Genomic DNA, 72,089 nt, shown 5'->3' on the forward strand with positions numbered 1-72,089 from the left:
AGGCATGGCATAATTGTTTCACCCACATGCTGGCTCTGCCGTCATGGTCTTACACTAGCTGAGGATTTGTGGATGTTGACTTGCGGGTATGTTTCTCCAGCTATTGGCAGCACAATGTGCAATCTGGAGTAGTTCTTGATTTTAGTCTTTTTTCCGACGTCGATGTAAGCCGACTTATCAGAAAGCGAGAGGACAGACTGGCCAAGAATGTCTGCAGTGTTGTCGAGGGCTTGTTGCATCATTCTTGATTCCTGTATAAGATAGCTTTCCCATAGACTGTAATACACAATAGGCTGTAGTATTTCTTGTAATATGCCTGTGTTGTTGGTGTGGGTGGGCCAAATGTACCTCCAACTCTCACCTGGAATTTTCTGTCTTTCAGAAAGTTACTTTTTAACTTAAGTGCTCTACCAGAAATGTTTTTGCTCATCGTTCCTCTTATTGAAGTAGGATGAGGTACTGCTGTTAAAAGCCTCTTCACTATATTCATTCTTTCATAAGCGGTGTTACACAATGCCCTGCAATTATGTTTCTGCTGCTGATGGCCCATTCATATCTGCCAAAAGGGACAACTCTTGAAAAAGGTTTTCTTTCTGCTATGTGTGCGACGTAATATGAACATTCATGTCTTGACATTTGTACATCTGTAGAACCAGCTTCCTCACAGAGTACTTACTATACCTGATTATGCTTATTTGTGCAGTGTTGTTGAACAATACATATTGACGCAATGATTATTTATGCACTTGAATTATCACGAAAGATGGTTGTTTTACAATTCTGCCCTGGGCTTTCTATTGGTGTTAGATTTTGCATAAGCATGCCCCGCTATGCAATAGTGTTTTGAAGTTTAAGGGTTCAATAAAAGGTGATGAACTAAATCTAAGTGCAAGAGCTTTTTTTTTACCTATGACTGCCATCGAAATGCGACTTCTATGGCTGGCAAGTCAACCCCTTGCCTTGTGTTAGTAGCAGAATGCTATAGTCACAGTGGCAGGTGAATAAATTGAAGAACAATATTTTTGTCTAGAGATTTTTTTCTTGCCTGTAAGTTTGTCATTGCAAAAAAGCCCAGTTTGTAGTCATTTATTGAATAAACTACATATTGTGCATAGTTGGAATGCAGAAATTTGTTCTAAAATCCTCTGGTGATATGTTCTTGCAAGTAGCATGGTGTTTCATTACTTATAAAGAGTAATCACAGCAGATATCGTTATATGGGTTTAGAGACTAATATATGTGATCACGAACTTATTAGAAACATGTAAGGCATGAATGTTCCTGCACACTTGATCAGCTGTGAACGTGCAAGGACCGCTTGTACTGGCTGACTTCACTGCACAGTTTTGATTTACTTTTCTTCAGCGTGTCGTTTTATACTGTTTTATCCCCAGAAGAACAGGCCGTTTGCCTGCTTTTTGCATTGTTGCACGAGTTTTACATGACGGTGCAGGAGGTTACGTTGTCACTGTGGCACTATAGCAAGCAAATAATTTACTTAATCTACTAGCTGTACAGTTAATTACCTTTCAAAGCAAGTGTTAATATAGATGCAGTAAGGATACAAGGTCCGCAACATAGTCAATGTTTACTGGTTTCTGTGCAAGAAAAAATATTCTCCAGAGAAGAGGTGCAACTTAACGTGCATATAATATTCGAAAACAAATTAATGACGCTGTTTATTCAAGCCACGGATTTAATGCTATCGTAGCAAATTCATTACGATAGCCTACACTTTTGCTCTATCAAATTTTATAAGTGAGGTAAGATAAGCTTTCAAGATGCATCGGGAAATTCACGCTTGAAAACTGACAAGAAAATGCAACTGAACCGTACCGCGTTCAGCTCAACGTTGAAACTTCGGGTACTTTGCTGTCTTGTCATTTGCCCTTACCGAGGTTGAAATAATTCAAGCTGCTCCGTAAGCGCGATTTTTGCGTGCTACTGAACAAACGAAAATTGTGACGACCTCGTCGTCTGGTCGGGATCCAACACTTCCTAGTACTGACAACTCGCAAAGGAAATGAAATTATGGGGTTTGACGTGCCAAAACCACTTTATGATTATGAGGCACGCCGTAGTGGAGGACTCCGGAAATTCCGACCACCTGGGGTTCTTTAACGTGCACCTAAATCTAAGTACACGGGTGTTGTCGCATTTCGCCCCCATCGAAATGCGGCCGCCGTGGCCGGGATTCGATCCCGCGGCCTCGTGCTCAGCAGCCCAACACCATAACCACTGAGCAACCACGGTGGGTCAACTCGCAAAGGCGTACGCAGCAAACGTGAAAATGCACTTCATTTGCTGCGTAGCGTGTCAACAAACGCATAGAAAGGGGAAATGGAATCTGCAATACAAGTTTTTTATTCTCCCTTCCCGTACGTACCGAATTCGACAATCGACAATCGAATTCGACAACTTGTGCGAGACGCCATTTTCCAAAACAAACCGGCGAAATAACTCCGTTATATCTCTCCGCGCAATTTCGTCGGAAAATCGCAGCGATCGCTGCGACGGTGTGACTGTGCGACCAACTGGTGGGTCGCAGCCGAAAATCGGGGGGTCGGCACTGCGACTGCAATTTTCATCGCAAACGACGGAAATCGCACTTCCTGTGCGACGAAAATCGCATCATGTGAAACAGGCTTTACGCGTGTGCTCTGCCAATTGAGCTACCGCGGTGCCGTTTCCCCATCCACTTTCTTGAGTATTTATGTTTTCCTAGTAGAACCCTGGGAGTGTTAGCCAGCGCCACCACTCACGAACCTTGGCGGCGGATGTGGAACATCCTTTCTGCCGCAGGCGTCACGAGAACGTGATCTTTTTGGGTGAAGGCAACCGGTCAATAAACCCACACATGCTACCTGAAGGCATCATGTTGCCGGATTCGAGACCCTCGCTGTGTAATAAAAGAGAAGAAAGGGGGCTAACGGAGGGGCCCAATTTTTATTAGTCATATCATAAAAGGCCAACAAACACTGACACCAAGGACAAGATAGGGGAAATTACTTGTGCTTAAGAGGAAGCTTTAGCTCGGGCCCAACTCTGGCACGGCCTATTCAAATACATGTAAAACGCAAAAACGCTTCTCTGAGATAACCCCTCGACCGATTTTGATGAAATTTGTTGCATTTGAAAGAGAAAGTTAAATTCCAGGGACTGTCGGGAGCATAATTTTGATTTATGGCCTCAATTTTGTTGAAAAACGTTTAAAAAGTTCGAAAGATTGAAAATATAGAATCACGAAGCTTACATGTTAGTAGCTCTCTGTAAAGAACAAATATCGCGGTTCTTTAAACGGCAACCACTAGATCATTCAAAGCGCACAAATTTGATATGTTTATTTATTACGTGAATTTGTAACGTTGGGCACAAAGGTTCTGCAAAAGCTGTGTTTACACATTACTAAATTTTTTTAGACTTATGTGTAACGTATCAATTTTGTCCGCTTTAGATCTACTATGAGATGCGATTCACAGAATTGTGATATCATCTTTTACTGCTGAGTTACGGAGTTGTAAACTTGATAGTTTCTTCTTGTGAAAATTTGCGAATTGTGTCAATTTTTAGTCAAAAATTTACGACATAAATAAAAAATTCGAAACCAACAGTCACTAGATTTTAAGTTTTTCTTGGCTCATGATGAAGTTTGTGTCAGCAGACCTGACCGCCGGAGTGTCCGCCGAAGCGTCATCGCCCCAATGAAGACAGATTAAAGAATGAAAAATGATTGATAGTGACAGTTAGCGAATGATATCGTTATAACAGAGATTGGTATAGGTTAATAATGTCGAGTAATGACTAATATTGACTACTAATGACTTGTAATCACTATTATTGACTCCGAAATGTCCAACATGTCTAACGACGGCTTGTAATGACCACTATTGATTAGAAATGACTAGAAATGCTTACTAGTGAGCAGTAGTGACTAATAATCACTGAAATGACTTGTAATGACTAGTAATGACTAATTATGACTGAAATGACTTGTGTTGACTACTGATGACTATGATATGACCAACATGTCTAACGACGACTTGTAATGACCACAATTGATTACAAACGACTAAAAATGCTTAGTAGTGAGCAGTAATGACTAAAAAAAAGAAGAGAAAGAGAAGAGGTAATGAGAAAGAGGCGAATGATAAGAGGAGGAAGAGTAGGCTTTCGCCGTTCACCTTTTAAGAGAGCTCTTAAGAGACCTTGTAATTTTTTCGATGTGCTATGTAAAAGAGGCGTCGACCGCGGGCTGAAGATCTCGTACCGCCCCAGGCCGGGTGATGCGCGCTGAAGTCCCAGTTAGAATGTGTGGTCCATGTGTTCCATCTATTATGTCGTACAGCCTATCTACATCACATAAAGCCCGAGGCGTATGCACGCCACAATCACCGTAAAGGTCAAACTGCCCCATTTCACTGTCATCGCAGCATACTCGTTGGATGCATCGGGTGGTAGGTCAGGAACAGTGAAAGTTAAATCATTGCGAACAGCCAAGAGAACCGTGCTGCTTTCCGTTCCTGTAGGTGAAAGTGTGATAATATATCTAGAAAATCAAATGCCGGTGCGCACACGGAACTTTGAGGTAGCGATCATTGGAATGCGGTGCTTGTGTACGAATTGTCTGAAGTCGGAGAGACGACAGCGGAGGCTGCAGGCGTTCCATTGAAATATAGTGGCCTTGTTTCGAATGTTCTTGTTTAGTTAGGCCGTTAGCGCCATTTTGTCAGAACTGGAGAAAGAAAGTCAAGTAACGTCAGGATGGCTTCTGCCACTGCAGAAGACATTGGGGCGAGGAAGCTGCGGGCAGCGTCGACAAGAGCAAATAGCAATGGGTATGTGTTTTCATGATCTTGTCGAGCGCCGCACTCACGCGGTCCACGCGAGGACGTTGAGACCCGTGTCTTTTCCGACGGGCTAGCTGTGCTCTCTTGGACAGCTCGCAACGTAGGAGTTGGAGCTGGTAGGCGAGTTGGCAAAGAAGGGAAGTTGTTTATATCGTCAATTTGTGGCGGATCGGCAGTTTTAACTATTGACTTTTTAGGTGTACCGTTGCAGGCTGCAGGCGCCTTTGCTTAGTTACTGCCTCGTGTTTCCTGCCTTTGCCGATTGGTGCCTCAGATTGTTTTTCATATTGTAATTATGTATCTGTTTCTTTTTGCGCAAAATAGCGCAGCAAGCAGACGTCAATTCATGTTTTTACCCGCAATAGGGGCAGTGTGGCTCTTCATTTGCACAGGCATATCGATCATGATTGCCTCCGGAGCATGGGCACCGTGTTTATAACCTGCAGACGCCAACAAAGTGCCCAAAAGGCTGGAACTTGAAGCACTGTCATGGAGCCTCAATGTATTCTATACTCGGTAACGTTTGTAGTCGAAGATAACGAACTCAGCAGAACTTTATATGTCAAATACAATACGGGCGTTTGCTGACGCTCCCATCGACGTACAGACTTGACAGGAGCTCTTTAAAGAAGGGCCGTAAAATATCTGCTTGATGGAGGTCTACAGGAACTCCCTTTATAACGCCTACTCCACAAATTCTCTGCCGTGGCTCGTAGGTAAGAATAGGTAGTTCAACAATACTTGAGATCAGAAGGTGTTCAGAAGCGTCTGCAGTGCGCGTATTGACAGCGACTAGGTTCAAACGCGCATTTGGTCGTGTTTGCAGTACTCAATCTGGAGCTGCCGCTTCAAAAGCTGTCGTCACTGTCAGTGGATTGAAGCATGTGATAACTTGCTCAGGATTTTTCAACTTATATATGTGGTCAACTACATATGTGGCTTAGGTGTATTTTCATCTGGCAGAGAGTCCACTGCCATGAGTGACGGTTTCGCACCGGGCAGTTGTTGAGGGGCGGTATTCTAGTGTGTTTTTTCGAGCCGTCCGAAGAATTCGCGATAGCGTCTATGTATAGGTAACAGCAGCAGAAGATTCTGACATATCAGAAAAATAATCCTGATCTTCGGGCAGACGGACGTCCAAGCAGGAGATGGTCTCAGTGTGAGGACCTTGGCCAGGCGGAAGTGAGAAATTCACAGAGGACGGAGTATAGCGGTGGCCTGTGACTGTTCCAGGCTGAAATCCAGCGCCAGAGGGTGTCTCGAGGCTGATTACAGCCCCTTGCATCTACAGTTGTTGGTCTGGCGTAATACCGGGCTGACTCTCAGAAGGCTTGATAGGGCGCGGTCCCGGGGGCGCCGCACCCATTGCTGGAGTCATGTCCGACGCTCAGAAGTTCAACGTGTAAGAGGACAGGCAGCGTGAAGCACATACATCAGAATTACAGGGAATCCAGCGAAGCAGCGCAGTCGCTCCGCAGCTTTATTGCTATCGCAATAAAGAAATAGGTAACGAAGAGCGTGAGGTACAGTTTTGCTTTCGCAAATTCAAAAACGTCGAAAGGACCAGTCGTTCTTATTACGCTGTCCACGTGGGGAAGCTGAACTCTTCCGTTCAAAGCTAGGTTGCGTGCACTTTCTCCGTCAGGGGTAAGTATATTTCATGGAACGTGCCCTGCCGCATAACGCGAATTCTTTTAAGGATATGTGCATGGTAATTTTAACGCATACCCGCCGCAGTGGCTCAGTAGCTTTGACATTCTGCTGCTGTGCCCGAAGTCACGGGTTCGATCCCCGAGCACATCGCCTGCATTTCAATGAGGGCGGAATGCAAAACCACGTGTGTACCGCGCTTTTGGCTGCACATTAATGAACCTTGGGTCGTAAAAATTTATTCGGTCGTCTCGATTTGGGCTTCCCTGATAGTACACTGTCCCGCTTCAGAACGTTAAACATCGCAATTTATTTCAGTTAGCATAACGTCCGTCTAGCTTCGGCACGCAATAATAAGCACTATCACGAATACTGGTCCTATACAGTATAAATATGTGCTGTCCTGAAAGCGAAGCTGTGGCTTGCGAAACAGGGTTTCTTGATTGCATGATCCGAATATCGGAAATATCTGCTGCCTACGTAAGTACGGAAAAAAAAGAGTTTGAAATAACTTGCAATGGGTGTGAGCATTTGGAATTATGAATTCACGAAGAAGTTGATAAAACAATCTGTTCTATGAATTTCAGTTCAATGAACACATAAAAATGTTCGGCAGTATGTTGCACACCTGCAACAGGTGAAGGCGAAAACCTGCTGCACACTTGGTAATGCATTAATTTCTACTATCGGAGAGGTCACACTTCATGCAAGACATAACGAACCGCAGTGTGGAGTACACGTGTGGCGCTGTAGGTCGACCTCCTCAATGACACATGCGTGCAGCGAGAGAGAGAGAGAGAGAGAGAGAGAGAGAGAGAGAGAGAGAGAGATGCAAGGTAATCAGAAATTACGTGAAGTGGACAACGAATAGCAGCGAGTTCCGCGGAAGTCGATGTTGTCTGGTGAGGTAGTGGAATCTTTGCGGTGGAAATTTTTACTGAAAAGATCACCGATACTTCAGAACAATTCACCGTGGTTGAAGCGTCAGTATATATATGATGGTGCTCGTTGTATGTCTCGTACAGCAAGAACAGTGAAAGCTGCTTGAGTGCTGGAGACGAGAGTTGTGCTTTTGTTTGTATTCTTGGTACCGTAAGTCGAACTTTTGCTTGAGCCGAGCACCATGGGGGAAACGGAACTCTCGCTGGAGCTGTCTAACATGGTGGAAGGTATGCACGATAGGACAGGATTGTCTGTCAAAAGCAGGCACGTGGTCGATCCTCTGGCAGTGAGGCTAGTTGATGGGCAGGGGCTCGAGCAAGGTGTCTTGCATGTGCTCTGAATGCTTCCATGACTATATGAGTCTTGTCTGGGAAGTCGTGTGCAATCGCAACTGTTTCAGCTGTTGACGAGAATCGCGGCAATCCAAGACACTCTCGGTGCCTGGGTCTGGACGCTTTAGAGTGTACGGATATTAGTTCTGCAAGTGTTGGTCAGCACAGGCAAGCTGTATCGCACATACCCGACAAAGAGCGTCCTGTACAGTTGTATCGTTGCATGTACTGGCGTACCCGAGGCTTTTCCTCCAAGAAACTTGAACACATTATAAACATCCGCCAGGAGCTTCTTTAGGTAGGCCACATGAGGACTCCAGCAGACGTTACGATCGGTGATCACATGCGACCAAATAATGCACTACCTAAAAGTGGAGCGTGCTTGTCGCCAGTAAGTGTCACAAATGTGCGTTACGGCCGAGTCGTACGTAACCACCTTGACGATGCCTAGCTTCCGCTTCCATTCTACGAGTCTCGGCATCTTCCTTAAGCCGTTGTCTGCGAGTTTCGGCCTCCTCTCTACGTTGCCGTGTCACATGGTCACGTTGCTGCTTTCGCAGTTCGGCTTCTTCGGCTCGTTTGCGACGCTTAGCTGCGTTTCGCGCGCTCGTATACCGGGGTTAGACTCGCACCAACGGCGTTTCTCTTCGCCTTTACGTTGCATCCTCCCAGCAGGGCAAAGCAGCACTCTCGGTGGAATGCCTTGCTCCCACCGCTTCGCACATCGCAACTCGTTTCTCACTTGGCGAACATCCGAGGCCTTAGCGTATTTCCGAGGCCTTCCACGCCATTCGCTATGCTCCGGGCGAGCGTCCGCCATCGCCGTCTCTCTCGCTTCGCAGTCGACTGTCGCCACAACCGCCGCCGCCGTGTGACGTGAGCGACGCAACACCCGTTTTTGTGTCTGCGTGTTCCGTTCGCTCCCCTCTCCCCCCATCAGTCGCTCGGAGAAGGTCACGTGGTTTTTTTGTATCACTCGACTAGACGCCGCTCTTTTTGTTTTTATGGCCATCGAGCAACAAGTCACTTAAGGCTTTCGCCTTAAAAGCTATCGCATGCACCATCAGATTCATGTCAGCGAGCAAGGTGGGCCAGAAATGTCGCAGTGGGCCGTTTTGAAGTTTCTTGAATTTGGTCGCACCTTAACAAGTCAGACTGATTTCGTATGCAAACATTTGTTTACTGTTCTTGTGGTGCGAAATGACCAGTGGTATATTTATCTGGTGGTCACAATCGAGTTAAATTCGAAGCGCTTTAAATTATTCAGTTCGTAATATAAATATGCGCAATAAATTGTTTTCTAACACAAACACAGGGAAGTTTTCTTGGGATTTTCACTGAAGACAAACACAGGGAAGTTTGCTGAAGGCATTTCTTACGCTGAGCAGCGCCTTTATCTAAAAGGATGTGCTGGCTGCACTCTATCTTTGCAATAACACAGAGAACGCAAGCGTCTCTTGCCAGCAGAATATGTTGGCGGACATGCTAGCGCCAACGAATAACCTTCGTTGCTTCTAGCTTTATGTCCAGGCACCTGAGACTTACGTTTTACCCTGTCATTTCAGGCGGGTTTATTCTCTAGGTTCTGTCGAGGGGAGTCATTTGCCCCTGTCTGCGACGGGATTGCTTCTGCAAATACACAGCCTCTAATTACTGACCTATTGGTCGTACCCCCCTCCCCCCCCCCATTTTATATACTTCTGCTATATTTACGACTGTACATGATAGGCAAACTTCGCTTTTTGCCCCACGTTAGAAAGAAGACAGTCTCTAACTACCCAGACTGTGAGATCACAGCAGATTGCACGGAGCTCCATTTGATGAACTGTGCTCAGTATGATAAAGAGCGAGCCGTTTTATGCGAGAGGTTGAGCGATTTCGGCAGACGTGCTTTTCCTCTAGCCGGAGAACTTGTTGCATGGTCATGCTCAACTAATCAGAGATGAGATTTAAGTGTCCCATGGGATTTCCTTGTGGAGAGCTACCTGATTCATTTTCTTTGCGTTTCTAGCTCTCGTTGCAAACTCTGCTTGCGGTGAGCGCTCCTCTGGTAAGCTTTATTTATTTGTTGTGACTCTGTATTTTCTCTTGGCTTATTTTCTTTATGCGCCTGCGATGTGCATGTGCGCGTTACGTCGAGGGAAGTATGGTGTCGCTTTCTGAATTATGTCTTGGAATAGGCGACTGCAATATAGCTTACTTTCCCATTTGTCTAAGGTATAGTAAATTCCAATAACCTTAGAATACCTGTGTCCGTAATTTTCAAAAAATTTTTTCACTGTAGGTTACATTTTTGTGTCATTCACCACGGCTGAATCTTATTTCAGGGAAAGCGTTATCCGCTGATACAAACAGCAGGCTTCAGAAAACAGCAAACAGGTTTCACATCTGCTTATAAGAAAGCCCCGATGCACGTTGCTGTTAGGAATTATTGTATCCACGTGCAGTAGCGGTATACGCACTAGACCGATGCTCCTGCAGCGCAGACGTTTGTTATGAATGCAAAGAGCATAGAGTAAGGCTCTATTAAAAAAAAAATGCACGCTTTGGGGCGTAGCTTGTCTCGCAACAATAATCGGCATTTATCTTGCCAACATTTCCTTTCTTTAACGTTGCGCACCCGGTACTTCCTAGTCACGAACGGCATGCGCCTTCTGAGCGTGACATATCATTCTCGATAGGAAAGTAGCGAGCGCACCGTTGTCAAGAAAGGAAGCGCAAGCAAGCACGGCAGATGGCGATTATCGTTGTGGGACAAATATACAACACAAAGGGTGCAACTGCTCTAAGAGTGGAGCGAGCAGAGGGTTTATTGGCGGTTCGATAGGTTAGCCTCAATCGTATTGCAATATTACAACAACGTAGCTGACAAGGCTGCCCGGTCTGCCCACGAAGATACACAGTCGCATCCAACACCTTTAGCGAGGTCGGACGCTGCCAGGGAACTTCGCTTACTTGCACGCAAGAAGTCACAAGATTTCTGTAGTTCAAGTGCCTTCACTTGCCGATTACATAAACTGGACCCCACGCTACGGCTACAACTGCCATGTAGCCTTTCCCGCGGCGAAACAACCTTGCTGTGTGTGCCGCTTGTGCCTGGGAGTGGCGTTCACGAACGCATACCCGTATCGTTTGGGAATGGCAGAGAGCCCGATGTGCGACTCCTGTGGGTGCGAGGAAACCATCAAGTACCTATTGTGTACCTGCCCTCGCTACGATGTCCAACGCCTCTCTCTGCGGGCAACTTTACAGCGACTGTACTCAAGACCGTTCACCGAGTCAAAGATACTCGGACCGTGGCCACGCCCGTCATTGGTTCGAAAAGCGATTCGTGCACTAGTGCAATACTTGAAGTGCACCGGCTTAAGAGGCCGTTTATAGTGTCCCTGTGTATAGTGTCCCTCCCACACGCACTAAGTGCTTACGCTCTCCCTTTTTCCCTCTTTATATTCCCCTTTCCCCGCCCCCAGTGTAGGGTAGCAAATTGGATGCTCTTCTGGTTGACCTCCCTGCCTTTCCTATCCTTGTTTTCTCTCTTTTCTCTCTTGATACAGCGTGCATATAAAACTTGCGGATGCTCATATTGCAGTGATTCCAGTAATGTTGTAATATGACCTTCGCCGTGTGGCGACATTTTATCATTTCAAGAACAAGCGATAGAGAGAAAGAAAGGAAAGTCAGGTTGGTTAAACCGATGCACGTTCCCTCTGCTACGTGCACTTGGGGAAGGGGATAACTGGACTAAAAGAAAGACGGGCTCAGAACGAGCACTTGTTTACCTGGAAAACAAGAACACGTAATGGTGAACTGATTGGTTTTTACAGGCTAAAACCACGCTATGATTACGAGGCACGCTGTAGTGGAGGACATCGAAATTATTTGGACCTCCTGGAGTTCTGCATTGTGCAGCTAAATCTAAGTACACGAGCGTTTTCAAATTTTGGGCCCATTGAAATCTGGCCGCCACGTCCGGGAATTGAACTCGCAACTTTGTGCTAGTAGCAGCGCAACGCCATAGCCCCTAAGTAACCACGGAGAATCAATCAATCGTTCGGGAAGTGACATGTCCCGCGCTTATCTCACCTACTAATAACGATTACTTTAAATGTCACTTAAGAACTAGGGTCGCTTGCGCCAGATAAAATCAATGATCTAGCCAACAAAATACCAATTACACAGTATTTACAATGCCTCATAGTGCGTTCACTAGCGTTTCATTTCTTATTTTTCAGGTTCGGACGAAATTATAAATATTTCATTGCTTTATTTGTCAAGTATGAGAGAGAACTCGAAGGAGTCGCATTCATTGCTCAATAGATAGCCACCATGGCAGGACAAATAGAACAGCAAAAAAGCAGAAACTCTTTCTGAGACGGATATAAAAAAAGCGAGAAACTTCTCGAGTTCGCACGCATGCCATGCTGACTCACACACAGACAGATAAAAGAATTGCGAATGTTGTGCGAATGGGGGCATCTGAAAAGGAGGCACGTATAAGGCGACAAAGCTTCGCAGACACGCGTTACGAATAGCCTCAGGCACCGACGCCCTCTTCAATGCCTCAAAGGACGTGATTTAAATTTCCGTTACCTTGGCCCCCATTTCCATCGTCGCGTTTTCCATAAAGTCCGCATGCTGTGTCTGGGATTTCATTTGGAATATACGGCGTCGACGTGCGATGCGAATTCGTGTGCCGCGTTTGACACACAGCCAGATCATAATATAGTATAGTATAAATTGCTCTTCTTGCATCCACAACTTTGGCTTCCGATAGAAGTACTTAGTGCTTACACTCTTCGATTCAATGGCACGCATTGTGCTTCAGTAAGACTCTGGGTTAACAGAACAGCGATACTTGCAGTAGCACACTGCGGATTCCTTGGCGTAGTAATAGACCGGTGACTATCTTGGTCAAGACACGTCACCGCACTGAAGTCAAAGCTGAGGAGCTTCGTTCACGTCCATCGTGTCGTTGCAGGAACAAGAGTCATCATTACTCCAATTGTACCAAGCACTATTCGTAGAGTATACTGTATACGCTACAGCATACCCGTGCTCTCAAGCACGGGGCTTAGCTTTGTGCGCAGGCTGAAGAGCATTCAAGCTGAATCGTCTTTGGGCCTGCCACGATGCACGTCATCCAATGTAACAATAACGGAAGCTCGTGCTTGTCCTATTGGTGTATACCTGCTCTGCTAGCCTCTTCGAATGTACCTTCGTGTGTTGATCCGACACAGAAACCAGCCTTTGTCAGCGCTCCCTATTACCGGCCCATGTTGCAGCTTTACAAGGACGATATTGCGCCACCAGAACATCCTAGCGCCAAGATTTTCTCTCGCCTGTATTCCGAGATTACCTCCATAGGTCCTACCTAAACTTTTGGTTACGCTGCATATCCCTGCAATTACAAAAAAAAGTCATTCGTTCCATCTATTGACCTCAAGCAACTTACCTTGTTTCGCATTTATGCAGAATACGGAGATACTGTGCACGTGTGTACCAATGGACCTGCCGCATCATATGCCTCCGCTGCAGCCTTCGTCATCCCACAGAATGCCACGTAGCAGTGATTGTATCCGCCAGGTGGTTTAAACTAGGCCACAGGTCAACACCAACTGCCGCAGGACTTTTTGCTATCGGGCGGCACTTCGATTTCTCTACTAGGAGCCTCCTAGTGCATGGACGATATTCTGCAATTCCAAGCCAGCTCTTCAAAACACTGACTGTGTCCTCAAACAGGGCCCGTATTATTCGATTGAGCAAATGGAAACGACGCAGCCTTGATTACAACTGCAGCTATTGCCTTTCTACAAGCCACTGGGATAGACGCACTGTTTTAGAAATGCCACAAGGTTCTGAACTTGTATATACGCACCTCTTCATATCATGCTAATCATTCAACAGTCATTTTCCTCCCCATCCCTTTTCCCCAGTATAGAGTAGCAGGCCAGAGCAAGCTATTGCTCAGGCCAACCTTTCTGCCTTTCTGTAAATACATTGTCTCTCTCTCTCTGAGTGCAAGAACAAAGGGGCATCAATTTGGCTTATAAGTGTGCCCCCAACACTAGAAAAACTGCAACGAAAATGGTGCGATGTATTGGGGCAAATACGAAAGTTTCAAATGAAAAGAAAACAAGAGTGAGCGCATTCATTTGCTAACTGCCCGAAGAGGCGTTTCAGCTTGAGAAAATTAGAACAGGCATGGGTAAACGGAGGTTAATGGCATTGCCACCATAGGCACCATGCTCCGCAGCTGTGACCGTTCGCTGCTGTGCTTGAGCTGACAACAGTGCTAGCGACCATGGTTCCGACGTAGCCAGGACCATGACCTCGCTTTAGAACTCTTTTGTCGTCCGAAAGCAGTCTCATTTCGCTGGGATTCGCGAGGCGTTATTTACACCGCTGACTGCAAGGCAATGAAAACACCGTGAAACGTTAGTCGCTCACAGACGGCTTCCGTCGTCATAGTGGGTCTCATGAATATGCAGATGGGCATTTCGCTAGTCGGGCGCTGCAAATCTTGTTCTAGATGTGCCGACCCTGGAGACGTGCTGTTTCTGCTCCAGCGATTATGAATGACAATAGCCCGTACGGACCGGCCTTGCTCCTATTTCTCGTGGTTCTTAAATAATTTTCTAATTCGGGAGGAAAGGTATTCTGGCGGCCATTAGCCGCAGAAAAAAAAAAAAGAATAAGTGAAGCCTTCGCCCTACAGATGGCAGTAATTTGCCGCACCACTCAGTATAGTTGGCTTTGTTCTCTTCGCGTATTTCTCATTGTATATTAATAACGTACCTTACCTAAACCCTGAATCGATGTTTAAAGTGCAGAAGTTAAACTTTATTGAGATAAATCTTGTATTCTACAGGTGGCACGGTGACGCATGTGCATCTAAATGTTTAGTTAGCACACAGTTTTCCTTGCTAGAAACATAAACAGTGTGTCTTTTTTTTAAAGTGAAATCCCCTTTAAATCTTACATTATTTACTCGAATTATGTCACTTCCGATTAATTATCCTGGCGTGAAAACACGAAGGTGCTATCTGATTATCTGATAGGACTTAGAAAGAGGCGTTCCACTACGGACATGCGCGAATCCAGAGGGGATATACACATGCACTAAGCCCCCCCCCCCCTTCATGTTCGTATGTGACAAACTCGTGAAGTCCTTCTTCCCAGCTGCTTCTGCTGTTTTGTTCTGAAGAGACATGAATGTTCCACTGATTACTGAAGAGAACACGCCATCACTAGCAAGCATACTAGCAGTATGGTTGCAAGTCTGCGCTCGGGTATTTGGTTTCCCTTCTCCCGTTCTTAAGCGCTGTTCCTTCCCAAAAGTGGGCCGAACGACCCAAGTTAGTACACTGTAAGGAATGACTGGTTGAATGAGCGTGAACGTGTGAGAAGGACCAGGATTTCTATACTCCCCAGAATGGGATGGTGGAGTGAGCAGTCAAAGGTCTTTCGAATGCCGACGGTGCGTGCTTTTGTTGCGCATAGTGGGGTATACATCTCAGTGACAAGGTTCTGTCTGCGGTTCCTGAATTTGGTCGGAAAAAATAACTTGGCCTGGATGATATACCAGTTTTTTAAACAATTTATTTAAAAACAGACTGGTCTAAATACGCAAAATTTGATTTCTCCGGGTGAATTAGCTCTAGAGGCAGGCAATTTTGCGCGACAAATCGCAATATATTGATGGCTTATTAAAAATATTTGCTAATTATGTTTTTAAGGATTCACTTTCAGGCACATGTGCAAAAGTGAAGCCGAGCAGTAGTGAAGTCATGTCTGATAACATAAATTTAAGACTATAGGGCCACCTACACGACATTAGTCCACAAGATCTGCTAAAACATGCATTCGCGTTCCAATTAAAATTGTTCCAAACTGCATGACGAGCGCTATTGTGAGAACGTTAAGTAGAACAATAGTATATATCGTAGCACACTTTAAGGCCGGATATGTCGGAACTGGTGCTGGTCTTTCGGCCTTTTTTAGACAAACACGACTTTATTACTATCTCGGCTTCAATTTCGCAATTGCTACATGTGCTTTACAATCGAATGAAAAGATAAATAGTCAGTCTTTTTTTAATTAATGACCTGAACATTGACTGCATGTAATTTCCGCTTCCTCCAGAAATGTACAAACCCATAACAGCGCTTTGCATTACAAGCGATTTCTTTAGTCCGCCGAACTAAAAAAGATCGGGTAGCATAATGTCACGTTGTAGTGACGTTGAAAAACACAGTAGCAAAAGCTGTGAACCATGAATTTAGCTCTTTTTTGGGCGAACCTGCGCCCAGAAAGCAGGTTACACTCGGAGCACAAAGATACCAGCGAGCACGGTTGCCAATCGTCGAAAATCTGATCTGCGACTCAGGCGCGTCGGCTCTATATGCATGACTCGTCGAAGGTCCTATAGAGTAATCTTTACAAGCATTACGGCATGCTAACGAAATCGGAACGATTATCTCAGCAGGCCACCGTTGCCACTTCAGCCCATGTATACTGCATGAAACTGTCAGCTAACTACATGCAGTTATAATTTCAGGAGGAAGCTTTAGCTTTTAAGTTCTAATGTGTACAAAACGCGGGAATGTAATCTTAGTAAACGATATTCTCAAATTGAACGAAGTTGTCACATTTAAAATTAAACAGAATGACAGTGAGAATTTGAAGGAGACATTACTCGCAAAAAAAAAAAAAAAAACCTACGATGCTGGGCGAATATCGAAAAGAATATTAAGCATTTTGTTTAATATTAACTGTATTATTATTATATGTTTACTATTAAATATATTGCCCTCCTCACTTGCCTGTGACGATTTCATAACTCGAAGGGCCACTCAGCGACGTTCAATTGGAAATTAATGCTTTCGCATTCACAACTCATAAGAACTGCTTAGGTGTCGTCGGATTTATTTATTTATTTACTTACTTATTTATTACTGCCAGCCGGACTGTCAGGCCTTAGGCATAAGGGGGTGACACTGATGGAAAGTGAGTAGCGCACCATCAAAAAACAAAATAAGCACTTGCAAGGACAATTGAATACATACAACCCGCCGTGGTTGCTCGGTGGCTACGGTGTTGGGCTGCTGAGCACGAGGTCGCGGGATCGAATCCCGGTCCCGGCGGCCGCGTTTCGATGGGGGCGAAATGCGAAAACACCCGTGTACTTAGATTTAGGTGCACGTTAAAGAACCCCAGGTGGTCGAAATTTCCGGAGTCCCCCATTACGGCGTGTCTCATAATCAGAAAGTGGTTTTGGCATGTAAAACCCCATAATTTAATAATTATTGGAATGCATACACTGTAGTAGCATTAGAACAGTTAAAAGAATGACATAAAGCCCGAAAAAAAGCAGAAAAACTAACCTGCAATATTGAAATAATATACCACACGAAACAGAAGTGGGACTTCCTGCTATATATTCAGGCATGGTATTTCGTTCGTGAATTGATCGGGTTTAACGGCAGCGGTGAACAAAGACTTCACAGGACAGGCGCTTTCTCAAAAGGCTGTCAAGTCTTTCTTCACCCCTGCCGTTAAACCACTCATACGTTTAAGATAAGTTGAACCAACTGGTCCAGCAGTCTACTATCTTGAATGAATTGGTTGGACACGAATTCATTTAGTCTCACCGAATGAGAAGAACGAGTCGGGCGCCTGTTGCAGCGTCCTATGTGTAAAGTTCTGCCTATTTTTATTTGGTCGCGAGGAATTACGTGTAAGTACAACATTTTCATGTTACGGATCTCGACACCGCCTTCATACCAATGTTTTGAGGCTCTGAGCCTGTAGAAGTGTATACCTTCTTATATGGGACGTCGATGAGAATAAAAATTGAATCTAACAAATTTTCTTTTTCATTTTTCGGTTCTACTGATATTTAATGGGGAGTACGGGTTCAAAGAGTAGCGTATTCTAGTGGAGGCCTCACAGATGGGTTGTAAGCTATTAATTTGATGTCACTTGAAGATTTGCTCAAAGCTTCGCTCAATTAGCCAAGTTTCTATATTACCTTTTTAAGCACAAGATGGTGTTATTTCATCTACTTTCTGATGCGATCACGACTCCGCGGTATTTGCATTCAGATACAGAGAATTAACGAGTAAAGTAAGTAAGCGAATTTCGGTTTTATTGGCGCAGCAGCTGATTGCCCCTATAATGCGCCAACAACAGGGTGAATGTATTATGATTGCGTTATAGAACAGAAAGGTTTGTGACGAAGTGCCAAATGTCTTATTTGTCAGTGGGCTAAATGGGGCTAAGTCAGTTTCAGGATTTGTGTTGTTTGCGAATATTTGATGATGTTTCCTAATGAAGAAGTTGTGAGAATGTTTCTATATAAGTTATAGTTACCACTTGGTTATTCGACAATGTCGTCAAGATACTGGCTCTCGGAAAAGCACAAGCTGTGTTCGAAGCTCAGCAATGACCAAAGCCTCCTTTTAATTTTGAGTCTATCCTCGTTTTCAGCTTACGATTGAAGAATGTCATCGGCACAAGATTATTTTTGCACCTCCTATTTTTACGATTATTTCGCTGTGAATATCACCGTTTCTTTTACAGCTTATCTTACGCGTCCTCCAACGCAGAGAGCACCGAAAGAGAATCGAAAAGTCGCTGAAAAAACTGCGAGGTAATTACTCCCTAATGACTGCCGTGCGTATTTTCGTCGGTAGAAATTTATACACTATGTACGGGATTGCCTTAGTCGAAAATTTGTTTCATTAGACCCTTCTGTAACTCTCGCGTGGTCCAGATAGGAAAGAACAGCAACTCTTCAACAGCATCGAAAATGTCACCAAAGAATATGTGGCTCCATTTAATGGTCAAAATGAATAAACCTTATTCGGCCCACATCAAGGTGTTTTACCACCATTTATTTAGTCATATCTTCTTTCTATGCAGAGTGCAACGTGACCAAAACCAGGTTTTCAAAGCAGCCGCACCTGGTACTGTAGGACACGGTGCGCTGAAATCAATAGACTCCAAGCAGGGAAAACGGAACAAGAAAAACTGGAAAGAAACACTTCATGATACAAGGGCACTGAGATTGCTGAAGCCTCGATATGTTCAAATGAGGCACGGATTCAAGCACAAGGTCACCTTACGTAAGCCCTTTGCAATACCGGAGGGTTCGCAAGAGTCTTGGGGAGAGAAGTAACGCCGAAAGTAAGGTGGTATGAGAGGTAGGGGAAATAGCGGCCGCTTCAATCTTCTCAATCATTACCCCTTGGGCACTCCGCCAGGCAATGCAGTGACGAGCTGCAGATACGACCCCGGCCCTGTCCTTGTTAATGATGCACTTCCAACCTCCCGGCGGGAAATAAAGTTTTGGGAGAAATATTGTATAGAACCTGGGCAAATGAAAAGTCGGAGGTGAGACGAGGATGCGGTCGAGGTAGCGCAAACAAAGAAAGTGGCAATGGCAATGCCCGGTGGCGCGAATGCGACATATAGCATTAAACTTTGGAGAACAAAGTACAAGAAACCACATTGAGCAGACACGTGGGCGGAAAGCAAGGCGCTTCGAGGATTGTACCATAGTTTGGAAACAAGCATCATCCCGTAGCTTAGGGAGTCGGCGACGCCTACTGGGTTCACAAAACTCGGTGACGAGCACATATTATTAATTGTCCCGCCTTACTACTCGCATAGACACTATCGCGTGCGATATCAGTGTCCCAAATAGCGTAAATATCGCAGTTACCGAAGCAATAGCATTGCCCCCAGGATGCACGTGATATATCTTCTTCCACACTGTCCTCGATGCCGCTCATCATGCAAAAAAAGGCAAAATTGATCAAGATAGAGTTCATTAAGGCATTCGAACCCATGACTTCTCGTGTTAAGGAGAATTAAGGCACAATTAATTAATATAGACTGAATTAAGGTATTCGAGCCCACGATCTTTTATGTTAATTAGGGCGAAATGATGTAAGGCACAATTAATTAAGGTGCCGTCAATTAAGGCACTTGAACCCACGACCTTTGGAGGGAGAAACGAAGTGATAAAAAGTAAAAACGCATTCGAATGAGCATGTCAACTAGTTTAACGAATGTATCTTGAGCGCGCAGGATTTCGCCTTCATCTTCTGTCAAACGGACTGTCAATTTTTCTGCTACTTGGACTTGCTGTGTATATGTCGGCTCGTTTTTAACGCGATAGCGTTAAGGGCCCCGTGTCGCAGAATATCCAGCGTCGACGTCCCCCTTCCGGCGCCCTACGTTGTGTCGGCAAAAAGAATTAGAATTACGAACCACACATGTCCAGGCTCTCCATGTGACGCAAGGAAGTTAATGAACTAATTGAACTTTTCAAGCTAAAATACGCAGAAAAATCGTTAAGTATGACTTGCACACAACCTACAGACATGATAGCGTCGGATTGTTATTTGAGTATACGAGAAAACATAATTATGTTACGCGCATACTCAAGCAAACCCCTTTTCCAGCGCTTTTGCCATTTATAGACCGGCCACGCGTCCGCCGTTCGCGAGCGCCGGCGCGCGCAAATCTTGGAGGTCATGGAACGACGCGCCCAGTTCCTTGCAACAGCTAAGGATGGCGCTCGCCTCGCGGCGGAGGCGAACGCCATCTGGAGGCATTTGGAGGCATCGCAGCATCCATCCATCCATCAATCCATCCATCCATCCATCCATCGCGGCCGACGCAAGAGGCCGCGTTTCTACCAGAAAGACCGCCTTCGTGCATAACGTTCGCCGCCACCGTTTCCCGGCAAGCATTACGGTTACATACGCTGCATTTATCGGGAAGCATGAGAAGCAGTCAGGGATCTTTGAATGCTATCGCGTTCCATTCTTAAAGGCGAAGCTTAAAAGTCCTCCAAATTTTTATGTGATGTCCTACAGATCACTAATTCAATGCTTTCGCTTACGTTCATTAGTTAAAAAACTAAATGTGAAAGCGAATCAACTAGCGAAGCAAAACAACACCCCCTGGTACAGAAGAAAATAGCCTCTATTTTTCTTTACCCTCAACCTCAGGCACCTTGTCCATTAAATTAGAGTGTTTCGGTGGGCTAAATTAAGGTGGACTCGTACATGAGTACAGTAATAGGATGTTCCTTTTTTTAATTGCTAAACTTGATCTGAACCTTAACGCAGCAATGTCTAGAAATGCGCATCGAACTTTCACGGTCCGTATACATTACATTAAGGCGGAAGAACAGCGCAAAGATGGCACACGGAGGAAGAGGTTCAGACATTGGAGAGTTTTAGTTTAGGGGACGCAAGCGGCTTGCGTACGCAAGAACTAGGGGCGACGGTACTGCGCATGCGCAGTACCGTGGACCTTAGTTCTCGCGTTCGGAAGCCGCTTGCGTCCCCTAAACTAAAACTCTCTATTGTGTAGTGTTATCGCCCTTCGCCTTTATTCCCTCCATAGAGCTTAAATTCCTTTGTTTTTGTTTTTTTAGCCTTCACGCGTTTTCGACCAGAAAAGCACAACCCCCAAGGAGATTAACACTGAAAATGCAAGAAATCTTGCGGTTATGAAAAAAAAATCGCAGTTTTGCCCGAAAGGCGAAGACTTGATTGCGATATCAAATTATTGGACAGGTATACGAAGTAAGGATAGCAGTTATATCGGCCGTATAAACTTGTATAAATTCGCTTGCTACTTAAATTAACAAGCATGGTGTAACGCGAGCAGAAGCAAACATGAACGCATCTCACTTGGTGGCCACGCATACTCGCTGTCAGAAATATTGGCGCGAGGGAGCACGGCAGCAGCAGCGCCGGAATTGACCTTCGTGCTGCCTCTCGCTTCAACGTGAACTAAGCGGCGAGAACACAGCGCACACTAAGCTTTCGGCAGTCACTCTGTCACCATCGCAGATCGCTTTCAAAATATGGCCCGCTCGGAAGCACTCGACCGTGCCATACGCAGCCACCGCTCAAATAGATCGCTCCGCCCCCCCTCCTCTTGGTGCCTGGCGCGCTTCCTCCCCGCCTTCCTTTCTTGCGCGCGCGAGATTGAGGCAGCACTTTCGGCACTTCTTGAATTTCACGGCGACGACGACGACGACGACGACGACGACGACGATGGAAATGCGCTCGGGGTGTCCATATAATTGTTCTCGCAATAAAAAGTGTTCGGGAAATAGTATAATCGCAGATTGGTAGGTGACTGTACTCTCTCCTCTCTCTCTTTTCATCCCCATACCCCCTTCCCACTGTGCAGGGTAGCAAACCGGACGTGCGTCTGGTTAACCTCCCGGCCTTTCCTGTCTTCTGTTTATCTCTCTCTCTCTCTCTCTCCTGAAGTGCGGACAGTGTCAGCGCACCGCACAGTGAAACAGAGCTCAAACTTTCAAATAACATTTCATTCTTTCAGAACTCAACAACGCAAACGAGACACGCGAGCGCGTGGCTCACCATTTGGTGGCGCGCCAGCTGTTGGCACCGGCGTAAATCCGGGCGCCCAGAATGGAACCAGAGCCACTGCCGCAAGTCGTTTGCTGCGAAGGCGAATCTTTCCAGCCTAGCTGCGAAAGTAGGCTCGCTCATTTCACGTGTTTGTGTTTTCACTTTAGCAGTGAACCGCATTATACGTAGAGCAATGTATTTGTGCAGCATATACATATTCCCCAAGAATGCGGAGCTGCCTAACGGGGCCGGAGTAGAATAGTTAGACTCGAAAAATTTTGAAGACAGAGTGGAGAGAGACTGGATATTAGTCAACGTATTGTTGAAACATTCACTGTATTATGTGATCAGAGCCCTCACGTGGCCAAAGATCATTAAAAATTATGGGGTTTTACGTGCCAAAACCACTTTCTGATTATGAGGCACGCCGTAGTGGAGGACTCCGGAAATTTTGACCACCTGGGGTTCTTTAACGTGCACCTAAATCTAAGTACACGGGTGTTTTCGCATTTCGCCTCCATCGAAATGCGGCCGCCGTGGCCGGGATTCGATCCCGCGACCTCGTGCTCAGCAGCCTAACACCATAGCCACTGAGCAACCACGGCGGGAAGAGATCATTCTAGAACGAAGAATGAATCACCGAAGTGTGACATCGTTGAGTTTAGTAGTAGTGAAAGATGGTTACACTAACACCCGGTGGAAAGTTGCTGACCAATAAATTTCACAATGAAAAGCAGTCGCACCTCTCGTAAAAACTGGGAAACCTCTTTACGAAATTAAACGTCTCTCTTACAGTGACTATGAGGGGACTACCAGATAAAATGCTGCGAAAGCGTCATTCTATGTGCTCGAGGATAACGATATTGACACGTGTATTGGTTTCTCGTTTATTCCGGGGACCGAATTTCACCCGTTGACACGGTAATGTTAGCGATCAGCGCAAGATGTGCCTGCATGATTTGGAACTTACTCGAATCTTATTTTTTTGTCGGGTATTTTCTCGCTGAACGTTGTGTGATCAGATTGTATGCCCGACGCGAATAGTGTTGTACTTTGTGGAAAGTATACGAGCACCAGCGATTACTCTAGGACCTTCGACGAGTTATGTATAGGAGCCGACGCGCGTGAGCCGCAGATCAGATTTTCGACGATTGCCTTGTATGCTTGTAAAGATGATTCAAGTGTGTGGGAATCGCGCTTGCCGTATAGGTATACGAATTGAGACTGCAGGCATAAAGCTTTGCGGCGATATTTCGTTAGCGGACCTTCGCGCTGGTATCGTTCTACACTGACGTGCACAAGATATTTAGCGGTTCTGTGTGGCCGCGGGGTAACTTTGTAGTTTCTGAAGTCGTTGTTTAAGAGCTACAGCGCTGCCAGCACTGATGAATTACGCTGCAACGTAAGATCATGTGGGTGTGCGGTGCCGTCCGCTATTGTAGGGAACACTGTAATGCGCGATTCTCACTTTGCTGGCACTACAGCTGCAAGTGCCAGCTGATGCTATAATAATGCACTGCACAAGGGTGCAGAAAGGCATCAACGCCACCAACCACATGTGAGTTGCTGCAAAACAGGGATATTGGACACTTGGAACCGCGAAAAATTCGCATCTAAATCTACACTCAAGTGTTCCCTTTAACCGTACGTAAACCACGCTGTACACAGTAGCTCGATGTCGCCAGAATTAGACTGCGCGCGGAAAAAGATCTTCATAATCTAATGAAGCTGACATGAGCTCTCACTTGGTGCGAATGATCTCATCGATAACGTGTCAGATCATACAAAATTAATCTCGCCAGTGCTACCTTGACCAAGGTTGACTTTTGCAGGTACTAGACGCAAACTATGCTAGAAATCTCCTATGCCTGGACCGTTGGCACACGGTGACAGAAAGATTTTGCGGAGTGCTACAGCACACGCCAAGAACTATTCGTTATCCTAGCCTACCAGAATGCGATTATAAGAACCTCAACACCGGGCTCAGCTTGGTTAGCCTCTCTGCCTTTCCATTATGATTTCTCTCTCTCTTAACATACATTAGGATGAAATGCGGTACGTATGATAAATGTACAGATTTAAGCTCGTTGTACGGTATATATATATATATATATATATATATATATATATATATATATATATATATATATATATATATATATATATATATAATAAATCAAATCCACCTTATACTGGACAAATAAGAGACGCGGAGGTAAGCGCAGTGTGCGTTTCTTCTTTGTCCATCGTCTGGTTTTCGCGCTGTTACAGTGTAAATGAACGAGAACTAAATAGAACCTAAATATCGTCATGCTTTCACTACTCATTTTCCCTGCTGTTTACTACTCTCTTAAGGTCGCAGTAGTTGTTTTTCTAACGTGTCGTTTGCTATGAACGGAAATATTTCTTACATTCGCCAAATCTGTCGACTGTCAGATTTTACGAAAGCATGACGAGCTAGACACAAAAAGTGCATAACTCACATGGTCTTTGACGTAAGCTATAGACTATTCCTCTTTGAATGAGCTACACACCGGTGCGAAGGCGAAGAGATAGAGAGAGACAATATTTAATATATGCTGGATATGTTGTTTGCATACTACAATGACCCATCCACACATAGCTCACACGTATACAGAGAACAGACGCACACACAGTAACAGGCAACTATGGTGCTTGCTTGAGGCCCTGTCATGAGCGTCAAGGGAAGCGAATAAAACAGTCTGTCATTCGAAGGCGTGCAAATAAACTTCCCGATTGCCTTGAACGCGCGCTTAAGACTAGAACGGCGCAGAGTGCTAAGAGGCATCTCGTAAACCTTAATGCGAAACATCAGTGTTCGGAGGAAACAGATGCTAGGAAGCCTTACGGAAGCGACACCAAAATTCGCACTCCTGTTGCACACAGTTTTTGTTTTCTCATCTCCCGAATGTCGAATGATATGGACGCTTTCCTGAGGTTGACAAATAAAAAAAATTATGCTGGGCGTGCCATCCGCGCGTTGATATACGACAGATTGTGTAGTCAACAGCAAAAGTTTACGGGATGCGGTTTCCCCTTCAAATGTTAATTCCTGCTCTGTTAAGGCATGACATTTCGTACTCAGTGAATCACTGTGTAGGTAACGAAGGCTACTACATGCTGGAACATTTAATTCCAGGCTGTGTGACCATGCTGCACGCGAATTCAGTTTCTTGGCAGATCCTACGTCCCGTAAACTTTTGCGGTTGCCTGTACATTCTCAATTGTAGTGGTTCAGGGGGCTCGCGCGAAGTGTGGCGGCAGAGGCTCATGGGGACTTTCCTTTTTCCGTTTTAGAAAAAAAAACAATGCAGCAAAGCCCATTTTCTCTGGAGGGGAAAAATCTTCATCCACCCGCACGTGTGTCCCGAAGCTTCAAGTTACAAATTTGAAGAAAAATTTGCGATGTCTTACCGCGATATAATTGATACCAAAGTGTGCGCGAAGGTGCCGGGCATCGACCGGTACCACCTTTGACCAAGCGGTACGTGATTCTCTCGATTTACGAGGACTTTTTCTGTTGCGGTGCGGACTTTTTGCTAAGCCTAACTTAGGCCTACCACGAGTACGGCCACCGGTGGCGACGGGCCCGGCCGCTAGGCCTAACCCGGCGACGAGTACGACCAAGATGGCGTCCGAAATGGAAGTGGCCAAGTCAATGGGACACAACATGGCGTCAGCGCTGAGCATCGGCAGTCTCGGCGGGCGCACGTGCATTGAAGTTCACGGAGGGGACATTGCACCGGAAGAAGCCAAAGGCTGGTTGGCCTCCGGCAAACGCATCAAGCAGATCATGGCCAGCAAGGAAAATGGTGAGTCCGCAGCCTTTACTCGCCAGTCTAGACGCAATACTAGGGCCAGCTTTGCTAAGAGAGTTGCAGCCTCGGTAATGAAAGCGGCGAGGATGCCGATAGACATGCCGTAAGAGGACACCAAGATAGTCATGTGACCACGTGGAGGTCTCAACGTAGCGAGAACTGAGGTTTCAATAATTATATCGGCCGTTATGACGGCGGCTCGAGTAACGAAGGAAGAAGCCAAAGCAGACACCATCTGCACGAACGCGCAGCAAAACATCATCGTGGTCAGTACCCCGGACAAGAGGCGTGCCACGCTGTACTCTAAGGTCAAAGCCCTTAACATAGGAGGCAGTACACACAAAGTCAGCGGCTATCGAACGGCGCCGGACGGCACGGTCAAGGGAGTCATCCGAAGCATAGCCGTAGACGACACCCCGGAGGAGATAGCCGAAAACATCGTGAACCCATGCAACCCCCTAGCGGTGGAGGCGCACAGAATCGGCAATACAACCACAGTGATAGTACTCTTCGCAGGACAGAAAGTACCGAACTACGTCAAGTATGGCTCGATATTAGTCAGGTGCGGGCTTTACCGCAAGCACTTTGACGTGTGCAGGCAATGCGACAAGGTCGGCCATAGAAGAGACGTATGTCCGAATCCCAACACCAGAGTGTGCTTCGGCTGCGGAATCCTGAACCCCAGCGAGGATCACAAACGCGAATGCAAGCCCAAGTGCAAGCTCTGCGGGGGACAGCATCCAACGGGCGAGAGGGAATGCAAAAACAAGTACAAGATGCCGTACGTAGTCAAAAAACGGCAATGGGAACGCAAGATGGAAGCCATGCAGCAACAACCGGATCCAGAAAGCTTTCCGCCGCTGCGAGCGCCGTCTGCCGAGAGACCCCGCGGGAATCGAGGCAGCGCGACAGCAGCCGCAAGAGGGACAACAGCAAGGGAGGCAGGAGCGCCAGTCGCCACAGACCGTCGCAGTCGAGGGAGAGAGTCGCCTGGGCCGACGCAGTCAAGGCAAACATGGCAGAGAAGAGACAACCACCAGCGCAAAACGCCGCGTAGAAGATCCAAGAAGAGAACGGGGTGGTAAAAGACCTGAGAGACGAGAACGAGATGCTAAAGCGGATAATCGCCGAACAGGACGCAACCATCAAGGAAATCAACGAGAAGCTAACGACATTGATTGCGATGCAGCAACAGCAGAAGCTACTGCCGAAGCCCGCACAAGAGAGGAAACAAGAAGAGATAACCGAGGACGAACCAGAGGTCGAGGTGGACCCGAGAGCCACGAAAGCGGCGGAACCGGCTCCCAAGAGGAGAGCCATAGAGGGCGCCAAGAAACAAAAGATAATGGAGAGAATCGAAAACCAGGACGACAGGCTCGACCATCTTGAGGCGACCAGCAAGGTAACCAACGAACGCCTCACTGCGCTCGCGCAAACAGTTTAGCAGATGACAACGAACATACAGAGCACGATCCAGAACATGATGGCGCAGATGCAAGCACAGCTGCAGACAGAGATACAGGTGCAAATACAAAGTATGGAAGCACAGATCATCGCCAAACTGCAGCAATCATGGACGGGACAGCACGTACAGCAGCATGCACACCGCCAGTGAGAGACCTCTTGGTCTGGCACTCGAACTGCAACGGCTTTACCGGCAAGGGAGCGGTGCTGCAACAACTAACGAGGAAACCAGACGTTATAATGATTCAAGAAACACACAGCGAAGAGAGGCCGAGACTACCGGGCTACCGGTCGCACGACAGCCCGCCGAGCAAGAGGGACACGTCCAAGGGCAAGGTCAGAGGGGTCTGCACCTTCGTTAGGAAAGGGATGACCTTCATGGAACACGAAATGATCGGCAGAAGCGCCATCGAACACTGCACGGTGGAAGTAATCACGGGCAAGAAGAGGAAGGAGAGCACTTTCCTGGTGAACGTCTGCAGCAATCCGTCCCACAGACAACAGAAATTCAAGGCACTATTCCACAAGGCGAGTTCAGTGGCGGGGTGCAATACACTTGTAGTGTGTGGAGACTTTAACGCTCCGAGCCAAGACTGGGGCTACCACAGAACGACGGTCAAGCGGAGAGAGCTGATGCAAGACGCCACCGACGTGAGACTGAACCTAATCACGGATCCGGCCTTTCCCACCAGGATCGGAACATCGGCTACGAGAGACACCACTCCGGACCTTACCTTCGTCAAAACCGACGGAAGATCGAGAGAAGCGAAATGGAGAAACACGGGCCAAGAGCTGGGCAGCGATCACTACATCGTGGAGGTCGTCGTACCGCTCGAAGGCCAAGGCAACACCGGCATAAGGAAGCATCGCATTACGGACTGGGACGCCTTTCGAAAAGCGCTACCCGCGGTGCAACTGGACATTACGGACACCGAGCAATGGGCGGCCAACGTCGTTGAGACGACGGAAGGAGCCACCAAAGAGCTGGAGACGGAAGAACGGATAGACAAGATGGACAGTCGGCTGGCCCACCTGATAGAAGCCAAGAAGTCCATAAAGGCGAGGTGCCAGAAGCGACGAACCAACCGAAGTCTAAGGAAGAAGATCGCCGAGCTCAACAGGCAGATCGAGGTCCACTGCAGGGTGCTATGCACCCAACACTGGAACGAGGCGTGCAACGAAGCCGACGGACAGATGCACAAGGGCAAGACGTGGAACATGCTGCGGCACCTCCTCGATGAAACCAAGACCAAGGGCCACCAACACAAGAACCTGGCCAGGATCCTACACAAGGTAATCTGCGAACACGGGGAGGACGAGGTCAAGCGGCGCTTGTACGCCAAGTACCTAACGACCACCCCCACGGAAAGACACCCGGACTACCAAGGTAACGAGAACGAGACGCTCGATCGAGACATCCAGACGTGGGAAGTCAGAGTTGCCCTGCAGGATCTCAATGGCAGGTCCGCCGCGGGTCCCGATCGAGTGACCAACAGAGCGCTCAAGAACCTCAACGAAGCGGCCATCGAAACACTCACAAACTTCTACAAGTGCTGGCAAGAAGGAAGGCTGCCCAAGCAATGGAAAGCAACCAAGACAGTTCTCATCCCCAAGCCTGGCAAGCCGCCCAACATAGAGAACCTCAGGCCGATCTCGCTCACTTCGTGCGTGGGAAAGGTCCTCGAGCACGTTCTCATGAACAGGTGGCAGCGTTACCTGGAAGAATCGGAGCTTTACCCAAATTCCATCATCGGGTTTCGGAAGAAACTCGGGACGCAAGACGCCATGATCTTACAGAAGAACGAGATCATCGACGATACGACGGGCACCGAGGACAACAGAGCCATACTCGGGCTGGACTTGCAGAGCGCCTTCGATAAAGTGAGGCACTCGGGTATTCTGGCTCAAGTATCCAGGCTAAACATGGGCAGGAGGACATACCTGTACATCAAAGACTTCCTTTCGGAACGGACCACCGAAATCTGCGCGGGAGACCTGCAGCTCGAGAAGAAGCTGGGCAGCGTCGGAACTCCGCAGGGCTTGGTGATCTCCCCGCTACTCTTCAACCTCGTGATGATCGGGGTGGCCAACCGGCTAGAAAGAGTAGCGGGAGTCCGGCACACCATCTACGCCGACGACGTTACGCTATAGGTACCGGGATGAAGCGACGGACACATCGATGCAACGCTGCAAGAAGTGGTCAACGCCATCGAGGAGCAGCTGGGCGGGGTGGACTCGTTTGCTCTCCAGCCAAGTCAGAACTGCTGGTGATTCCACCGATCCACCGACAGGAGCGGGCAGGACAAGAAAGAATATGGAAGTCAAGTACGAGCGTCCCAATATCACGGTCTAAACGGCGGGAGGACAAGTAATACCGGAGGTCGAGAAGATTCGAGTGCTCGGCCTGCTCACCCAGCGAAACCGAGTCAACGGTGAAACGGTCAACAAGCTCGCGGGCCAAGCGGCCGCGGCAATGAGACTCATCAAGAGGGTGTCCAACAGAAGAGCGGGGATGAAGGAGGAGAGCCTGACTAGGCTCGTTCAATCCTTCGCAGTTAGCCACATAACGTACGTGGCCGCCTTCCACAACTGGAGGCCGAGCGAACGTAACAAGATAGACGCCACCATACGCAAGGCATATAAGGCGGCACTCGGTCTCCTCGGAAGCACGAGCACCGAAAAATTCATGGCGCTGGGAGTCCACAACACGCCGGACGAAAAATCCGAAGCACAGAGAACGGCGCAACTCGAGCGTCTCTCTGAAATAAGAACAGGAAGACAGATACTGCGGGACCTTGGCCTCGAGCCGAGGGAAGGCAAGCAGCAGAAAGACGTACCTATACCTGATAGCATCAACAGAAAGCTCAGAGTCTGCCCGATCCCGAGGAACGTGATCCCGAGGGCCAGGGCTCTCGTGGACCTCCACGCCGGAGAAGAAGGCGCCGTCTACGTGGACGCCGCGGAGTATCGACGGAGCAGCGACGCATACGCGGCGGTGGTTGTCGGGGCATCGACGGGTGCAATGAAGACCGCGGCTATCGTCCGCACTCGAGAAGCGCACCGGGCAGAGGAGGTGGCCATCGCCTTGGCCGTCTCCGACGCCGGATGCACTGCAGTGTTGTGTGACTCTAGAACGGCAGTGAAGAACTACGCCAAGGGTAGGGTATGTAGTGAAGCCGCGTGCATACTGCGCAAGGCCTTCGGCCTTGCGCAGTATGCGCGCAAAAGTGCTGTGGACGCATCGGACATCGGACGCAAAAGTGCTGTGGTGATCAAGTGGTTTCCGGCCCACATGGGCAGTGACGTGTCAAAACGCGGGAACGTGAACCATACAACGAGACGGCCAACTCGGCCGCGCGAGGACTAACCAACCGCGCAGCTGCAAGCACGGCCGACTCGGAATGTGGGTCGCGGCGCAGTGCCAAGGACAAGATGACCGCCTTCAACGAAATAGTGAAGTGGTACAGACTGAACAGACAGACTATGCCACCACCTCACCCGGCGCTTACCCGGAAGGAGGCAGTGTTATACAGACAGTTACAGACTGGGTCCCTGCTCACCCCGGTGCTAGCTAAGCACGTGTGTCCGAGCATGTACGCGAGTTACGTGTGTAGACTGTGCGCGAAGGAGAGAGCCACCGCGGCTCACATCCTTTGGGACTGTAGCGTAAATCCGCGAGAAGCCAGCAAGAAGACGACGACGATCCCGCCGCAGCTAGAGGCTGCAACGAGGATCTATGATCAAGAGACACAACTCAAGGCCGTCCAGCAGGATTCGGCAGCTGTAGAGAGGCAGCGACCGCGCAAAACCGAGGAGAAGGGGGGCAGCAACCCCAGGAAGGGGGCGGCGGCCCTCTCGGACCCGCGGAAGTAGCGAGGAACCAAGACCTCGAGGAGCACAACGCACGAGACTGACGTAGTCGCCGTGTGGCGGTAAAAGCTTGTCTTCCCTGCGTGGAGGGAGCCTAACCGATTCTGCAGGCATTTATAATAAAGTTGTTCTCTCTCTCTCTCTCTCCATGGCTCGAGGATCAAATCCGGGACTGACGCCTTTCACGTGGGTCGCTGTACTGTGTGAGCTATAACGGAAGGGTAGCACGCGGCGGCGCAAATCCGAATTATTCTTGGTTGAATGGAACTTTTTCCCTTTCAGGAAGACTTCGTCGACCTTGCGAATTTTCACAGAACTGAGTTGCCCAATCAAAGCCATATTTTCTTCGCCCAGAGGCTCAACTACGTTGATCTACAAACTAGCATGAAAGGGCAAAAAGTTGGGACACAAACATGACGGCTACTGAATAATAGAACCCTGTGACCGAAGCTTAATTTATCGATGAATTTATTGAATTTTTGTTGGCGGTTTGTGTTATCGACGACCTTATTTAATTTGGGTTAAAAGCAAGGGCTAACCTCACTCAGGTACCTCATGTACCGAAATTTGATGACTTGCTAGTTCTCGGCTGCAACTATTCAGGTCGTATAGGTTTCCAAACACGACTTCTGTTGAGCAGGCCGCCTCCTGCCTTAAAGAAAAGAAATGTTGATTCAACTATATGGCGTGATCTAAATATGTGATGACCTCGTATGTTTTTCATAATTTACCATTACGTCCTCAGTTCGGCTTCGCAATCAAGCACAATTGGTATGCATCCACAAAAAATGGGATAAGCAGAAAATTGAGTGCGTGCGTAGACCAGTCTTCAAAATGTGTTCTGTTTGTTGGTGTGGTATATCCCATTCAGAATAACCTAAAATTGATCGTCGTGTTTCGTAGTGAAATAGGTACTGCATAATTATAAGCCAGAATGCTCTATCGCATCAGACCTGATCACAGCGGCAGCAAACAGTCGATGACAAATGTCCTGTTGCTCTATCTGCAGCGTTTCAGTTTGTTTTTTTCACGAGCGCAGCGAAATGCTGCACCATTAAGTTGCTGGAAATGCAAGAGGCACTGGACGAAAGGCACGGTATTGGAGTGACCGGGGACGCAAGGCAGCTGGTATGTGTAGATTTAGGAGCAGGAAGGCGTCTGCTGGCGAGTGTTTCGTCGCCGTTAAGGGCCAGCCCTTTTTTATCCGTTCACTTGGCTCCTAATAACAACACGGCTTGCGGCTGTAGTAGAGAGTGAAAGATACGTGCGACGTTAACAAAAGACTCCGCGGGAATGGGCTGCCTGACTGCGTGCCAATAAGTGAGCGCAAAGGTTCAGCGGCTTGACAAGAGGGAAAGTTATTCCTAACTGTTTATAGGGTGTCTAAAGAAAACAAACCTTGCCGTCTTGGTTTTCTGTGCGGCTTTAACGGCTGCAACTCCAAAGTGAGGTAACCCGGCGTGGTGGCTGAGAAGTAGAAGCGTACTGCTGCTAGGCACGATGCTCGTAGGTTGACTTCACGGGCGAGCGGATTTCGCCGGAGTCGAGACGCAAAAACTTCCGCGTGCTGATGTTTCGGCCCGAGTGATAGAGGTCCAGCCGTTTCCGTGAGCGCAAAGAATCTATGCGTGAGGCTCATGCTGGTCCTACATTGAAAATGAACATGGCGAAGACAATGCACGCCCACTTAATACCTCGCGGAAAAACAAACCCATGTGGTTCAAGAGCAGTAACAGCGTGTTACGTTATTTTCTGGCATTTACCTATTCCAACTGTTACGATTACTTATATTTAGAAGCCGTCACGTTTTCCTAGGCTCGTTAAGCCCGGAACGATAGCCATGTTAGCAAGGCAACCACTGCACCTTTCTTAGTGTAAATCGCGACAATTACCGTTGCACGTGCAGATTGGCGGTTTCTGGCACTGGCTGGGTCATTCGTCGCCTTGATAAATTGTGGCCACATTTTAGTGACGATAACCATTCTGCAGATATGGAATGGGTCTTAGCCGAATACTGCCCATCGAAGGGTCATAAGAAAACAAGAAGCCACGTTTCAGAAAAAAATCATTGTCCGACCTCACAGAGCTAGAGGTTGTGATGGGTTTCAACTTCACGAATTTTGGTTGTAACCTAGTTGTTCTAACCCCGCCTACATCAGCTCGTTGAACTACTAGAATATTGGTAGGAGCATGCCATGGAGCTCAATGGACGTGAGGCGAGGCAATGAAACCCACCAATCCGCACATGCTACGCGGGTGGCTATAATTCAGCATGGCTCACTTAAACTTTATGCTCGACAATGAAACAACGTATGGGATAAGACACACCACTTTGTGTTTGCTTCCTGGATCACTAGATTTCGACTGTGCAAGCACTGGAGCGGTAAGCGTGACAGTGAGAATGCAGATTTCTCTCTGTGTGTAGCCGGATTCTTCGTCTGATAAATAATCAATTTCAGACACTTGTCAAAGGGAATATCAATGAGCGAACAGTCTCTGGACATCTTTACTAGATGTCGGTATATCGTAAATGAGGTAAGCGTGTTCTGAACGACCTGCGCAAACGGATTTATTAAGGAAACATGGGTTCCCTTCGGTGGAACGTACGCTCTCAATAGAGAGCTTTTTTTCGACTTTATAAAAGAAGGAATTGTTCATTTTTTTCTGGTGCCCCTCAACTATTAGGCAAAAGCTCATAAACCTGCAATCTTTAATTTGACGTAGATTACTGCGTTTCATATTGAAGCGTATACTGTAACCAGTGCCTCCTCTAACTAGATGCCTGCGACGTCGCTTCCTTTCCCATTGGAAGGGCCCTGCCGCGTTTGCGAGTCGGAACCGCGCACTGTAATTTAGACAAGACCCGAAAGATGATGTAACAAGAGGTCCAACTATTTCAGCATGTTAATATTATCCCTAGGTGGCGATAGTGAGGAAGCCATCTCTATATACCTTAATGCATAAATAAAGAATCGCACTCTTTATTTGGCAAATTTATTACAAGGATGGAAAGCAATAATCAAATGACAAATATAGTCACAAGCAAGGTCGCCGGTCGTCGAATCTGAAGACAGAGGCCAAGTCCGTCCGCTATTTATCCACATAACCCTACATTCGAGGGTAATATCTACTGCTCGCGTATATAGGTTCACACCAACCCTATGATGTCGAGAGTCTGACGAAATCACGTATGCTCGGGCAGAAAACATGAATAAAACAAAAGACACTAACCAAGATGATGAAATTATTAAGAAATTGACTTTGTTTACTTTATCTTGGTAGGGGACTGTTTTGTTTTCTTCAAGGACGTCATTCTTGTCATGGGCGCAATGTGATTAGAAGCGCCTCTGTTGCTCGAGTGTCAACGTTCATAAAATTTCGAGAAGTGCGTCTTGCGCCGAGAGCTGGCTCGATAACAATGTTAACCCGGTCAAAGGGGTCGCCAGAAATAACCATAAAAAGCAAAACGGTGTACACATTTTAATATTATCAAACCTCCACAATTTTCCGAAATGCAGACACTGTCGATAAAGCTAATGGTCACTGCAATTTTATATAAATTTAATATTTTTGGTGAATGAACATGCTCACAGAGCCACTTAACCTTTTCCTATCGAGTTGCACTACAGCTCACTTTAAATTAAGTTAGGGTGTCGAGATATGCGTTATTATATGTAAGAGTGATATGGGGCCGTCAATATGTTTTTGAATATAAACACTCTGTGATATTCAACAATGTTTATTTTACAGTCCAACGCTCAAAAAATATTTTGTGCTGGTGCCGGGCCTATGTGCCATCCCGAAATCATATATCTGTAATTCATACATAGAGCACTTAGGAACGGGTGAAAATTTTAACGTTTTGGAACAGGTGGAAAATGTTGGAGTAAGTGACGACAGTAAGGGCTCTACAGATTTCAATAAATACAAAATATGCAAATCCCACGCACAGTGGGCATTGGTGCAAGCGGAGCTTTGGTGGGCCGGAAACCCAAACTGCTCATCACGATGAGAAATGCGCAACGGATTTCGGCGACGAACGCGTCCCGTAACCTTCTTCAGCCTAGATGGCGGACCTTGCAGCACGTTGGGAAGGTTTAGTTAGCTTTAAAATGTGTTGAAACATGACACGCTATCTCACGTTTATCAGTGAATTATTGTTATGCGACGCAACTTACGCGCCAAGAGTCTCAAAGCGCTGGCTTGAGTGAGGGAAGCTGGCAGGTGTGTTATTCGCCCTTTGCGGATGCGCATCCGTAGCCTAAGGGCAGAATGGTAGAGCATCGGGCTGCTGCGCTGTTGGAACCGGGTTCCAAACTAGCCATTGAAAATATAATTCCTTTATGCGGAGGAACTGCTTCTGCTCGGCTAGACAGGCGACGAATAACAGGACGGCAAGCCAAAGCACGCAAGGTAGGCAAAGAAAGCTTCGTTTTAGAGCACGCTTCAGGTGCCCAGACTTTTAGTTTCCTTTAGGTGTTGTACGTTTGCAAGTCAGAATGTAATTTTACGAGCAGAACAGCCAGGTATTTATATGTAGGTTTGCCTATGGCTTGTGTGTGTGGGGTGGGGGGGGGGGGGGTGCGCGTGCGTGCGTGCGTGTGTGCCAAAATCTTGAATGCTGAAGCCTAAATGCCAATTTTTACTGCTTCTCCACGCAGTCCCGATAAGAATAGTGAAGAAGGCATGGCCTTAGAACGACAGAAAGATGAGCTAGTTGGTAAGGATTCATTATGCAAAAAAGAGGTGAGGCGTGCAGGCAGGACACAAGAGCAGAGAAGTGGACAACTCTCTACAGTTGATAGTCAGCGTTTGTGTTGTCCACTTCTCTACTCTTCTGTCCTGTCTGCACGCCTCACCTCTTTTTTGCATAATAAGGCATGGTCCTTTAGATTCATTTACCCTAGCGTTGGCTGCCGCTTCGATTGCATGTTTGGTTTCTTTGTGGTATGCTCTTCCGCCAAACTTGGTGAGACGAGCGTATTCCAGCGGTCTTGCAAATTGGGCATTTATTATTCAAATGTGATGTTTGCATATTCGTTCATCTTGTAATCAGTCGCGAAGCAATAGCGAAATGCAAAACTGTCCAAGCGAAGGCTAAAACATGTAGTGTGATAAATACCTTCAAAACGCGGGGATTGGTGCAGTGGTGTCCAATACAATTCGGAGTTGCAAAAATGCAAAAGATACAGCGTCCTTAAGATATATCTTTAAATGAATAAAGCGAGTGTATGCAAAAATTGCTTGGAACCACGCCACGACACAGTTGCTTAACTACAGACTTCGAGTTTATGAGCATATGACGGCGTTCTAGCTCAACGAGGCATTTCTTCTGTTTACGAAACACATCAGCGATAGGGCACAATATTCTTTCTGAGGACACATCGTCGTGCCATTTCTGGAATTATGAAAACGTGAAACACGACGACATGTCAAATTTTTCTCTGAAGTGCCTGTCCGCAGGATAATCTACATGCTAATCCAAAAAAATATTATCGTTTAGGTCAGGTGAGGTAACGTTTACTTGTTGAAAAAAATTAATTCTGGGGTTTTACGTGTCAAAATTGCTAGCTGATTATGAAGCACGCCGTAGTGGGGGACTCCGGATTAATTTTGACCACCTGGGATTATTAAAGTGCACGTAAGTCTATGTGCACGAGCGTTTTTGCATTTTGCTCCCTCGAAAAGGCGGCCGCTGCGGCTGGAATCAAGCCCAATACCTGGAGCTCAGCAGCGCAACACCATAGCCGCTGGCTACCGCAGTGGGTATTTATTCGTTTATTTCACGTTACATTCAACTGTATAAAGACGATGAGCAAAACGAGAACAACGTAAAAGCAAGGGCCAACGTTTCGACAAGTTGACTTGTCTTTTTCAAGGCGACATATGACAAGTACACTTGTCGAAACGTTGGATCCCGCTTTTACCTTGTTCTCGTTTTGCTCATCTTCTAGAATTTCCATCTCCCGCCTTCCCCGTGTTTTCAACTGTATAAGGGATGTTAGCAAGGGAGATCGCGAAGCTGAATCAAATATTAAACCGTATAAATATAGCCGACCGAAGTCATCTTTGCATATTATGTCGGTTGACGACCAGATTCAAAATTAAATGGATAAGCAATTTAGGCGTGTGTTAAATAGACGACCGCAATGCGTGCAGCTGGTGTAACGCTTATGTTTAGTGCCACTTGTGCACCAATTTCTTTAATTCATTGGCTGTTTCACATCGCCCATGGACATTGTGTACAAACATTTGAGATGTAATTAATGCTCGGTGAAATGAAAACAGTTGGACGCTGTCATGACAAGCTCATCTCCAGAATAAAACGCGCAGTCATGCTGCAGGGTAAGCAGGTTTACGCGGATGATACCTGCATGTGTGGGCATCAGGTGTGTAACACCCATTGGTGAGCCCAATGCTCCTGTTAAATAGTTACGACATACATGGCGTGTCTACTGAATACGACCGCTAGCAGTTCCAAGGTTGGAAGAAGAACCTTTATTGCTTCCGTCCCGGAGCGTATATATACGAAACAGAGAGTGGGAAGACAGGAAAAGAAAAAAGATACCAAACGAAGAACGCACGTGCCGTCAGTGCTGGCAAGGTAGTCTGACTGCGGCTGACGTCGCTTTACAACATCTCTCTTTCCTTAATACTGAAGTCGCTGTACTGGCTTTCTTTGACTTGTAGAGCGCCGCAAGGCTTGGGGATCTGTCAGGTTCAGCGTTATCCCCTGCGAGATCCGGCTGAACTTCATGCTCAGGTTCTGTTATACCCCCTTGTTCAGCTGACGGTCTCGGCGATTGTGGGTGGTTGCTAGGAGTACCTGTTCTTGATGCTCGATTTGCCGCTTCTTGATCTGTAGCAAGCGCTGGCGTCACATCTTCCCATTTCCGTACCTGGTCAACATGTCTTCTTACTAATCCGGCCGGTGTTCCTATGCTAGCCATCCGAGAACCTGTTGTAGACTAAAATTCCTGGCTTCCATTTCTCACCCGTTCCGAAGTTGCGGGTGTACACGGCCGCTTCAGGCAATGGTAGTGGTCACTCGTCAGCTTCGTTGACTGGCCCTGCGTGTACAGGGTAAACATGGATCTAAACAGGGATCGGGTTTTATATCCGAAGAGCAGCTCTGCCGGTGATTTTCGAGAGCTGTTAGGTGTCCTTCTGTTATTGAAAAGCAGCCTGTTTAGCTTATCTTCCAACCGCCCCTCACCAATATTCTTGAGGTCGTCCTTAATTGCCCTGACTGCCCTTTCTGCTAGACCGTTCGACTGAGGGTGATACAAAGCTCTGGGCAGATGCGTAATGTTGTTCCTCTTGACAAAAGTAGTGAACTCGTCACCAGTAAACTGCGCTCCGTTGTTAGATACGATGCTTCTTGGCACGCCAAATCTGTACAAGATACCGCGCAGGCAGTTGATTTTGCATGAAGCGTTTGCTTGTCGGTGTATCACAGCTTCAATCCACTTACTGTATGCGTCCACGACCACGAGTATCACCTTCCCTGCAATAGAACCAGCAAAATCGATATGTGCTCTTGCCCATTTTTCAACAGTAGCGGGCCAGCTTTTTGGCGTTGCTGTAGCTGGCATGGGCAGGTTTTAAACACAGTTCTGACATGACGCTGTCACTCCCTCTATTTCGCGATCTAACCTTGGCCACCAGAATGACAATCTAGCGACAGCGTTCATAACGGACGATCCTTGGTGCGTCTCATGCAAAAGGTATAAGATGCAACGTCGCGCCTCCATCGGAATGACTACTCGACGGCCCCATTACAACAACCCATGAGCCAAAAATAGCTCCAATTCCTTGTCAAAAAAAGGGTGCGATGCTTATGTTCAACTCTTTTGCGCAGGGCTGCCAACCGTTCTTAGTGAATCGCATAACTTCACTCGGAGAAGGGTCATCTGCAGTTGACGGCCTTAGCTCCTCAACTAACAAAGTTCTCTCATCGAACACAGTCAAGGCTAGCAGATAGTCTGGTGGGTCCGCTTCTAGTGGCCTCGGCTAAGGCGTCCGTTGCGGCAGTCCACTAAGGGCGTCAGCGTTGAACAGTGGTGTACCAGGAGAGTATTGAAGCTGAAAGCGGAATCCCCCTACGCACAGCGTCCAGCGCTGCGTTCTGGCGGCTGCCAATGCTGGAGTTAGTCGATCCGCTTTCAGCAGGCCCACGGGTGGCTGGTAGTCGTTGACCAATACGAATTCTTGGCCTACGAGGTAATCACGGAATTTGGACACTCCAAACACAAGAGCAAGGGCTTCCCTCTCAAGCTGGGCATAATTCTTCTCAGCCCTTGTCAACGTTCTAGAACGGAAAGGTTACTACGGCGAAACAGATGTATCTAGGAGGACTAGGATCAGAGTAAACATATGCTCTTGTCACAAATCCACGACGTTGTACGCCACATTCATTAATGACCAAGCAGTGAATATAGCCCACCAATTTTTGGCGCTAATATTCAATGTACTCTGTCACGTAGTCCTCATGCTGCTTTTCGAAGAAGTTGATTTACATCGTTTACCTGCTCAAGTACATCGTGTAAAAAACGTGGGGATTACTTATGTATTTTCCGGGGCATGCTGCGCCCTCTGTGGGGCTTCTCCCCTTCAGCTTTCCCTGATTGCCCAAAACATGCAAGGCCAGTCCTCTAGCGATACAAAGCATAAATGTCCAAGTGTCAGAGGCATGCCTCGGGCTTCCGCGATGCCCTTCAACTGCCGCAACGAATGACGCTGCCCAAGATCACTCAGTACGTGCTTATTTACCTGTTCTGTACTCACGTTCGGCACCTTTTCCTGGAGCAACTTCACCGTTCAACTTCCCTGTAAGTGTGAAGACCGCAGGTAGCACTTTTCAGTGTTACCATTACTCATTATACCTTATATCCAGCTTCATAGCCGCTGCCCGACGATTTTCAGCTTTGCATTTCCTCAGCAGGCCATTTGTGCATCTCTCCGTTCACGGTATTGTCAAGAAAGGTGTAATGTATTCACTGTCTTCACAGGTAGTCATTTTGTTTTCCTTTTCTTGTCGCAGTCATACTATCACGACACCCTGATCTGCTTGAAACGCTCTACTGCGCAAGCATCTGCCGTGCAAATAGTCATCTGTAAAGATCAGTTTTACTGTATTAAATATCTCCCATGGTGAGATAAACACAATCGGAAGTTGCTACACCGCATAGTGCTATCGATTATGTACTCAAGTAGGAGCAGGCACCTAAGCGATGGATCACATTTTTTTGTGAACATGCGGTGGTTTTTCAAAGGAGCTCTGCGCCGTGGCTCTAGCGAGCTCCACGAGTTTTCGTATTACAGAAATTGGTGACTGTGTAGTTGAAAGTGGGAATGACATTTTTTTAGGTTCAGGAACTTTGCGGCATCACTGGTTAAGACACCGCCGATAAAGCTATCGTAGTCCGTCCTTCAACAGGAGCCAGTGTGTGTTTGCACGTGATTGTCCTCACTCAGCCATGTATTGCCACTTCAACTGCCGTTCGGAACCACCCGCAGCGAAGCCACTTTCCGTTTTAGCTCGACATCACCTCCGCTTGTGCTTTTCCTTCCTGATTTAGATGCATGGCAGTTTCAAGTGCTACACTTGCGGTTGCAACGAAAGGACAGGCCCCCGTACAGCTGCTCGTGGTGCTGGTGATGACGGTGATGATGATGATCTTTTTTTTTTGGCATCTCCTTCGAAACGGGGCTGCGACAAATAGGTCACTTAGCCTGCTTTAGCTTTTTATGTTATGAATATATTGCAGTGTCGCATTTTGCCTATTTCTTCTTGATCTTTTCTCTTTTTATTAAAAGCTCTATCTTCAGATTGTACAGTTATATCACTGCCTGTATTGCCTGTGTGTATTGTATTTGCCGCGAGCTTGAGCGGAGTCGTCTCCTGGCGGACACTGGCTGAACTACGCATAGTGTGGATGGCGAATCGCGTCGTCTTCTAAACTGCATGTTTACATGTGCGCGTACGACGTGCATATCCTTTAAAGATTGTTTGCTGCGTGGTTGCAGCGCAATCGTGAATGGCTGTATGCATTTTTTGACGATGTATGGAAGCATTTACCTTTCGCTGTTGTCTTTGCGCTATAATCAAGATCAGGGACTGCACGTTGGTGAACCTCGCGCCCTCCGTTCGTCATAGTAATTTCAAGTGTATTGCCTCATTGTGTTTTGGGCACATCGCGAAAATTCATGAGCCATTACACTCGGTGAAGGTGGACGACTAGCGGGGCTGTTTGGTGCACCACAGAGGTGACACAGAATTTTGATCAAAGGTATAAACATATTGCCCTGATCTTTGGTCATTGTGACGATATAGTTACGCACACACATTCGCGTATCACCTGTGTTAATAAATGTGTTTGTCCCGTAAGGCAATAAATGGCTCATACTCCCGTAAACGCGGCCTCCCGATTACGAGAGGGAGACAAAACATCTTTAATGAGCGTAAGGTTGCTTGACTTGCAGGAGTGGTTCCCTCTTCACGGGCAACCATACGACGTATTGACTGCGACCGCCCTCTCAACCAACATGATCTGGTCCGATACGACGACAGAAGTGGCATTGTACGCTGTAATGATGAGCAGCAACGGAACCAGCTGTGGAGGAAGACAACGACGACGAACGCGTGGTCAGTGGCACGAGCGCGTTCGCGCGGTTGCGCCGAGGGGCGCCAACGAGCCAGGTGTGGAAGAGGACGACGACGCTCGAGACATTGCCGATGATGTTAGTTTTTTTGCACAACGGAGTCAGCTGTGGAAGGACAGGACGACGATGAACACGCGAGCAGTGGCCCGAGCGCGTACGCGCGGTTGGCGACGAGAATTTTTTAACAGCCCTTTCTGAAAAAGTTGTACAAGACATTTTTTTTTTAAAAAAGCTTCTGTCCCTACCCGGGTGCCTGGGGCCTCTTTGGGTCCCACATGTGACAAGGGTATTTCAAGCGCGCGTTACAGGTCCCTGAGCGCACAGGGGTATGTTCCATTTATTGAGCTTGGACCCTTTCTGCAGTATCAGGAGGATCAGCCCACATGATGATAGTTTCTGCACACAAACGCCACGAAACCCCGGTTCTGAGCCATATACATATATGAATATATGGTATATATAGCCATATATATAGTAGAAGCATTTGGTGTCGTTTTAAACAAATTGTCGCTGCGAGACGTAAATGCAGCGCTTAGAGATTCTTTTTCGCGATGGGTTGATCATTCCGCAATCAATGTGACACTACGAAACACGAACGAGGTGGCATAATGATCTCTCAGCAGAAGGAAACAATGCGATATCTCAGGATAGACTTTATCTTAGGCGCATAAATGCATGACCATAGCTTAGTGGTTGCGCTAAGTTCCTGAGGTGTCCTTCCTTTATGTGACATCCCACTGCCCAGAAACAATTTTGCATCGCAAGTGAGATTTGGTGTTCTGTTACTTTGATTCTCTGCTAGAAAATCGAAGTGAAATTAGATGTTTACAAGATGATGTGTAACATTGCAGTCGCTAGACGCAGGGCGTCATAACACTGAGTTGCTGCCGATTGTAATAATACGCTCTTTACGTGGCATTAGATGGGCGGAAGGGCGTGACCATTATTTGCTTCAATAAGAAAACCAAAGTAGGAAGTTTGGCTCTCAAAACAGGCAGAACTTCTTCGGACCAGCCTCATGCACGCAAACTTGATAACTATTTTGTATTGGTCAGATAATCAAAAAAATAAATAAAAGGCGGTTAAGTACGCGTACAAGCGGGGAAATAGAGTAAACATTACCTTAAGCTAGTTTAAGTTCGTGAATGGTAGAAAGTTGCTCAAGAATGGTGGAAAATTGAGTTGCGCAACAGCAGTGCCAACAGAGTAGGCAGAACATAAGTCGCACACGCAGGTAAAGCACCAATTTAGGAAATATACCAAAACAAACTATATTTTGCGCTTCATTCAGTTATAGCAGTAGCGTGCTGTATGTTTCCAGCACAAATCTGGCACCAGAGGGCAACATATCATTAGTCCACTGCAGTCTGCCCGTTTCATTGCCACGAAATCGGCCAAAATTGCTCACAGCAAAGCGCCGCCCCATTATACTCTTCCATGCACGCCGTCGACGGTCTATTCACACTGACACGGCGTCGATGCTGCCACCTGTAGCATGACCTCACAGTCAATAGTTACAAGGGGTATGATTTGCTGTTGAATAGATACCACGTCATTACTCGTCTCCTCATGGAAGATCATAATTACTGGTTTCTGTACGCTGAAATTAAGGCCTAGATATGTCGCTTCATTGCCTCCTGTATTCGCAATTCTCTGAGTAAATCTCTGGCATTCTCCGCTTTGTATCGTCAGCGTACATCAGCCTCGGAACCCTCAGCTCACTGCCGGATGTAAGATAAACCAAAACTCAGTTCACGGTTTTACAGCCGTGTTTTCATGCTCTTGAAGTAAAGCGTGATCAACTATGGATACAGAGGGAATCTTTGCCCCAGTACTCGGGGAACTTCCACTACTTCGGTGCATTTTCGGTCATCCCATGCAATTTGTACTTGGTTGTCTGTATATATCTTCCTGAGCATCGCAATATCGTCAACTGTACCGTCGGGCTTGAGAATGTTCCATAGCAACTTCCTGGCTACGTTGTCGTGAGCTCCCTGAATATCGAGAAATGCTATCCTTAAAGGTGTATACTGAGCTATTGGAATGTCTGTGAACTGAGGTTGTACAAAGATATCATCTACGAGTCTCCCTGGCCTGAACCCATATTCGAATTCCCCCAGTACATCATTTTCCTCCGCTCCTTTCGGCAACTCTAATCTTCTAGCTTGCATCGCCCTTATACGTGTACATCACCGACATTACTGTAACTAGACTCTACGAGCTCGCCTTACTATTATTACCTTCGCCCTTATAAATAGGGTTCATTCTTCTTTTACGCCACCCAATGCGAAGTTTCTTTGGTTTAGTCAGTTGCTATATGGCACTAGCCAGTTGTGCCTTGCTCTTCGGACCCAACTGTTTGAATAGCTGTATTAGAATTTAATATCGTCCTGCTGCCATATCATTAGAAAAAGTATCTCTACTACTTTCTTTTAAGTTAAAGGTTTCAACGTTAAATTTTGACCTCTAAGACTACTGTGTTGCTGGATCGGTCGAGTGTGGACTACACTTCCTTTCTTGCCGAAGTTATCACAAATAATGTCCCTCATATACCGCAGTGCGTCGTCTCCTTTGAAGACATTACCGTCATCATCTTTTATCAAAAACAAAAGAACGTTTGTGAATGTTTAGTTGGTGCTCATTTTGCCCTTACATGGTTCCAGAATCTTTTTCGGTGCACTTTCATTTCTTTTGAAGAGGTCATGCACCGAATGTCCACTTGTACATAGATGTTTTCCTTGCACTAGTTCACTTTCCCGGTATGTCCCAACTATTTCTCTTCTCAATAATCCCTAGACGCCTGCTTACGCTCTTCTATAGCTTCCTTTATTTCCTTGTTCGGCCACTTATGTGGCTTTCTGTTTTCCCTACAACTAATTTTTAGCCGTGTTTATCTTATCTCCTGCGGCTTCATGACGTCTGACAGCTCCTTGTAAACCCAGACTGCTGTAGGAAGGGCCTCCATTTTTTGCTGTATACTTTTTTCAATGTCTGCTGTTTGCGTTTAATTCACATTTCAGTATTATACTGCTGTTGCTTCCTCTCTTTCGTCGGTATCTCTCCCAAAGCTTAAGATTACACGTTTATGACCGCTACTCAAGCTATCATTTCCTTTTTTCACATATCGTCATTTGATCTAGTCGTTCGTAAACCGTTTCTGGGATTAAGCCTAATCGATACATGACTGCCTACGTCCGCATTGCCACGTTACCAGTTCATGACCCTTATACCCCCTGTTAGCTACTACAAGGTTCTCTTTCTAACCTAGATCCAGCGCTAGACAAGCATTGTAATCAGTATATGCAGATCCATGCTGTGCACATTCATATCTCCTACTAGTTTAACCAGGTTTAATATTCTGAACGCAATATTAACACTCAGAATACAGTCAATCATTTCTTTAATTTTATCGCAGCTATCACTACCTGTGCATTGGTAAGCTACTCCACGCCCCTTTGATTTTCATTCCCATGTTCCGCTAATCCATTATTGCTCCTTACATTGTCTATTTTACCCTTTGCCACTTTATGCCTCGCTTAATAGAGTATGCCTACGCCCGCGCCTTTCCTTGGCTCAGTCATTCTGTTACTCCCTTCGCATACAAAATAGTGAATAACAGGCGGCTGCTCCTAGTCTTGTGGACGCTTTTCAATCAAGGCACGCGTGCTAAAATCTTCGTCATTCTGCTGCATTTTAATTTCCAACCATTTGTTCTGCCTTCAACCACTCTGCAAGATTATGCAACAAATTGTACGGTATCTATACTGGTTTCTTTAGGCGTCGTTTCTTAATTCAATGCGTTTTAATTCTGCTGATTAGTTGGTGTGTGGCTACATTCAATACTTAATCTACCTTCCTAAGTGCCTAGAAATCGCTTAAAGAAGAAGCGCAATAAATGAGGCTAGTTGTATCATTTTGATTTCTCCAAGGTGCTTCAGAAAATGGCACGCGTATCACGTTGCTGTCACGCTCTGATAGCTCCTTTAACTGTGACCTCCGATGTACCGTGACTTTATGTTGACACACAATGTTAAAGCAAATTTTGTCCTGGGATGCAAGAGTGGTTATGCAAATAGAGGAAGGGAGACGAAATTGCTCAATTTCACCGATTTAGGTCGCATCGTTGGGAACAGAAACGTCGAAGCCGTTGGTAACTATGGCTCGTTAGCGATGGTACGCCCGATGGCGCAGTTTTGTATCTCCACATTGCTTTTGTATACGCCTAACCGTTCCGCTTTGGATTATATATTGATATGTTCGTGCATTTTTACTGTTACATCATGTCCTCATCCTCTAAACGGATCGTTCTCGGCGTCTTTACGTCGCACGCCACTTCGGGCACTGTGGCAGCACCGTTATTAATGCGTGTAGTTCGAAAAATTGCTTAACAATTGTAAATGTTAAAGGCACCGTGGCAAAACAAGGTAAATGCATGCAGTGCGTTTCTCGTCCAGATTGTCATCTGCTGCACATGCCACAGATGCAACGTTTATACAGATGCTTTTTCAGGCTGCGATCGCGAACCGCCCCGGTAGCACGGTGGCTACGACGCTGCGTTGCTGAGCGCAAGGTCGGGGGCTCAATGTCCGGCCTCGCCAGTCTCATTCTAATGTGGGAGGAAAGCGGTAATGCTCTGTACTTAGATTTAACCGCGTGTAAAAAAAAACCCCTAGGTAGTCAAAATTATTCTGGAGCTGCATACGGCACCTCTCAGCCCGTTTGTTGCTTGGGGTCGTTAAAGCCCCCCCCCCCCCTCCATTTAATTTCTTTTATGTAATGAATAACTAATCTACTTAATTCGCAGGACACTTTATTACATTTCTATTCGGTTATAGGCAGCTCCTACGTACGCCTACGACACACAACATTGAAACGAAACCACCAGTGTGCTCGCCAAAGCCCAGATGTTATCCGCTTTTTTTTCTTTATTTACATGATGTAATAAGAGAGGTTGGCGCTTTTAAGTGGCACCGACGACTCCTTGTCGTTTGGCAAAGAAAAATATTGTCACAGACTTCGCAACCAAATGCGGCAGAAAAGTATCACAAATACAGACAGTCAGAAATGTCTCAAAGTTTTGTACGTGAGTTCGGGAACCCACAGACGGTGCACGTGTATACAGTTGCACATGTAAACACACGTGTATCGTATAGTCCGAGAACACATAAACATGTTCAGCTTCACAGGCGAGTGCACAGACCTTAAGTATACCCTTACATAACATACTACATAACATTTTTACAAAGTAACATGCACACACTTGCATCATACATGTACCTTTAAGCGGACACTGAAACTTAATATAGATCTAAGATACCGGTGTTGTCTGAAAAAACTTTTAAAGCGACTGGTGCTTTTCTCTGAAGCCCCGCTGTTGGCGAAGAGCCAAGTATTTTTTTTTAGGGTGAATGGTCATCGATCTAATAGGATTAGATGTGCCCTCAAGTTTCGTCCTGCAATTTCTTGCTTTGGGCACTCGAGAAGGATGGGGTGAACACGTTCGTCCGGGTGGCCACACGAGCACTTCGCACTAGGGGCACGTGTAATCCTGCACAAAAAGTGCTGCGTGTATGCCTTACCAAGTCACAGGCGGTGCAGCAATGTCTCAAATTTTCGGCGTAAGTGATGGTTTCTACACGTGGTTCTATAAAAGATAATTCGAAAGGTTTAGGCTGTTGATCAAACCCTGTATTTTTGCTGAGACGACAGGATAACTGTCCCAGGAGTAAGCGCACTTCGCTACGTGAAACAGCAAGGTTTGATCTTTTTCTCACTATTGTGTGCCCAATTCGCAGCCGCATCCGGTGTGGTGTTTCCAGGAAAATTGCAGTGACCTGGTGTCCACTGACATGCTATAACGTGATTTTTTGCACTTGTGCTTGTGAGCTCTTTCATCGTTTCGTACAATAAATATGTATCCAACACATTTTTGTCTATGCCCTTTAGTGAGGCGAGTGCGGCTTGAGAAGCACTAAAAATTCCCCCTGTGCGCACATTCTCTACTGATGCTATGAAGGGCAGCGCCTATAGTAATAACAAAACGTTGAGCGACGGTGCAAAATGTCACTCGGCAAATTTTAAATGTTTGCTGTAACGTCAAATGTGGTATGACGAGTGCTGATGCAGAGCAGTTATTATGGCACGATCTGTCTGTACACGTGTGGATATCTGACACCGGATGCTTCCGTCCGCGGGATTGTTTTTTCGCGGTAAGTGCGGAAGTGGGCTGGCCGGAAAATATTTTCATGTATTTCTCTGTGATACCACTCGAGGAGATAACGAGTATCTCTTAGGAGTACTATAAAGAGATATGAAGCCTCTTCAGGGACTGTAATTGACCCTTCTGGAAGCACAAGGTGTTACATTTATGCATGCGGAAAATACTTCCTTCTGGAGTTCTCCAGAAGAGTGTCTCTTGCATTGTGCTAGCTTAGGCAGCCCCACAAAAAGTTTTGAATGTTTCCTGTCTCGTCGCATGAAGTACAGTTCGGAGAATCGGCACGCCCTTGCCTAAATAACCATGCTGGCGTATGGGTAGATCCTGTTCTTATCCAACGTCACCAACAACACCATCAGAGAAGGAGAGAGAGAAAAGGTAGAGTGGTCAACCTAACGCGCGTCCGGTTAGCTAGTTCTTGAATGTGAACTCGCTGCTTCTTGAGTAGCATTGAGCTCCAACAAGGTCTTTCAAACGCACCATCTGTTTTGTATGTTCATTCGTTTGATAATATTCTAGTACCCGCCACGGTGGTTTAGCGGCTATGGTGTTGCGCAGCTAAGCATGACTCGCGATCAAATCCTGGCCGCGGCGGCCGCATTTTGATGGGGGTGAAATTCAAAAAAAGCCCGTTTCCCGTGCACTGGGATAACCTTGAAGATACCCTAGTGGTCAAAATTAATACGGAGTCCTCCACTACGGCGTGCCTCATAATGAAATCGGGGTTTCGGCACATAAAACCCCAGAATTCATTTCATAATATTCCAGTACGCTGAGGCTTCACTGGTCTGACGTTATTGCGAGCACGCCATGGCTATGCTACAGTGGCGACGAAGATGGACATCGCCCATGCAGTGAAAGTCGACGCTGAACCGGAACCCACGCAGAACCGAGAAACCAAGGTCATCATGGCTCACCAACTTCCCGACTTCGAAGAAGGCAAAGATAAGTGGAAGCCGTACCTTATTAAAGTAGAAGCATACTTCGAAGCGAATGCGATTGAAGACTCGACTAAGAAAAGAGCATTGCTTGTTGCTGCGTTAAATACGCATACGATCCAAGTGCTGGCAGGGAAGGTGGCTCCACGCAAGCCAAATGCATTGACGTATGAAGAAGTCGTCGAAGTTTTGAGTGAGCACTACAGTCCCAAAAGACACGAAATCACCGAAAGCTACAAGTTCTTCAGTCGTTGTCAAGCGGAGGGCGAGCCTGTTAATGAATTCCTGGTAGACATTCGCCGAATAGCTGACAATTGCAATTTTGGCAGTGCTTTGGATCGCATGCTTCGAGATCGCATTGTTTGTGGAATACGGTCAGGTGCCCTGCAGAAGCAGCTACTGGCACAGCGAGAATTAACGCTACAAGACGCTGAAGCGATGGCCCTCGCAGCTGAGGCTGCGGATAGTGATGTAAAAGAGATGATCGGACCGGCAACGACACCCGTGTTAAAAGTACAGGCGTATCGGAAAGAAACTCTAGTGGATGAGAGGAGGGCTGCCACACGTCAAGAATGCGCAAGGTGCGGTAGTACAAAACATAATGACGCGTGTTGCTCCTGGTCTAACGCTCGCTGTTACCGCTGTGGACGACGTGGTCACCTTGCAAGGAAATGTCGAAGTCGCGGGGCTAGAGAACAAGGCACGGCAAGGACAGCCCAAACTAACACCCTCTTGGGGACGGAAGCCTCAGCCGACAAGGAATCCGAAGCCACCCACATTTGGACTTTGGTATCCCAACGAAAAAGCTGTCTGGAACCGCCGATCCGCCGAACGTTTGATTGGTGCGGTGTGCAGCTGAGCATGGAAGTTGATACCGGGTCGCCCGTTTGTGTCATCCCGCGTGAACTATATTATAAGCACCGTGAGCAATGGCCGAAACTGAAACCGTCCAGTCTCAATTTATCTTGCTACACAGGACGCCTTCCAGTACTTGGGGAGCTTGCGCTCCAGGTTTGTCATAAAGGGGTGACAGTGGAGTGTGCGCTGACAGTCTTGGACTGTGCGGGACCAAGCCTCTGCGGTCGCGATTTAATCCAGCGGCTGAACAGCGCAGGTGCTCCAGTGGTTAGTTTTGTAGAGAACTCGGCGGCAACACATGACTCGAGCGAATCCAGCGTGAACAGCATATTCAATGACTACAACGACGTGTTCTCCGAGGAACTGGGCCTAATCAAGGGTCCTCCAGCCAGCCTGCACATGAAGGAAGGCGCCGTACCCAAGTTCTGCAAGGCCAGACCCATTCCATACGCGCTACGCGAGCGAGTGTCACTCGAGCTAGACCGTTTAGTTTCTGTGGGCGTGCTGTCGCCGGTGGCACACTCTGAATGGGCAACACCCATAGTCGTAGTGCTTAAGAAAGACGGCGCAGTAAGAATCTGCGGCGATTTCAAGGCCACAGTAAATCCAGCGTGTGCAACTGAGCAATACCCATTGCCAATCATTGAGGATATGTTTGCCCGATTACACGATGGGGACTATTTCAGCACTTTGGATTTACGGGATGCATACAATCAAGTGGCGCTAAACGATAACGCGAAGAAAGTTTGCGTCATTAATACGCCAAAAGGGCTATTTTGCTACAATCGACTTCCTTTCGGTATAGCCTCAGCGCCCGCAATATTCCAAAGGAAAATGGATGAGGTATTGGCTGGCCTTCCAGGAGCACAGGCTTATCTTGACGATGTGCTCATTTCCGAAAAAGCGAGTGACGGCGGCGAAAGGCTGAAAAACGTCTTACAGCGCTTCCGAGAGCGCGGTGTAAAGCTAAGGTTCGATAAATGCAACTTGCGCAGCCCAGCAGTAACTTATCTAGGCCATCGGATCGATCGTGATGGGCTTCATCCGACAGAAAAAAACCTTGACGCTATCATGAAGGCACCGAGCCCCTGTAATGTCAGTGAGCTTCGTTCATTCTTGGGTATGATTACTTTTTACGCGCGGTTTCTGCCGAACATGTCAACCACACTTGGCCCATTGTATCAACTGCTTGAAAAGAACGCACGCTGGCAATGGAAACAGCCGCAAGAGCACGCGTTTGATCTTGCCAAGCAAAGCCTTAAAACAGCCAAGGTTCTAGTTCATTTCGACCCTTCGAAGGAACTTAAACTTGAGTGTGACGCGTCTCCGTACGGTGTGGGAGCTGTCTTGTTTCACACGACCGGTAACGTTCACAGGCCCATTGGGTTCCGCTCGCGAACATTAACGCAGGCGGAGCACAACTATTCGCAGCTCGAGCGAGAGGCACTGGCACTGGTATTTGGCGTCACGAAATTCCGCGACTACCTTCTAGGTCGGGAATTTACCTTAGTGACTGACCACCAGCCATTGTTGGGCCTGCTGAAATCGGACAAGCAGACGCCCACAATGGCCGCCGCACGGATACAACGTTGGGCACTCCACCTGGGGGCCTACCGCTACCGGCTACAGTATGCACCAGGACGACAGATGCTGAACGCTGACGCCCTCAGCCGACTTCCGCAAAGATCTTCGGAATCTGACGATGACGGTGAGCCGCCCGAATATGTGCTGTCGCTAAACCAGCTGAACAATGGCACCATAACAACGCGTGAGCTGAAAGCATTAACGGCTTTTGACCCTGTCCTGGTCGAGGTCAAACGGTACATATTACATGGGTGGCCCAGAAACGCAAACGGAACGGCCCGGGCCGTACTGCCGTTTTTTGACCGCAAGCTCGAATTATCCGTAGCACATGAACTGGTGTACTGGGGTAATAGGGTCATAATACCGACCGAAGCTAGGGAGCGAGTGCTGCATCTTCTACATGAAACGCACCAGGGTTCACCGGCAATGAAATCTGTCGCTCGTTCTTTGTTCTGGTGGCCAGGCCTCGACAAAAATATTGAAGACGTGTCTGCACAATGCCAGTACTGTGTGCAAAATCTGCCGATGCCAACTGCAGCTCCCGTCGTTAACTGGCCTGAAACAGGCGAAAGGTGGTCCCGTATTCACATTGACTACGCGGGTCCGATCTGCGGAAAAATGATACTCGTAGTAGTCGACGCACACACCAAATGGCTCGAAGCAATACCTTTGTCACATGCCTCAACGCAGACTACCGTTGACTGTCTGCGTGGCATTTTCAGCAGGTTTGGAATACCGCGCACGATCGTTTCTGACAACGGGACCCCATTTGCCAGTCAAGACTTCGCGTTGTTCGTGGCAAACAACAACATTGTGCACCTTCGATGCGCTCCATACCATCCCCAGTCTAATGGTGCGGCGGAAAGGGCAGTGCGAACGATAAAAGATGGTCTTCGAAAAATGACGAAAGGAAAACTGGAAGAGAACCTAGTACGGTTGCTATTTAACTACCGGAGGACTCCGCGAAAATCGGGTAAATCCCCAGCAGAGCTCCTTTTGGGCTATCAAATACGCTCACGCTTGGACACATGCTTTCCTCCAGCACTTGCAGGGCCAAAAGAGGACCAAGATGACTGGCTGCCGCTACCTGCAAGTGAAGTGTATACCCGCAATTACGGTGTGGGGAGCAAGTGGACGCCCGGTCATGTGAAGGCGACGTCGGGAGCGAGAATGGTGACCGTGGAAACATCAGACGGAGTCATCCAGCGGCACGTGGACCAGGTCCGCCCTCGACAGGAAGTACCAGGCGTCAAACCGACAGTAACTACAACCACCACACATCGCAGTGAGCCGGACCAAGCAACACAACTACAGCATCCAGAAACGGTGAATCCGGATGAAGGCATAACCGCTCGGCGCATTCCAAATGGCACCCGTTCTCCAGACTTTGCGGCACCAGATATTCCAGTGGCCCCGTTGCATACAGGTGTCGCCCAACAAACTCTGAGACGCTCAACGAGAGAACGCAAGCCAGTGCAACGCTTTCATTTCTGAGGAGGAAGGAATGTTGCAACTTAACGCATTTTCGAAGTGCGCGCACCTTTTATCGCCTCATCTGGCGATCCTTCGGGTTCGGACTATCTCTACTAACACGTGCTCCTTTCTATCTTCCTGCCACTCGGCTACTTATAAATACGCTCTACACCTTTGAATAAACGTTTATTTTGTTCTACTGACTACGCTGAGGCTTCACTGGTCTGACGTTATTGCGAGCACGCCATGGCTATGCTACATATATATATATATATATATATATATATATATATATATATATATATATATATATATATATGCTGACATCATGCTCCCGTAACGTTAGAGGTGGAGCAACAACTGGGTCGCTTTGCTAATCGGAGTGACCATTTGTGTGTAAATGTGTGCAAGCGCGCTTGAGCGTGTGCGTTCGTGCGTGCTGACATATGCCACGAATCAGTTTCACGAATCAGTTGCTGGGGTCGATGTAAGCCAGGGTTTATCACTTGCTACCCTGTCTCACGTTCCATCTCCCCCAATTTTAAACGTAATCCCTTGGAGCTTAATACGGTGCGGGTCCCTTGAGCAGAAAGTAGCTAACACGCATTCGGTCCAGATAAATGTGATGCGATGCACTATGCTGCCCGTTCTGCCTCGTCTACCCAACATATTTACCAGTATCTAGAATAGACGCATCCGAATTGATATCTGCATTGAAATGGCGTTCCCAATGTTCGATTTTGTGCCCTTCGGAGCTTCACTATGGTGTCCTCAGATGCCCTGCAGTTTTTAGAGAGGGGACCAAGATTGCTGGCACCGTTGAAAACTGAATGTTGCTCAATGTGCACTAATCACTGCACATATTCTGCAGTCGGTCTCTCTACTGGGCCCAGAATAATGAGTATGCCACGGACAGTCTTTGCAGGCCGAAATAAAATTGCGTCGTTATTCTTGGCCTGAGTTGCGAAACGTGCTGGGGCTGCAGACAAATACTGCAGTTTTGTTCATGCCTTAGCGGGCTCTTTACCTATGGTGCCGCCGTGGCCCGGTAGCCACTGAGGAGTGCAGGTGGGGGATGTAATCTCTTACTCGCATTGCCGGCCGCCGAACACGTAGGGGTGGAAAGGTTGTATGTAGGAACCGGCGCAGGGTGACTTCAGAATGCTGCTCACGAATCTTTTCCCAGGAGGTTACTGAGAACCGGGAATTCCGCAGCCGTCAGCGGTGTAACGTTCCATGCTTTCAAGTTGATTGTGGCACCTGGCCTTTTTCCCGGATGACCAAAGCCACCGCATAGGATGGTCCGCTCGACTGAGCAGTCGGTGCAGAAACGATAGCTGCGTTTCGCGGACAGAAGGAATCAGAGATGATGCCTGAACAGGCAATGTAGGGCGAGCTTTTGTCCGATTTACCGGGGTGCTAATGCCTGGTGAGTGGGGTACAAAGATAGCAGCAAAGCTTTCGCCAATGGCGTAACGTGCTTTGGTGGGATGTGCGAGGAGCACAAATTGCTACCCAATAGTTAGGCAGCGAGTTTTTCCGCTATAGAAGGGAGGCGACATGATAATAGAGGGCCCAGGTTGTGTACTGCGATACCGTAGATACTTGAAACCAATGTTGGGTGCGACCGAATATTCACAAGCTATTGAGCTATTACTTTCGTTTGGACCCCTCCCCTTCTTATTCTTGTGTATGACGATTGACTATATATATGGAAGGAAAACCCCCTTCCCAAGGACAACGCGAAAAAATAAACATGGACTGACTTCATGCAACTATTCGTACTTATTGTATTGCTGTGTTCTCTCGCTAAGTGGGTATAGGTAGACGCTTCACAAGTCAGTAGCCAAGCCGTCGTCACCGCAAAGTGTCTTAGGGTTCTGGTGACTGTTGTTCCAACTGATGTCGCGCTGCTCTTGCGAAATGTTGACGTCTGTTTGTAACAAGCAATGGATCTCCTTGAAATTTTGATTCTTGCTTTTAAAAAGCAGACAAAAAAAAGACACTTGAAATACATCTAACGATGTCTGTGGAGGACGCGTGGAGCCGTGCGCGAGTATTTGATTGGCTTCAGCGGTTCTGAGAGCAGAAAGCAGGGTTAAAAAAACATCCGCATTTGAGCCGACCTTAAACGCGCGTCCATACGAGATTGTCGAAAAGGCCCGACAAAAAAAAAGAGAGAGAGAAGAGAACAAAAGAACAATGAAAGTCGTCACTATGAAATTTAAATTTCAGAAGCAGCTGGTATGATATGCACCGCTTGTGAGTGAATTTTGATCGTGGAATCGAAGTGAGCTGCGTTGACACAAAGTTTATTCCCCCGTCTGCTCCGAGAGGACGAAAAGTTGAGCAAAGAACATTTGTTTGATTATGTGCCAGGATTTAAAAAAACATAGCAAAAGTGAGCCAGACATTCCTTCGAAGATCACCACGGGTGAAGAAAGCTCTTGCTGTGGGTATAACCCCTACACCAAGCAAGTTGCTGCAGCCAGTTGAACACGCTTAACCAAGGCCGAAAAACATGCGAAAAGGGTGCTCGCATAAAGACAGTTATCGTGGTTTCTTTTTGGTTGTTTTTTGTTTTTTGCTTCTGTGGCGTGTGCAGAATTCTGCAGCGGTAATTTGATCTTCCTGGATGAGCTCACCACGGAAAATCCGGAGGTGAACCCACATCTCGTGCATATCTGGGACGCTCGTAGAAGCCTTCTGAACAGGTGGTGCAAACAAAACATTAGGCTATAGAAAAGTAAATTGCGCATAGCGGCGCTCTTACACAACAGGCGAAAGAATACACGACGGTACTCGTGCGCCATAATTGGCAACAGATGTACGCCAGCCTGAGCGGAAAGGTCAGCTCATCCAAAACGGGGCAATACTCAAACGCCTACTGGACCCATCACAAAGCAAACAACAAACCACGCACACAGCATGCTTAGCAACCAGCCGGGCTCGGACGGAGAGATTCTGTGAGAGCTACAGGCAAAATGCATCAGCGACCACACACGGGAACAAGCATCCATACCAAAGTGGGAACCCAAACGAAGATTTTGATCACCCATTCGAAATTCCGGAAGTCTGGAAAGCGCTTTACTCGATAACTCGAAACACGGCACCCTGACAAGACTGGCTCACAAATAAATACCCAGAAACCTGGACTACGATTCGATAGAAGTCCTAACGACTGTCTTTAATACCCATTGGGAAGCGGGAACACTACCAAAGGAATGGAAGCACGCTCACATACTGCTTATACCAAAATCGGGCAAGCCTCCAGGCCTTACCAACATGAGACCCATATCCCTGATGTTGTGCCTGGGGAAATTTTTCTAAAACGTGGTGCTCAATCGCCTGAAGCCTCACTTGGATGACACGGGTTTCCTTCCGGACAAAATGTACGGCTTCAGGCCACATTTGGCGTCTCAAGACGTACTATACTCCAATTGAAAGAATAAGTACTGGACGATGTCACGACACATGCAAAATGCATACTCGCACTGGACCTTAAAGGAGCATTTGACGACGTAGCTCAAGAGGCCATCCTAAAAAAGCTTATCGCAGCTAAATAGCGGCCAACGAACCTACAACTACACTCGGGCGTTCTTCACGGACCGCATCGCAAGGGTAGGTGTGGATACCCTGAGAACAAAAGAGAAAAAGGTCCTAACTAGAGGCACTGGCCAAGGATCAGTCTTACCACCCTTTTTTCTTCAATCTCGCCATAAAAAAACCTCCCAGAGTGTCTAGAGAACATCCCATACCTTCGTCACGCATTATATGTGGACGACATTATCATTTGGACAACTAAAGGCTCGGATGGAGAACAGGAGAACTCCCTACTAGTGGCGGCAGACAGTGTCACCGAATACGCCGAAGAGTTCAGCCTGGTTTGCTTCCGAGAAAAATCCGAGCTCCTTATTCTCAAAAAGAAATCCAGAAGAAAAAGCACAGACACAGGTGCTATTGAAATACACCTCAACCAAAAACCTATACACAGAGTTCGAGCACTCCGCATATTAGGTATTCACATGCAAGATAACATTCGCAATAAGCACACTATAAACGCAATAAGACAAACTGCCTACAGCGTAGCTCGTATTATCAATAGAGTCACAAGTCGCAGACATGGCATGAATGAAGCAGACATACTACGCTTCCCTCAAGCCCTTGTCACGGACAGAGTCACATGCGCGACACCTAATCTCAACCTGACATCAACATAAAACGCCCAAATAAACGTATTACTACGGAAAGCGTACAAAGGGCACGACACAACGAAAATCCTATCTCTGAGCATCCACAACAGCTTAGAGGAGTTAATCGAAGCACACCGGTCATGCGCAATCACACGCTCAACTTTAGGAAAAAGGGGCGTTTAGTCCTACAAGGCGGATGCACACGAGCCTCCGCCAATCGGCGCGCACTCTCGACAGACGTCATGACCCGGATCGCCGGTGACCCCGCCGATGGAGAAGATGGCCGCCCGCGCTTCGAACTGAACCGAATCGCGTCAGTAGTGTGCGTCTGCCCCTCGTCAGAGTGAATTCCCAAACTGTTTGCGGTGGTCTGTCATGCAGGAAATATTATTGCGAGCTTACGATGCACCATTTGTGCCGCGGGCATTTATCCTAATGCGTGATGCGGCGACGAAAGATTGCAGCGAGAATCACTGCATGCGATATTCTCAACCGCCTCAATGAAATATCCCGCACCACGATAGATTGTCAGTCAGCATGTCGAGTCTACGCGAACGGCCATCTACATAAATTAGCATGCGATATTCTCAACCGCCTCAACGAAATATCCCGCACCACGATAATCTAGACACCGGGACACGAAGCCGTCAGAAGAAGCCATCTTGCGCGCACGATAACCCGAGGCCACTGCAACCGCAAACTCCAAGAGACGCCAGAATACCCCAGTCCACAAGCACTACACACGTACTATGAGATACTGCAGCACTACCGCCTTTCGAGAAGAACGATGCCGCCACCGCACCCGCCTCTCACCAGAGCTGAAGCCACGGCCTGGAGGCAACTCCAGACCAACACCTATCCTCACCTCACGCTCCTCCATGCGATGTACCACCCCCCCCCCCTTTATCAACCCCTTTGTCCTTTCTGTACAGAGCGAGGTACCCCATACCACACCACAAGGGCCTGCCAAAAAAATCCTAATAACTCCCCCAACCAAAACGCAACGCAAGAGCAGTGGGAGATGGTGCTGACCAGCTCGGGATTGGAGGATCAGCGAAAGTTGATCGCCAGAGCCGTAAGTGCTGCCACCGCCTCTGGAGTCTTGGACTGAAGGCTCCACCCATAACTGGGATCCACTCCTCTCCGTGCGCCATCAAAATCAAGTTTTGTCTTTATCTCTCTCGCTCTCCTGGAGAGACTGTCAATAGTCTGTTTTACATGGAGGTACTAAGGCGAATAATTAAAAAAAATAGTGAGCAAGGTAAAAGCTCAAAATTGTGGAAGGGGGGTGATTGCTTTCTCCATCACAACCACGCCGCACCTCCCACTGCCTTGGCTATGACGTGGCACTTTGCCTCTCATGGATAGGCCGCCGTTCCCACGCACCGTATTCACCAGAGTGAGCTCTTTCAGATGTTTTCTATATTTAAAAAAGAAAGAGAATTCGTTAAACTGAGGAGATTTACCAATACGAACGAAGTGAAGACAACTTCGTCGGGGTCATTCAAAAGCAGTGACATTGACAGGCTCCAGAGTTACTTCGAACATTGGGAGAAAACGAAATTGGACAAGTGCCTTGGAAACTTTTTTCGCGGAATTCCAATGTTTAAACTGGATTAGGCAGCCTTGTGTCTGGACTTCTTCCTCCCTGTTAGCTTGAGAAGCTGCTTATGTAAATTAATGCAGAAGATGATTGATGCCCGACTTCAATGGTTATGCAGAGAAACGCGTGTGTGGATAGACTACCTACAGGTTTTAGACAACAGAGATGCATAATGGCTGCAATACTGCATATTATAACAAGTGTAGAACATTAATTTGCTTGTGGAAACTTGACAATAGTGGTATTTTTAGACATAAAGAGGGTGTTTGGCACTGTTAGCCATGTTCCCGTCTTCTTTCTGTGTTAGAGCTCGGAGTGCCTGGCAGGTCATTACGATTGATTTCTAAATGCGTAACAGGTCGCAAAATATCTGTGTAAAAATGATAAGGAAAGCGTTCTGATCATGATGCCAAACAGAATACCACAAGGTTGCGTGCTCAGCCTTTTCCTTTTTACCTGCAACATGGCGTATATAGCAAAAGGGCTGCCCTCTGGTTTACGATTGTCGATTAATGCAGAATATGAGTGTATTTGGGCATCTGGGTGTAACGTGTATTTTCTTCAGATGACATTGCAAGAAGGAATAAGTATTGTGAGCTACTTTTTAAGGGAGAGCGTGGTGACTCTACCACACGCAAAAACAGCCATATTGCCGTTTATCCGGAAGCACTTGAAAAATTGTCATCTAATTCTGGAAGAACCTACATTAAATTACACACAACACCGATTTCTTCGAATAATATTTAATTGGCAGCTATCCTTGGCTCCACACATTAAAAAAAATAAGCTTGAAAGTGAGGTCAATGTCATCATCATCATCATCAGCCTAGTTACGCCCACTGCAGGGCAAAGGCCTCTCCCATACTTCTCCAACTACCCCGGTCATGTACTAGTTGTGGCCATGTTGTCCCTGCAAACATCTTAATTTCATCCGCCCCCTGCTACGCTTCCCTTCCCTTGGAATCCAGTCCGTAACCCTTAATGACCATCGGTTATCTTCCCTCCTCATTACATGTCCTGCCCATGCCCATTTCTTTTTCTTGATTTCAACTAAGATGTCGTTTACCCGCGTTTGTTGCCTCACCCAATCTGCTCTTTTCTTATCCCTTAACGTTACACCCATCATTCTTCTTTCCATAGCTCCTTGCGTCGTCCTCAATTTCAGCAGAACCCTTTTCGTAAGCCTCCAGGTTTCTGCCCCATATGTGAGTACTGGTAACACACAGCTGTTATACACTTTCCTTTTGAGGGATAGTGGCAACCTGCTGTTCATGATTTGAGAATGCCTGCCAAACGCACCCCAGCCCATTCTTATCCTTCTGGTTATTTCAGTCTCATGATCCGGATCCGTGGTCACTACCTGCCCTAAGTATATAGATGTATTCCCTTACCACTTCCAGTGCTTCGCTACCTATCGTAAACTGCTGTTCTCTTCCGAGACTGTTAAACAATACTTTAGTTTTCTGCAAATTAATTTTCAGACCCACCCTTCTGCTTTGCCTCTCCAGGTCAGTGAGCATGCATTGCAATTGGTCTCCTGAGTTACTAAGCAAGGCAACATCATCAGCGAATCGCAAGTTGCTAAGGTATTCTCCATCAACTTTTATCCCCAATTCTTCCCACTCCAGGCCTCTGAATACCTCCTGTAAACATGCTGTGAATAGCATTGGAGATATCGTATCTCCCTGTCTGACGCCTTTCTTTATAGGGATTTTGTTACTTTCTTTGTGGAGGACTACGGTGGCTGTGGAGCCGCTATAGATATCTTCCAGTATTTTTACATATGGCTCATCTACACCCTGATTCCGTAATGCCTCCATGACTGCTGAGGTTTCCACTACGGCGTGCCTCATAATCAGAAAGTGGTTTTGGCACGTAAAACCCCATAATTTAATTTTTAAAGATTAATTTGGTTTATCGCGTGCAACATCGTGTGCGATAAAATTTATAACTTCCGTAAGACAGGCGAAAAAGTGGGTACACTTTTAAAACGGTTGCAGCCTGTGGGGCGTATATTTGTCCCGCAACAATAATCGTCATCTGCCTTGCTCGCGTTTCCTTTCTTGAAAACTCGGCGCTCGCTACTTTCCTGTCCAGAAGGCTGTGTCACACTGACAACGCGCATGCCGTTCGTGACTGGGAAGTTCCGGGCTCGCGGCGTTAAAGAAAGGAAGCGCGGTCAAGACAGATGACGGTTATCGTTGTGTGGCAAGATACTTTGCACATTTTTCTAAGAGTGCAGTTTTCAGCCGCTCCCAGGCGGCACTCACATCGCTTTGCAGAACCGAAATGAACACCTAAAATGTTATTATAATTTATGACACACTCAAAGAGCTTGAAAGGGCAAACCAAGCGCAGCACGATATGTTAATATGTTTACACCCTTAAGGGTGTTTTCTTGTCGAACTGGTAACACCCTCACCGTTAAGGCCTTACAAAAATTTATAGAGGCCGACGGAGCTCTAACTAGACGAGCGATGACAAAAGGCGTAGTTGAAAACTATGTAATCATTCTGACAGCCTTGGGGGCACAGAAATATGCGACATGAGAGTTTCATATCTCCCTCTGTGAAATTCTCTTGTCGGATATTTGCGTGTGCCGAAGGCTGTCAGAATGATTACATAGTTTTCAACTACGCCTTTTGTCATCGCACGTCTAATTAGAGCTCGGTTGTCGGCCGCTGTAAATTTTTGTAAGGTCCTAACAGCAAGGGTGTTACCAGTGCGGCAAGAAAACACAGTGATATAGTATTTCAGTGGATACTGGCAGATTGTAATATTCCAGACAACACACCAGCCGATGCAGTAGAACAAGCGCATTAATTGCAATGATATGATTTCCCTTCCAATCTCGGGAAGTGAAATGCGCTGCATCCTAAAAGCAACATTATTAAAAATATGCAGAAAGACATGGTTTGACCAAAATTCCAAGAGTTCCAATCTATCATATATTGTCACGTGGTCGTGACGTCAAAGAACACAATAGCAATACTGTGAAAGGCAAAACTAGCTTTTATTGGGCGAACCTGTGCCCACAAAACAGGCTACACTTAAAAGCACAACGAGAGCGGCGAACATAGTCGGCGATCCTCGAAAATCTGATCAGCGGGTCCAGTGCGTCGGCTTTTATACAGCAGTCATCGAATGTTCCAGACTAATCGCTGGGACCCGCGTGCCTTCCACAAAGTTCTACACCATTCGCGTCAGGTGATGAAATCACATAACATATGGTTCGGCGACAACAGACAGCGGATATAGAAGCATCGATAACTTTCCAGAAACTTCGGATACATGCAGGCACGTCCTGCGCTGTGCGAAAGCATTTGTTAGGCGGTGAAACGTGGTCGCCCGATAAATATAAGTACACGTGTCAATATTGAGCTGCTTACTGAATCCAACATTCACTTACTTTTAGATAGAAACATAGAAGCGCTTATTCATCACTTAAGGCCTACACGAAACACTTGTTACACAGAATTGGCCATGCTGAAATTCCTTAGTGGGATTTTGGCTTTGTTTGCAAACAGACATAGCACCTTTTTCTCGAATGCCCGCACCATGACACACCAGGACGCAAACTTAAATCGTCATTAAAGACGTTAAACCTCTCAGCCTGAAGAAATTATTTGGGCCCTGACCAACAAGGGCAATGCAAAAGTGAGCTTTAACAGAGTACAGAACATTTCTGGAGGACAGCGGCATTATTGGCCGTCATTAACGGACAGAAAAATGCTTAAGAGAATTCTTTATTTTCATGTTCAAAGTGCATATGTGATACTATTGTGGTTAGTATCGTTGCTTCAGTGTTTATCTGTTATGTGACACCGTTGTGCGCATTATTGCTTTAAGGGCGTCATTTTAATCTCGTCGCTTCATTTTCACTTGTACGTGACAGCGCAACTTTGTTGTAACTATTTTGTTTTTTATGTCTTATGTTGCAGCTATATTTTTGTAGCACGAGAAGCCAGCGCCGTATCGTGCGCTATCTCCTTACATTATGCCAAAAACACGTGTATTGACTCCGTTGGAGATTACTGTGGAGAGAACTAAGTGCTGTTTATCCAGCATAAAAATACTTCTTTCCTTGGAGAGTGTTCATTTTTTGGTTTCGCCCTCGTATATATATATATATGGGGGGACGAGAAGAAGGGGGTTAACCGAGGGGCTCGATTTCTTTATTGATCATATCATGCGAAGCCAACAGACACAGGCACCAAAGATAACATAGTGGAAATTGCTGGCACTTACTAATTGTATTAAAGATATGCTAAATTAATGGATATGAAAGTGGATGAAAAAACAGCTTGCCGCGGGTGGGGAACGATCCCACGTCTTCGCATTACGCGTGCTTTGCTCTAACCAATTGAGCTTCCGCGGCGCGGTTTCCCCATCCACTTTATTAGGTATTTATGTACTACTACTAGAACTAACCTTGGGGTGTTAGCCAGCGCTACCACTCGCAAACCTTGGCGGCAGATGTGAAACATCCTTTCTGCCGCAGGCGTCATGAATACGTAACCTTTTTGGGTGAAGGAAACAGGTCAATAAACCCAAAGGAGCTACCTCAAGGCATCAATGCTGCCGGAGTCGAGACCATCGTTATGTTGTGAACGAGTAGAGAATGGGTTAGCCGAGCGGCCCGTCTTTTTTTAACCATGTTATGAGAACCCAAAAAACAAAGGCACCAAGAACAACATAGCGGAAATTTGTCTTCGCATTAGGGGTGCGATGCTACCGCGGCGGCGTTTTCTCATCCACTTCTCTCTCTCTCTCTCTCTCTCTCTCTCTATATATATATATATATATATATATATATATATATATATATATATATATATATATATATATATATATATATATATATATATATATATGAGGGCGGGACTGATATGTGTATCTTCGTCAGGGCGTGCTAATAGTTTCAGTGGTTTTCGCTCATGACGGCAAAGGGCCGAAGCCTCGGAGACTAGGCTTTCTTTTTCTGTTATACTTCTTGTATTTTCTATATTCTCTATGGCGTGGGACAGTTCGGATGTTCACTGTAAAGCTGGAACAGTTACATTCTCCGCGTCCCTTCCACTCCGTTTTCCTTTCATATTTGCTAAACAGAAAAAAAAAAGTTGAAGACTGGCAGTAAATATGTAAAACGCCGTAATTTCTGATTTTAGAGTCATAGGTGACTGATACAGCAAAGGCAGAGTTCCTTTGTGAGTTTTTGCATCCTTTTTTGGAGACTTCGTCTCTATTACATTGCAATTCTACTTGTAACAATTAAACCGCTCTTTCTCACGAATTATCTCGTTCATCTTAAGAAAAGAAGAACAGCAATGTTATGACTTTATTCTCTGAATTTCTGGCGCAAATGTTGCCTGCAATGGAGCTTTGAACACAAGGAGGCTTCCAACTATTCAATTTCTGCGACATTTAAGCCATGAACTTAAACTAAAACGCCACGACGCCAACACTGAAGGGCGCCGCCTGCGCTTTCTGCGTGAAATGCATACGTTATTCACACCAAACTATGTCTCTCTCGCCTGTCCTCCCAAAACTGTGCCACTGTCGTATGGCAGCGGCGTTAAAGCTTCAAGGAGAAAATGGGTTCTTTTATTCGGCTCACACTTCCACACCTTTATGCTTTCCTTCAGATGTGCGACTTCCCAATCTAAGAAGAGAAAGCACGCCCCCCCCCTTTTTTTTTCTTTTTTTGTTCTCAGTATACTGCTGCTCTTGCTTTTGTGCAACGTGATCAGCACCTACTCGCCTTCTTTGACCGTTCTGTTCTTAGCTTGTCGGGCGAGTAGAGAAGCATCACGTTTCTGCACTTCTGGCGGGGCTGGTTGAGCTAAATTGCCCACAGTTGAGCTTAGAATCTCGGACAACGTGATGCCCTCCCTGAGGCGATGGCATCTTATCGAACGTCTCAACGTGGTCCACCGGCTGGCGGAAAGGAGCTCCTTCTACCTCGCCTGGCTTCCTTCCTTTCCCAGCGCCTGAATGTGCGGCGAGCATCTCCCACGCATCTCGGTTTCTTGTCCCTTAGGGCAAAGATCATTTGCTTCACGCGCCATACTTATGGTTGCAGGAATCGTTTATGTACTGAATGCAATGTAATGGTAAAGTGCTAGGGCCTTATAACGTAAATTTATTCTAGTCTGCTTTTATTCCAATCTCCTGATGTCAAATTTACGTAACGGCCAACGCAAGCATCAGGCGGCGACTCGCAGCGTTGTTTGAACGGGCCAATGAAACGCTCTCCTCGTTTAGAGCAGGTCACTTTTGTTATCTTTCAAAGCACTTAGCATTGCCTTATTTTACAGGTCTGTCTGATTCAGAGGCGAGGAGCATGCAGAAATGGAGAGGGTTTCGGTTGGGCCGGGCTAGCGCAGCGAAAGTAGGTAGATAGCCTGATGAAGAGGCCGGTGTCAGAGTCTACGATTGGCCCGCTTTTTCTTGCTTAGCTTTCAGTCTCTGGTGTAATATCGCGGCGGTATGCAACGGAAGGGTCAATGCAGCTAGAATGTACCCACAGCAGAGAACATTTGGAAGAGCGATGTGGCGTACGTGGTGAAAGGGCTCCCGAACGTTATACTGCCACGCAAAAAAAAAAAAATCATTATACGCAATTAAATAGATCCATGCTCTCCGGCAGTTCCGACTAGCCAGCGCCAGAGCGAAGCGAATGGCCGGCGGTCATCTATACATTTCGGAACGGCGCAGTCTCCGACTATTCTGAAAAAAAAAAAAGGTTCGTTCGACATATTAATGCATATTTAATGCGTACACGGCATTTGACGTGGTGAGTTTTCGCGGTTTAGGGACATCGCATGACATGCAGGCGAAGTTGGCGCAGCCCGATAACTTCTCACCATTTGCGGAGTGCTGACTGGGAAAAACGCATACTATTGGAAATAATTATTTTATATTTGTTCCTTCTAATCATCCATACTCATTGCGTACACGTCACACTAGATGAGCAGCTTTCGTGGTTTTTCTGGCATTGCGTGACAGAAGAGCGATGTGGGAGGTGGCCCGGAAAAAATTGCCCAATCGTACATGGAGGGCGGATTCCATAAATGGAGTAGGAAACCTTGGAATAGCTTTACGTTACAGCGCCCCTCGATTTTAGTTGTGCGCAAGCGCCGGCCTTTATGTTTTCGGTGTCGCAATCTTAACTGTGGCATTTCTTTTACTGTTATGCTTGACAGAGCGTAAACAAACCCCACAAGTAACATACCTTAGCAGGAGCTGGTCAGAGAAATGGTTCCGCACAGTCAAGTGAAAACTTAGTGGGCAGGAGTGTTTTAATGTGGCAAGACGCATTTCGGCATGTCTAAAGAGTGAGAGTTCCTTAATATTCACGGACTCGCAACGTATAGTTGACTAGAAGAATCGAGTCACTCTTTTGTGAACACCCGCCGCGGTCACTTACGAGTTACGTTGCTCTTATACCAAGCAGGAAGCCGCAATTTCGATTCCCGGCCTATGCGGTCTCTATGGCGACGGAATCCGTAAACGGTCTTATACTGGGATTTATGAAAATTTAATCAATTATAAGGTCGTCAGAATTAATACAAAGTACATCTATTCCGCACCTTTCACAACCCTTGGGTAGTTTTGGGACGCAAAGACAGTTGCGTCCCAAAACTACCCAAGGGTTGTGAAGAGCCATTTCAGCACAAGTGCACGATATTCAAGAAGACGCAGTTATACGTACGCTCCTACACGCTCGATCTCGGTTTCGCGCGCAAAATTTGACAGAACTCTGTGGGGCAGTGTGCTTCAAATAAGTGTTTTTTACCCGTTTTAAAGCTGTTTTGTTATGAGTCCGCCATTAGCTACAAACCTTCATTTTGCATTGGTGGTCTAACATTGATAAATATGACGTTAATGAACGAATCTTACTTAATTATATGTTTCGGGATAATCTGTCAGGGATCTTTGTGCACTCCTACTGCGCATCTTGACATGCAAAAACTATCATTGTATCTCGAATCCCCTAATTTATTAATATTATAGGCAGTCGTCGCTATACCTACTTTTATAATGAGCAGATTTCAAGGTGTAATAAAGACCGGATGTATATGCAATGCAACTGTGGGTTTTAGGCATCTAAAACAGCTACATAAAGGCTCATAATAGGCCCGATAGCGGCCATAATAGGCACTATGAGTTGTTTGCAAACCGCAACCTGCCTTATGTGGCAAATATGTACACCCCATTTTTATGGTCAAAACTGACGTTGTCAACTATGAAAGGCAGCAAGCATACTGTGCAAGCGATCACTCCACGGGGTTTTGCCGGGCACACGAGTGGCCACTTTTTTTGTCAATCCATGTACTGCTGACAGCATGAATAACGCATTTGTTGTGACACTATAAGCGGCAGGTAGCGTAGATTTAATAGCCACACTTTCCTGCTTACAATGGCACATCAAGTGGAGCAAGCACGAAAAAAGCAAAATACGCATGGAAAGCTGCTGAACTGTTAATGAGAGAACCTCAAATTTGCAAATCTTCTATTGAAGTCAGTGAATCTTGCAGAAAAAAAGAAGCGTTGAATAGAGTACGATAAGAAATTTTATAAAATTTGCATGATCAAGTAATGCATGATTACCGACCTTAGGTGTTGGGGTTAAAGCTTGTGCCTCTCCTCACTCAGAATATAGCTTGCGAGCTTAAAACTAGGGCTCAACATCCACCGAAGCGAATAAAGCGTTTATGTGTTCTTGTATGTTTGACGGCTTCATTCACTCTGGGATTATTGAGTGTCGCTTGTAAAAATCTAAGACTTTTTTTTGTATACAGAAAAAAAATGCATGTTCTTCGCCTAAGACAGGCTACACCTCTGAACAAGATTTTTTTTTTCACCGCTGCTGCCACACACACATTTGATGCATTAAACTTTTGTAATGGTGCGGTTGCCACGTCACGACTCGGGAATTATTCACCAGAACTCGCGATGGTGTTATATAAGCGTCGCAAAGTGTCTCTGTTGTCATCGCACGTTGGAGCGCAGGAGCATGTAGCTTCTTACATATACTTATATGATAAAAAGAGCGGCGAAGTGCGGGATTAGAGGCCGAGTTTACCACTAATCCATATTACAGAGTCTAGACGGGCCATCGGCCCCTGTGTCTGTGTAACCACGACTGAGCGGAGGCGCAGTAAAACATGACCGCGTGCCTGCAATCGACAGCACTTCCAGTGCTCTTTGCGAGCTTTCGCTCAGCACACACGCAGTGGAAGCGAATCAGAAGCCTCACCCAGCTCTAATGGGTACTGCATCTTCTCAAAGTGCTGCGATTTTCTCTCTCAAATTGCCGCCTGCAGTGCAACATGGAGTTGCGTGTACAATGCCGAAAAGGAGATTTTCGGTTATCTTTTTCTCTGGCATTGCTAGAGCGTCAGACAGACAGGGAAAGGCCCTCAAGAGCTCGACTACCGTATAGACTCGTGTAAGGGCCGCACTTCTTATTGACAATTTTAATGAGATGCGACCTTTACCCGGGACCGAACCTTTTGGTCCAATTTCTTCCTGACTACGAGAATGAAACCCATCGTGGTCGTACATGTTCACCCACCGCTACAATAACGAATGTTATACTTTTCAGAATAGCTTTGTTACTTTTTCATAATCGCTAACAAATAAAGAATAGTGCCAGTGCAGCCGGCGACTTGTGTACACCACGGATCCCCGGATGTACATTTGCATCAGAGGGTGACGTGCAACTCTCGCCATCTAGTTGCGGCACGCGAAAACACGCAGCGCGCGACAATTCGCCGATGCACACGCACAGCATCGGAGCACCGAACGCGATTGCTTCTCCGTTTGGAACTTTTTCTCCAAATTTTGGACTGCCAAGTTGGGGGTGCGGCCGTTACATGTGTGCGGCTCTCATACTAGTCTATTACGGTAACGTTGACAATGCCAACGTCTGTGAAGGCTGCCCGGTCTTGTGGAAAGAATCAACCGAATGTTCTGTGCAAACAAAAAGAGCGCCCCAAAAAAGGATTTTCAGGTTCTAAAAGCAAAAATAGGCGTATAATTAAGCAAATGATGGCACAATGGAGGCGTTGTCGTAAAAAGCTTATTTATTCCAGCAGTTTAGTTATTGGAACTGCCTCTGTCAGGGCTCTTTCAAAGTTTGTGTGGTCTTTCGTCGTGGTAGGATGGTATCTCCGCGGCGACGACAATTCGAGGAGGCGGATATTACTCGGACGTTAGTAATGTAGAATGGGTGTACATTACTAGCACTACTAGCACGAGAAATCAAAACACACATTCAACTTACTTAGACACTTACTAATTACCTTCCTAATTATTTTTTCGGCACATATTGCAATTTACGAATTGCAGCCGGCGAGGTTGCAAGCGTGTCCACTTGAAATGAATTTTCAGGAGGACACCAGTTTCAAGATATTACTTCCCTAAATGTGGGGCGAAATACATGGGAATTCTAGTTACTCTTGTGATTTAATGCAGAACAAAGCGTTCTCTTAAAAAGTAAGCCGAGCAGTGCATGCTTATGACTGCTTTTTTTTTCAATTCAGTTTCAGTTGATTGATGCGTTTGAAATGTTTTACAGAAGTAACTCTAGGAGGTCCCGTAGTCAAAGACTAGGGAGGGACCTCCAACAATAAATACATAGAAAAAGTATACTTAATGCGGTTAACAACAGCAGTACCAATCCTAGGAACAGAAAGTATTAACAAACAAAGTCGAGTTATAGTAATAACAATAAAGTATAAACACTCGGGAATATCGTATAGCGTATATCTCCAAACTGGCGTCCTTCTGGAAATTCATCCCTATAGTGGTTACGCCTTGCAAGCTCACCGGCTACAATTCGTAAATTGCCATATGGGTCATAAAGTAATTAATTACAAAGTTAGATAATGACTTTTATTCATTAGTTGAATATGTGTTTTGATTTATCGTGCTAGAAATGTCCGCCTGTCTGAATAATCGAGCTCTTGGACTAGGATTATGTTATCTACAATACGCGATTTCTAAAAAATCGGTAAATTCTAAAAAATGATCATCTTGTGTGCGCATAGCTATGCGCTTGCTATTTCTGCACCAGAGCAGTCACTACTATCCTTTCGCTCGACGACATTGAAACCAAGACAGAATACAGCTTTCTTGTTCACTCGTGACCACAAGGAAGTACGGTTTGTTGCGTGGAAAAGCGCATCACCTGAAACAGATAAGATTTTTTAACACCTCCTGTAATTTAAACTTTCGAAAACGACTGATGCGTAAGCGTTTCCTTGTGCTTAAAAGTTAGCTTGTTATTTTTAAATGTTCAAACATGATTTACGAAAGCGGTAACAGCGCACGAGCAATCGATTTATTTATGTGCTAAACAAACCTAGGTTCAGGATCAATGGAAAACCATGAAATATTCAACCAATCGGCGCAACTCGGATCGCAGGCATAATAAGCGTGCGATGCCATTCTTGTTTCTACTTCATAACAGTGTGTATAAATAGGAGAAACGCAGTCTTCTTCGTACTCGCGCTGAATTATTGAAACGCAGGCAAAATTATTTGTTGATGCGTTCGGGCTTTCGCGCCTTCTTTCCTTCACAAAGAACAAACATAAACAGACGTTTCTTTCTTGCGTTCTTTGCGCCGCTCAAAAAGCCATAAAGATCAATGTTGGTAAGCTGCTTAAAAACCAGAGAAATACGAAAGTATTTTCGTCTTGCCGCAAGCAAGGCGTCTCTTTAGCTCACCGGACGCAGTGTTCGCTTTATAAAGGACACAGGGAATTAGTAGCGTACCTGAAGCAAGTGAAGATGTCACGTGAGAGTGAACTTGGCCATGCCTTTTTTTTTGCCTATTATAAATTAGGCTTCAGTAGTTCGTTGATTTGCCCTTGTGTTACATGAAAGCACAAGTGCATGTTGCAGTCGTCATCCTCCTAGTCATCATCGTCATTATTTCGGTCATTGTCGTTGTCTTTGCTGTATGTGTGATTGCGTTTATGAGTGAACTTCTAAGACGCGGTATACAAAAAAAAAAGTATTTTCACGACTTTGCGTGAATTAATGCTACGAAAGTTGAGCTCAGCTGTAGTTCGCATTTTGGGCGGTGCGTTATCCTTATTTGCAAATTTCTGTAGTATCAAAACATTCATAGTGCGATTCATAGTGCTCAATTCAAGAATTCCGATTGCTGTGGGGTCATCCTTCTGGGATTTCGAGCGGAGAAAGCAGTCCCATCACCATCAGGGCAACAGCAGAGGAGTCTCAGTCCCTTCATAATAAAGACGTTTTCAAACAAACTTGAACACAGGACAAAGAAAGGCAATCCATCAATGGACTACGGCTACGGCTATTGTCGTCGTTCTGTAAGTCTCCAATGACAATGACAACAAAGTTCCAGGCTAGCCAATTTTTAGCCAGTGTGGGTACGCGTTACTTTTACAAAGGAGACAACACTACACTAAACTACACTCCTTGCTGCTACGGATACTGTAGCTGCTTGATGTACGCAGGGGCGCCCCAGATCTTATGGAGAGTATGACTTTTCTCCTCACAATTTCGCCATACTCTCATCCTCCGGTTTTCTCCTCGCGCTCTCTTCGCTAACACCGTCTTTCATACCCCACTGCGCTCCAAGTTCGCTCTTTCATCCTTCATGTGCTCGTTCGCTCGGTTACTCCGACGCCGATGCTCAACGCAGGAACGGGCGCCGCTCTAAAAAAAAAAGAAACATCGTGGGTTTTGCGGGCCAATAACACGACCTGATTACAAGGCACACCCTAGAGATGGTGTTTCTGAAATAATTTTGACCCTCTAGAATTACTTATCGTGCACTCAGTGCATCGCAAACGAGCGATATTGCATTACTCACCTTATCTGAATGCGGCCGCCGCGATCTCGTGCTCAGAAGCCCAACGTTATAGCCACTGAACTACCGCGGCAGGTCATTTTCATTCAGGGCAGTCACGTAGCCAGGATTTCTTTTCGTGGAGGGGGGGGGGGGCATACCAAGGTAACCTTTACATGGAAATGAGGGGGGTACCTTTAGTAATACAAATGTGAATAACGTCCACGATTCGCCATAAAGACGCGTAAACCCGCAAAGAGAAATTAAATAAGGCGTGTCTCACAGGTTCACCTGTGAGATACACCTCTCGTTTACTTGGCAAACAAGGAACCACATCAAATGGACTCGCGCATGAAAGAAGCATGGGAATAAC

General features: G+C 46.5%; 1 protein-coding gene and 1 pseudogene across 1 annotated transcript; both read left to right on the forward strand.

Annotated features, from left to right (window-relative positions):
- The first annotated feature begins 25,825 nt into the window (after positions 1-25,825).
- LOC142567576 (uncharacterized) lies at positions 25,826-27,630 on the forward strand (annotated as a pseudogene).
- A 21,415-nt stretch (positions 27,631-49,045) lies between these two features.
- On the forward strand, positions 49,046-51,799 carry LOC142567699 (uncharacterized). Its single transcript, XM_075677898.1, has 3 exons — positions 49,046-50,597; positions 51,438-51,735; positions 51,771-51,799. The coding sequence occupies exons 1-3, from the start codon at positions 49,068-49,070 to the stop codon at positions 51,797-51,799; spliced, it is 1,857 nt and encodes a 618-aa protein (XP_075534013.1). The 5' UTR covers positions 49,046-49,067.
- Positions 51,800-72,089: the final 20,290 nt, after the last annotated feature.

This window comes from Dermacentor variabilis, chromosome 1 (assembly GCF_050947875.1).
Source record: "Dermacentor variabilis isolate Ectoservices chromosome 1, ASM5094787v1, whole genome shotgun sequence".
Lineage (NCBI taxonomy): Eukaryota > Metazoa > Arthropoda > Arachnida > Ixodida > Ixodidae > Dermacentor > Dermacentor variabilis.

Coding starts and splice junctions, on each gene's coding strand:
- LOC142567699 (XM_075677898.1), top strand. CDS start 49,068: ATGGACATCGCCCATGCAGTGAAAGTCGACGCTGAACCGGAACCCACG. Junction 50,598..51,437: donor TGCTTAAGAAAGACGGCGCA/GTAAGAATCTGC, acceptor ACATTAACGCAG/GCGGAGCACAACTATTCGCA. Junction 51,736..51,770: donor TTCGGAATCTGACGATGACG/GTGAGCCGCCCG, acceptor TCGCTAAACCAG/CTGAACAATGGCACCATAAC.